Source organism: Neltuma alba, unplaced genomic scaffold (assembly GCF_004799145.2).
Source record: "Neltuma alba isolate B1F8T4 unplaced genomic scaffold, ASM479914v2 tig00006982_pilon, whole genome shotgun sequence".
Classification (NCBI taxonomy): Eukaryota; Viridiplantae; Streptophyta; class Magnoliopsida; order Fabales; family Fabaceae; genus Neltuma; species Neltuma alba.
Window position 1 is genome coordinate 34,928 of NW_021634642.1, and position 72,089 is coordinate 107,016.

General features: G+C 33.4%; 3 protein-coding genes across 3 annotated transcripts in view; 2 read left to right on the forward strand and 1 right to left on the reverse strand.

The window, feature by feature from the left end:
- The window catches only part of LOC114751539 (uncharacterized), a 12,115-nt gene extending 10,350 nt beyond the window's left edge, over positions 1–1,765 (forward strand). The window contains exons 12-13 of the mRNA XM_028940197.1: positions 1,053–1,196; positions 1,537–1,765. Coding sequence (XP_028796030.1) covers positions 1,053–1,194 — 142 coding nt within the window. The 3' untranslated portion in view covers positions 1,195–1,196; positions 1,537–1,765. The remainder of the gene's footprint in view (positions 1–1,052; positions 1,197–1,536) is intronic.
- A 29,411-nt stretch (positions 1,766–31,176) lies between these two features.
- LOC114751538 (very-long-chain aldehyde decarbonylase CER1-like) lies at positions 31,177–39,721 on the forward strand. The gene is made up of 10 exons (XM_028940196.1): positions 31,177–31,236; positions 32,268–32,488; positions 34,056–34,291; positions 35,147–35,366; positions 36,423–36,798; positions 37,556–37,660; positions 37,741–37,941; positions 38,450–38,542; positions 39,123–39,296; positions 39,508–39,721. Exons 1-10 carry the CDS (start codon positions 31,177–31,179, stop codon positions 39,676–39,678), a joined length of 1,857 nt encoding a protein of 618 aa, XP_028796029.1. The 3' UTR covers positions 39,679–39,721.
- A 15,621-nt stretch (positions 39,722–55,342) lies between these two features.
- Positions 55,343–57,828, reverse strand: LOC114751547 (protein ACCELERATED CELL DEATH 6-like). Its single transcript, XM_028940203.1, has 5 exons — positions 56,898–57,828; positions 56,452–56,822; positions 55,666–56,160; positions 55,457–55,523; positions 55,343–55,380 (listed from the first exon to the last, which is right to left on the reverse strand). Exons 1-5 carry the CDS (start codon positions 57,826–57,828, stop codon positions 55,343–55,345), a joined length of 1,902 nt encoding a protein of 633 aa, XP_028796036.1.
- Positions 57,829–72,089: the final 14,261 nt, after the last annotated feature.

Consider the following 72,089-nt stretch of genomic DNA (forward strand, 5'->3'; position numbering starts at 1 on the left):
TCTGGTTTTTACGTGCACTTGTCTCTACGGCTGGATCCATTTTATCAATCAGTCTAGGCATTGTGTTCATGTGATGTTGAACCATCAATTTTCACATCTTTATGTATTGTTGAGCCTTCACCTATTAAATTGTAGTTGGCAGCATGCCCGGCACCCTTGTGATAAGGGTTTCTGGTGCCAGCGCATGCCAACTTTGTCAGTGCAATATTCATTGGAAACAATGAAAAGACATGTCCCACACCCAACGATTTAACTCAACCATTTTCTATATATATATATATATGTGCATATATAGACGATATGAGGTATTTCTCACTTTTTCATGTTCATCACAAATTCACAAATAATAAAATAGCACAATCCACATGCAAAGAGTATAGAAAGTCATCAAGTCTCTGTGATTCTGTCCTACATAAATTGTTCAAAGAGAAAAGAAGGATAATAATGATGGGAAAACGAGACTTGATCTGAGAGAGAACAAAAATACAGAACAATGGTTGGAGTTGCTGCCTACGGAAGGGAGGACATAATCAGAAAGATGGAAAGGAATAACAAGGGATGAAATTTAAGAAAGTCAGTTTTTTTTTTTTTTTTTTTTTGGGGAGGGGTGGTATATGGTGGGTGTGCTGACAAAGGGCTGGCTGAATGAAGGGAGAAAAATAGTTATGAACCCTATAAAAATACCGAGAAACACCCAAGTTCTTACTGTCACAATTTTACTTGGTTTGACTGTGTCAAACAAAAATGTTAACACTGCAACTGCAGAATTGGCCAGCTATCTATGGCAGTTGACAACAAGCGTTTGTTGGCACAATATAGAAGGCTGCCCTTAAGCCCTCAACAATTAACTGTGTGATGATAGATAACATATGATTATATATATTGATATCATGATGCATGGCCAGGACAACACAGAAGCCTGCCCTTTCATCTGTTTCGATATCTCATGGAATGAAATAAGAGGGTTTAATAGCATTCTTAGTTTTAAAGCATTTTGAACTTTTGAATTAGCCATTGATTGTATTTTAAGCCATATGGTTTCTGAACCTCAGGTATGAACATCCTCTTCTGATTGAGGGGAGAGAAAAATGTGAATGGGTTCTTCCGATTACAGTGCATGCGCCTCCATCTAGGACTTCTGGGACAAGAACTGAGAAACCTGTCTCTCTGGATCCCCTGTGGGTGCATAATTAAAGGTATAAACAAATGTTTGATTCACTCTGAGCTCTCCCCTACCAATGCTATAAGTAGCCTGGTTCTGTCGCAAATCACTACGTTAAATTCTGTTTGTCCTAATCCAATTTCCATTTTTCTTTGAATGAACCAAACTTAGAAGTGAAAAACATCATCCTAGAATTCTCTCTTTTGAATAAAGTTACTCAAAAAGGAGTTTAATCCATTCGAGTTTCTGCATTTTGAGTACAGATGAAGTATGCATACAATCCACTATTTTAGGTTTGTAAGTATCTGTGAAGCTTAATGCACAGGCTTTTCCTTCAAATGTGAGCCCCTGAACTGAATTTCTGGATTAATCAGGTGTAGAATACGTGAGATTTATACCAACCCCAGGTCTTGGACTTTAAGCTGTGTACAGTCGGTGCTGAAATTCATGATTATAAGAGTACAATATTTTTATTTTCCGTCCTATTTCTATTTTGCCTTTTGTAGATGGATGATTGTCATGATTCCATTCGTACTTCATTTTGATTATGTTGTGAACCAAGTTTTCCATTGAATTTTATGGATTTTTCTATTGGCCATTAAATTTGATAGATATGATGATCCCAACTCATTTATTTTGCTTTATACTGGGATCAAGGCTGAACACCGTAGACATGAATAAAACAAACTAGAATTCCACCCAAAACTTTCTAAGTGTTCTCTCTGTTTTGTTTTAATTATTTAATATAATTAAACAGAGGCACACATACAAATATGTCAATATCAAACTCGAATTTGGGATCTCATTTAAGCATGGTGAATGGTGTTGTCACCAGGACAACTAGCCATTAACTTTCTTATTGTGCTTGTCTATTATTACTATTATTACCGGTAACAAAATCTGATTCTCTTTATTTGAATCTTTTTAAAAAAGCTTCTCTTTATTTGAATCTAATTCAATAAAATTTTGAGCAAATATACAGGAGCAAGTATTTATAAAAAAAAAAAATGAAAAGGTGCAATAATAAGCAGACTAATAAATCATGTAAAACAATCTTCTTTATAAAAAGTTTGATTCTGTAAGAAAAAATTATAGATACTGTAATTTTCTCTTCTATCATTTGAACTTCATCGTTTTTATTACATAATTTGTCATAAACCTTGCAAAATAATTTTTTAATCTAGTTTTGTTATCACCATAACGTATGTGATTAACCGAAGAGAAAATTCTTTTTCGGGTCTGTTTTCTCTCGATTGTTTTTTCCCTTCGCGTATTTGTTCCCATTAATTTTTATTGCCACTTAATTGAAAAGCAGAATATTTTATTGAAAAGAGGAAATAACAGTACTTTATTCTCCAACTTGCTTGCAAATGTTAAAACAGGATATGTTTATTCATACACATAAAATTACTCTCTGATTACTTGAACTGACATATAATACATACATCACATGCAAGAATCGCATAATTTTACATGAACATAACGAAACTAAAAAGCACGGGCAACAGTGACGATGAACATTTGTAACTGGATCTGAGAAAGTATTGGCTGCAACCTCATAATCGATGTCAATTTGCAAATGCTTCACTATTTGATTTGATTTCTTGCATCATGCATCTTAATGGACTCGGTTGACTCTGCGGACAAAACCGCTAACCGAAACTACCATCCATATAATATAACAATAATGATCCTAATAACTACGCCTGAAATGGGACGAAATTTGGGATCACGAATTCTAAGTGACAACAATTCTAACATACGAATAAATATGATGAAGAAAATGGAGATGAATCCAATGACACTTGTAACAGCTGCAAGCAAAGTGTTATTGCTCACAATCAAGCGTATAGCTGCTAGAAACGCAATGGGCATTGCTCCAAGGGCCACATCAACAAAGAACTTGGCATGTTCATATGCTGTTCTTGCAAAACGAAAATCTCCAAGTGGGACCCATAGAAGAATGACAGAACCAATGGTGGAGCTATACATAGCAATAGTGTTAAAAATCATGAATATCCTGAATAGTGTTTGATCAGCCAAAAGTGCCAAGCCTCTTTGCTTTGTGATCGGGTCATCTGATGAGTAGAACCCACCCGGTACTGTGAAACCAGCCGTAAATGTCACTGTGGCTATTAGTACGGCCATAAGTGCGAGTGAATTGGCTGCATCCTTCACATTCCACACGTTGGTGTATGTATTGTGTGTGGTACGCCCAGCATATTTGCCTTCAGGCCCACATCAGCACAATCTAAAATTGCATCTGCTAGGTACTGCAAGGTAATCAAATAAAAAAAGGATACTCTACATGCTATATTTTATTATAAAAAAAAAAGATTCCAGAATTAAAGAAGACTCTTCAAATGAAATAATAATGAATATATAGTTAATAGATACTTGTCATTTGTCAATCATACCTCTCTACTACGTGTCGTTGGATGTTTATTGTTCACCCGAACAACATCTCGAACTGTTAAACCTTTGTTATTCACAATGTTGACATCGATCATTTTGACTTGTGACAGATGGCGTAGAGTCCAAAGATGAAGTTCTGTTGAAGCCAAATGTAAGGGAGTATCTCTATTTACATCTCTCTCATTGATCATGTCATGATGAATTTTGGGGTGCTCCACTAGATGTCTTATCATGTTAATTTTTCCCTTCATTGCTGCAATGTGAACGATGTTCTGACCTGCATTATTCAAGAAAACTCCAGCATTGGACCAATCCATTTCAAGCAACTTTTTGACCACTTTAACATTGCCCTTTTCACAGGCGAGATGAATTGGAAGATTGCCATCTGAGTTTCATTGAAAAGCAATCATGGGAGATGTTTCTAACATTATACAAACTCCTTCCATGTAACCAGCGTATGCTGCATAATGAAGGGGAGTGTTGTTGTTCTCACCTCTTTGATACAACAGCTCTTTCTCTGTATCAACTATCATCTTCAATCGGTCTTCACCCCAAAAAAAAACAAAAAAACAAACTATATTAGAGAAAAGTGAAACAAACACGAAATTACTTATTTCAGGAATATGCTCACCTTTATTTCATTCTGATATAGCAGCATGAAGAGGAGAGTCGCCGTTTGAAATAGCCTTGACTGAGGGGATTGGAGTTAACCTCAAGAGAAGATAAAGGATATCATCAGCCCTTACCAGAACTGCTAAATACATTGGTGATTTACATCCATAATAATAGTTCCAAGTCCAATAGGTGGCCAGGTCACTTCGCTTGTGTGCAACTAAAAGGAACAGAACCATAGAATAATCCTTATTCAAAACAGCTTCGTGCAAAGCTGTCCTCCCATAATTGTTGCATAACATAATAAACCCCATTTTATCTATAGATTCCACCTCTTCAGATGTCATGGAATGTTTATCCAAGTCGAGAATGTTCTTAATCGCGAGAAGATTCTTAGCTCTGGCAGCAACACGTAGTGGAGTATCAACCTTTCATATTTGCCTGGCACAAAAGCTTAGGATAGTGAAAAGCAACAAGACGTAAAACCTGTTCACTCCCATGTTGGGCTGCAACATGAAGCAACGAATCACCTGTGGGAGTGACATGATTGAAAATGGCGGCCACATCAACCTTATTTTTTGCACAAACTTTCTCCAGTACATAAACAAATCTATCTGCATCTGTATTTTTATCAGAAGCCGCCTCATACAACTCATAATACATAATTTGTACCATGTTGTCACAAAATGGCATATCATCGAGTGATGAACTGAACTGCTTTTCCATCAGTTCACGCATCTTTTCGTTGCCACAAAATTGAACATCATCATCAACTGATGAACTTTCCAGCATTTTGATCAGATTATGCATCTTTGTGCCGCGAACAAATGCCATATCATCGCGGAACTGCATTTCCATCAGCTCACTGATCATCACTTTGCTGCTAACACTGGACTGCCACTTTGTTTGTCTGCTCATGTTCTCTTCCTCCTACTCCCAAATATCTCCCATAACATCTAAGATTATTTCACCAGAATTCGAATCGCCCATTGCAACTAGCTCCCTCTTCAATCAAATGCAATCCAAAACCATAAACCTCTTAATGGATCACTCGACTCAACTTAATTTCAGCATTAGGGAAACCTTTATGCTTTATGTGCATTAAACAATTCAAGTCAATGCAACCATATGGTTACGTGTATTAGTTAGCTTTCTTTTACTTAGGCATTTATGTCAACGTTACAATTCCTAATTTCCCTTCTATTCACACTTGTTTTTACGAATAGACAATAGTATGAATAACTTTTTCGACTTTTGTTATTTTCATGTTCGTTCTATACAGAACCGACTTGAAAAATATTAATAGTGACACTTTTCTAAATAAATTTGGTTAAAAATTTTTCATATTGGTTCTTTTAAGGACTGGACTTGGAATTATGTCGCCGAGAAAAAAGACACAGAATTATGATCTCCATGTCAATTATATTCCTTGAGAAGCTGATGCGAAAATTACTTAGATTATAAGAAAATATTGATTTTTAAAAAAAATTGAATTTTTCATCACTTGATTCCTTGAGAAATTGCCACGAAAGTTATTATTTATGCTATAACAACATTTATTTTCCCAATCTAATCGTCATGATACTTTTTACATATCACTATCAGCCAAAGTCTTTCTTTTATTCTTAATTCCACGTCAATACGAAAATGAAATTCCAAACCATTCATAATTTAAACAAAATTGTCACAAATAATACTAACCATCAATAAATATTATAACACGTATTAGAGTGAGTTAGTTTGAAAGCTAGTTTGATATTCAATTTAATTCTAAATATAATATTTAAATCTACTTGTCTTATTTATTTATTCATTCATTCTTTTTTAAGGTATAGTAGTCATTGTAGTAGTTTTACATATTAAAGCTTTCATCAAATGGTAGTTTTAGCTAATACACATGATTAGCAAAGATGTTTTAGAGAATATAACATTTATTTAATATAAATAACTAACTTGATTAATTTTTTTAATCTACTCAAATTAGTTAATTAGCTTTTATACTAAGAATTGAAGATAGCATAATTTTTGCATTATGAACATTCAGGAAAGAGAAAAGCCAAACTAGTAGTTTTCTGCTGAAATATTCGTATGATAATGACGACAATGTTTGATGAAATGCTGCCAAAAAAATTTACTTTATATGATGACTAAGAAGTTCTTGCTAAATATCAATATTCTAATCTCTCTATACGCATTAGTATCACACCGAGAACTGCCACATGAGACTGTTTAATGCACACGCAAATGTTGGACTTGGCTTAATGTCTTTTTTCTTATTTAAAATTATTAATAAAATGTCAAGCTATTAAACAAATAAATAAATTCAAAAATACTAAATTTTACTCGTAATAATTTAAAATTGCAGCAAGAAGTATTTAAAAATAATTTTAAAAAATCAAATTTGGACCATTGAAATTTCAATCTAAGGGTAGAGATGGGTAGTGAAGGGGATGGGTGGAGGAGAGAAAACAAGTCCCAAGAAGAATCTTTAATACTACTTTGATCCTTAATATAAGAACTAATTAACTAATTTGAGTAGATTAAAGATATTAGTTAAATTAGTTAATATGATTATGTTTTATCTAAAACAATTTAAGCATTTTCTTTAATTTCCTCCCTCCCTTTTCCACTTGATTATTATTAGAAAATATCAATAGGGTTAATTTGGAAAGAAATTAATAAACATGTGAAATAGGTTTTATATATAAGACCAATATTAACTCCCCAATTAATTATCTCCTATATTAAAGACCGAAGGAGAGTATTATGTAATATTACTCTATTTTTATTTATAAGTCACTTGTAGGGAAAAATTTGTTCATAAATACAAGTTGCTTAAGGGGTAATTAATGAGCTTTTTTTTCAATTTTACCTGTTGACTTAAATAGGTGAGAGAAAATATAAAACATATTCTTTTAATACCTTCCTTTAATAAGAGCAAATGTGAAAAAAAAAAATCAATCTAATGCATTTCTTGGTTTGTGAACTTGGCATATAAGTGACTTATAATTAGCAGTAGGGTGATATCATTACAAAAAAATTGACTTTTAGTGGCGACATATAAAAGTCACCACTAAAAGGCGACTTGTCACTACTGAAAAGTCGTTGTCGTAACAGCCGTGGCTGAAAACTTTCAACGATGACTAAAAAGGTCATCGCTGAAAGACACTTTCAGCAGCGATTTTTAGAAGTTTCAGCGGCGACATTTGTCGCCACTGAAAGACACTTTCAACGGCGACGAGAATGTCACCGCTAAAAGACACTCTTTTCACTGCTGAAAGACACTTTTGACGTCGACATTCTTATCGCTGCTAAAAGAATTTTCAGCGGCGACAAATTGGGACGTTTAGTAGTGACTTTTTTGTCACCACTGAAAGTGATGCCTAAGAAGAATTGGCTTTACCAACGTCACATCATCACCGTCGGCCGCCATGTCATCACTAGCCACCTCCACCTCATCATCAACCAGGTGCCATGTCATCACTAGCCAACTCCACGTCATTGCCATATCACTCCTCCCCACCACATCATCGTCCAAATATTTTCACCTTAAATGTGTTTTCTTCAAGGTTCGAACTCGTGACCACCTCCTTTCGTATCCAATCTTCTTACCGCTGAGCCGGATTGAATTTGTTTATTACTATTGTAAAATAAAATATATATTATTATATTACACTTTCAGCGGGGATATTATAAAGTCATCGCTGAAAGTAAACCCAGTGATTACATTACCTTCCGCTCAAAGGCATACTTTTAGCGGTAACCATAGAATGTCAACGCTAAAAGTGAATCCAATGATTACATCACCTTCTGCTCAAAGTTGAAAGTCTTAGTTTCAGCGGCAACTTTTTAGTGTCGTCGTTGAAAGTCCACTTTCAGTGGCGACTTTTTTTGTCGCCGCCAAAAATCATCGTCTAAAGTCTTTTTTTTTTGGTAGTGTATGCTTTTTACACTGTTAATTCATGCCCTTTTTTTTTAAAAGCAATATTGAAAGAAAAAGTGGTGATATAATTGCAAATAAAACGTTTTAATCTCAAGTATTTATGTTGATTATATTTTAAACTTACAAAGAAAATGAAACTCGTTGGTTTAAAACGCAACCGACATAAATGTCATTTTGTCCTAATTAAATTTCCGGATTTTCTTTGATGCATCAAAACTTAGAAATGGAAAACACCATCCTAGTATTCTCTCTGTTGAATAAAGTTACTCAAAAAGCAGTTTAATCCATTTGCGTTTCTGCACAGTTTGAGTAAAGAAGTTGAAATGTATGCGATCCACTATTTTAGGTTTGTACGTATCTGTGAAGCTTAATGTGCAAGCTTTGAACTGAACTTCTGGATTAATCAGGTGTAGAATACTTGGGATTTTTACTAAACCCAGATATTGGACTTTAAGTTGTGTACAGATGGTGCTGAAATTCAGGATTATAAGAGCATAATATTTTTATCTTCTGTTCTATTTCTAATTTACCTTTTGTAGTTGGATGATACTGTAACAAAAAATTATAGATATGGTAATTTTCTCTTCTAATAATGTTTAATCTAGTTTTGTATCACCGTAATTAAACAAAGAAAAACTCTATTATTTTTCTCGTCTATTTTCTCTCAATTGTTTTTTCCCCTTGGTGTATTTGTTCCAATCAATTTTGATTACCACTTCATTAAAAAGCGGAAACTTCTCATCGAAACGAAGAAATAACCATACTTCATTCTCCAACTTGATTACGAATGTAGAAACAAGAGATATTTATTCATAGCCGCATAAAATTACACTCGGATTACATGCACTATGCGTAAATGTATGATGCATAAATCATACGCAAGAATCACATAATTTCAGATCAACATCTTTAAGGCTGGCCAAAAAAATAAAAAAAGAGATCAACATCTTGAATCTAAAAGCATGGCCAACAATTTATTTATTTATCGGGCCTGAAGAGAGAACTTCCATTCAAATAAACGGGAACTACCAGAAGCAAAGTTCACAAACGCCATAACATAAGCCAAACGGCAGATACATGCACAAAAGAACAACGAAAAGCATGACCAATCCCTTCTCGATCTTCTTTAATCTCAGGACCTTGACAATGAGCATAATCATCATGAGAATCTTAAAAAGCGTGGGTAACAATGATGATGAACATTTTTACCTGGACCTGAAAATACGATAATCATCTAATTTGATTCTTGGCATCATCTTGATCGACTTGGTTGGCTTTGCCAACAAGATCGGAGGCCCAAATGTCTAGCCTCCATAGAATAAAACAATAATGCTCCTAACAACTAAGCCTCCGATTTGACGAAGTACGGGAATGCGAATTCCAATTGGAAACAATCCTAAAAAGCCAACAAATATCATTACGGAAATGAGCATTATGATGAATCCAATGACACTTATAGCGTGTGCAACTAAAGTGTTATTGCTCGCGATCAAGTGTACAGTAGCTAGAAACGCAACGGGCATTGCTACAAGGGCCATAAAGACAAAGAACTGAGCATGCCTATATGCTCGTGTTGCAATACGAAGATCTCCAAGTGGGACCCACAGAAGAATGATAGAACCAATGGTGGAGCTATACGTAGCAATAGTGTTAAAAGCCAAGAATATCTTGAATAGTGTTTGATCGGCCAAAAGTGCCATACCCCTTTGTTTTGGGATTGGGCTATCCGATGAGTAAAACCCACCTGGTACTATGAAACCAGCTGCAAAAGTCACTGTGGCTGAGTATGGCCACGAGTATGGCCACAAGTATGAGTGTGTTGGTTGCATACGTCACATTCCATTCTTTATTGATGGATCTTGTGAGCGGCACGCTCGGCATATTTGTGGCCTTCAGGTCGACATCAACCATATATAAAATTCCAACTGCTAGAATTAACCTACAAGGTAGTCAAATCAAACAGGCTTACATGTTATATTCTATTATTAAGAAAAGAAGTGTCTAGAATCAAAACCTTTTAGAAAGTTAATAGAAAGAGGACATAGATGGTTGTCAATCTTACCTCTTGAAGTGTCCTTGGAATTCTACGTTGCATCCAAACTACATCTAGAGCTATTAAACCTTTGTTATTGACTAGGTTCATATTGATCCTTTTGTCTTGTGATAGAAGGAGTAGAGTCCAGAGACGCAATTCTCTTGAAGCCAAATGTAAGGAAGTATCTCCAATTACATCTCTCTCACTGATAGTGTCATGATGAATCTTGGGGCTCTCACTGATAGTGTCATGATGAATCTTGGGGTGCTTCAGTAGATATTTTATCACGCAAATTCGTCCCTTCATTGTTGCAATGTGAAGAATGTTTTGACCTTTATGATTCAAGAAAAGTCCAGCATTAGCCCACTCTATTTCAAGCAACTTTTTGACCACTTTGACATTGCCCTTTTAGCAGGCGAGGTGAATTGGAAGGTTGCCATCTGAGTCTCATTGAAAAGAAATCATGGGGGATGTTTCTAACGTTATACAAACTCCTTCCATGTAACCAGAGTAAACTGCATAATGAAGGGGGCTGTTGTTGTTCTCATCTCTTTGATACAGTAGCTCTTTTCTTGTGTCAACAATCTTTCTCAATAGATCTTCACACATAAAGCAAAATATATTAGGGAAAAGTGAAACAAACATGAACTTGATTATTTGAGGAGTATGCTTACCTTTAGTTCATTCTGACATTGCAGCATGAAGCGCAGAGTCCCCATTTGATATGGCTTTGCCCGAGGGGATTGGAATTAACCTCAAGAGAAGATAAAGAATATCCTCATCCCTCATCAGAACTGCTAAATGCAGTGGCAATTTACATCCATCGTAATTGTTCCAGGTCCAATAGGTGGCCAGATCACTTCGTTTATGTGCACCTAAAAGGAAAAGAACTACAGAATAATCCTTGCTCAAAACAGCCTCGTGCAAAGCTGTCCTTCCATAATTGTTGCGTAACATAATAAACTCCACTTTGTCCATAGATTTAGCCTCCTCTTCGGATGTCGTGAAATGCTTATCCATGAAGAGAATGTTCTTAATCGCAACAACATTCTTGGCTCTGGCAACAACATGAAGCGGAGTATCACCTTTCATATTTGTCCTGTACAAAAACGTAGCATAGTGAAAAGCAATAAGACATAAAACTTGTTCACTCCCATGTTCGGATACAACATGAAGCAACAAGTCACCTGCGGGAGTGACATGATTTGAAAATGGCGTCAACATGATTTTTCTCACACACTTGCTCCATTACATGAACAAATCCATCTGCATTTTCATTTTCATCACAAGCCGCCTGGTACAACTCATAATACATAATATGGACCATGTTGTCCCAAAATGGCATATCATCAACCAATGAACTGAACTGATTTTCTATCAGTTCACGCATCTTTTCATTGCCACAAGATTGTGCATCATCAACTGATGAACTGCCCAGCATATTCATCAGATTAGGCATCTTGTTGCTGCGAAGAAATGCCATATCATCACGTGATTGTATTTCCATTAGCTCACTCGTCACTTTGCTGCTAAGGCAATCCAAAACGATAAATCTCGTACTTGATCACCCGATTCAACTTTAGCGTTAGGGAAACCTTTACGCTTTTTATGCATAAAACAATTCATGTGAATGCCACTATACAGATAAGATACATGTGGTCTGGTGAGCGAGTGGAATATTGTGTGTCCTATCACCATGAATAATTTTGGTCATCTTATGAAGTCACTTTCTTAATAGCATTCCATAAGTATCTGTCTTTTGACCGTAAGAATATTTTAGCGAACTATATTAATTAAAACCAGCTTGTTCTTTTCTTTTTCTTTCTTTCTTTCACTTTTTTTTTGTTACTTAGTGCTAATAATTGGCGTTAAGACCTTCGTGGCTTTTGTATATCTTGTTCATGTTATGGCTTTCTTTTATGTAGGGTGTTGTGACAACGTTATGTTTCGGTTTATATATAAATATTAATATGATGGAAAATACTTGAAACCATTAATTAAAATCTTCAATACGTTTAGTGATAACTATATGTGATCAATGTAAATGTAAATTTAAATTTATAAGAAATGGTATATAAAAGGGTCAGATTAGAACACTCACTCAAAAAGTTGAATACAATATTGTCTTTATTTCTCATACTAATCCAATATAGGAATACTAGTCGAAACTTCAGTCCCCACACCTCCCCTCCGGTCACCAAAACCCACATGAAAGTTGTATTCATTTGGGACCTGTGTGGTAAAAGGAAAATAGAGAGGCGGGGGGGGGGGGGAAGAACTTTAGTGAGCTCAACAGAGTTCAAAGCTTTTAATTAAATTTTTTCCCTTTTTTTTCTTACATCTTCTCTTTATCAAAATTTCATAAATCCACTTTTGAATATTTTAAATTTAACTCATTAAATTTTTTTCTCCGCTCCAATTTTCTTGTACCAAAAATATTGGATAAAAGACGACTCGACCTACCCTTCGGACCAGTCACCTGAAAGGTGCATTCATCGAGTCAATGTCCATTGTCTAGACGTTCGTCTGCCAACTCAGTCCATAAAATGGAACGCACGTGCCTTGAGTTTTTTTACTGGGTTGTTTCTTTCTTTTCTTCTCCTCCGGGCCAAAAATTAGTAAGAGGAAGAATGACTTGTTGGCTTTTTTCGTCAAGTGAAAATTACTTGGCTAATTAATGACCATTAGATCACAATTTTCTTTAACATCATTAAACTTCAATAATTTCATAAACATGTTAGCTCTATTATGGTAGAAAAGAAGTAAACATGTTAAACACACTGCTCTAATAGAATTTGAGACATTCTTTGTACGAATATCATCTACTTGAGTTAGTTGACGTCTAGTATGGGACAGGAAGTATATCCGTAAAGCAATCTTATCTTTGGTGAAATGGTGATCAATCTCCACATGGTTGCTATATTGCTACTAAGACTTTTTAGAGGACCTTGAGATTGAATTTTCAGAATATTTAGGAGATGTTTGAGCTGCAATTGACATGTGTCATCAGTATTTAGCGGGTTAATGTAAAAAAAAAAAATTTGTATGATGGATTAAAATTACAAAACAACAAAACCATCAAAATATATTTTTCTCCTAAAAATGTTATAATTTACAGAATTACTGGCTTTAAATAACTTTTATAAATTTCCTAAAATGTACTAAAGTTGCTTATGATAAAATAAATTCAAAATTTACCAAAATTATGAAAAATATTTAAGATTTATATCAAATTATTTATCATTAATTTATGCTGTGAAATTTACAAAATCGAAAGATATATGAAAGTAGGGACATCAGTATCACAACTAACCACAATTTTTTAATGAGATTAAAATTTAAAAACCACAAAACCATCAAAATATATTTTTCTCCCAAAAATATTATAATTTACAAACTACTGACTTTAAAGTACTCTCTCCGCCCCTTTTTATAAGAAACAATCTCTCTCATAGTGGCTCCTTAAATATAAAAAACCAATCCTCTTTGTCTGAAATTTTAAACTGGTCTTTCTACTTTTACTTCCATTAAATATATGCCACTTATTATCTCTCTGTAATAAATTTTCACTTATTATCTCTCATACACTATGTTTACAAACAAGGGTATCATTAGAAAAATGTGTGTATATATATTACACATTTATTACTTTTAACTAAAACATTTTCAACAGCGTGATTTGGTAGTTATTTCATATAATAAGAGCTGGAGGGAGTGGCATGTAAATTTACTAAAATGCACAAAAGTTTCTTTATGACAAAATAAATTTGAAACATGACAAAATTTATGAAAAGTGTGCAAGATTTATAACAATTATTTAACATTCCTCCAGTCCTAAATATAAGACTCACTTTATAGTATAAATTACATTGCAAAATGAGTTTTATATTTAGGACCGGAGAAGTATTAAATTTACACTCCGTAAACTAACAAAATCATATGCTACATAAAACTAGGGGTACCATAACTAAGCTGTTCGGGACAATTTTGGGTTAAACAGAATCCAGAAGATTGGATCAGAATAATTTCTAGATTGACCATTGGAATTCATCCCCCCCCCCCAAAAACAAAAATATTATTCTCGTCATCAATAGAAATAGGAGGTTTAGATGCCAACGTTGATACACCTTGACTTTGACAATATCTCTCTGCCTGGTCTTATTTCTTTCTCTGTCTCTCAACTTCCTGCCAGAATTATTCCTCCCCATCTTCCCCCCAGTTTTCTCCGCTCTGGAATAATGTTACTTTGAATATTTTGCTTCTGGGTTGTTGGAGGTCTTCCCTGTGATGTTTGAAGGGATTTGCTCACACTTGTGAGTTAACCAGGCCCCTCCAATAAGTAAATCAGTCTTGGCTTGAGAATCCTTTTCAGGAGATTATGAATTTCTCACATTTTGGTTGCACTTTAAGCCATGATTAAGTACATTCTTTGGCGCAGATGGTCTTATTATAGGACATCTTTCTCTTTTCTTTGTTCAATGAAATCTTGTAAAATAAAACCACCCTTTACAGGTGTTCGCTCTGCAAGTGCGCGGGTCATTACAAGTAATAAAGTGATGAGTAGAGTATCGTTCCCACGAGGATTTGGTTATAAAACCCGGTCAAGTATTGATTATCACACTTTCGCCTAATTTGAGTTACACAAATATATTAAGAGTGAAGGAAAACTATTTTCAAAATTAGAAATTAATAAAAAAGAAAAAAAAGTGATTCTTCAACTCTGAGGACAAAATGGTTATCCCCGTTGTATTTCAAAAGCACTCAATTAAATCCCCATCATATACTTGCTTCTTAATTATAGATTAAGCTAGCCAAGGACACTAAATTACCTACAAGTGCTCTCTCAAGTCTCCAAATAGGTGTTTAGTTCAATTAGTTCATTAATCTCTCAATTTATTAATTAAACCCCAATGTTTATTACAAACCTTGTATGACTATATGAGGTTAATGACTATATCTCTATCTCATTAACAAAACCATCCATTCAACTTGCAAACTTCAAGTTCTCACACAATTTTACTCAAGTTCTACACTCAACCTAGCCCTCTCAAGCATCAATCAAGTGAACCCAACAATCTCATTGATGGGCAATCAACAAGAAGCATTAAGCATAGAGTAAAATCAACACAATCATATAATTAATCACAGATATAAAGGGAAATTGTACTTACTGCATACAAGGGTTTCAAATAATCCTAGAATAGAAGCTTAGCTACTCATGTTCAAAAAACAACCATAACTACAATGAACAACTACAACCATATCAGAAAAATGAAGAGGAAAGAGGAAGGAGACAGCAAAACCAAAGAAAATGGGCTTGAATCTCTTTAAATCTTCAAATCTTAGCTTCCATAGCTCCAAATATCTCAAACCTGGCAGAGCAACCTCCCAAAATGAGCTTCCAGAGGTGAAGAATGGTGAAAAATGGTGCATCCCTTGAATTGTATAGCATATGGAGCCCTAAATACATGATGCCTTCAAAATGCAGAGCATCAGTAATTTTGCGTTGACTGTAGCCAAGATTTCTCTTGGCTGCAGCCAATATTTTCCTTGGCTGTGGCCAATTGCTCTATGAAATACTGTTGGCTGAGGCCAAGAGATTCTGTTAGCTGAGGCCAATAATGCTTTGTTTTGCATCTTTTCTTTTCTTGATTTTTTCAATGTGTCATGGCTTCCTATGCATCTTTCCAACTTCATGGGATTAAAATCTGATTCAAATGGCTCCCTTAGTAAGTCTCAACCACCTAACAAAGCAAGAAAAACTATTAAAACCAAGTTGATGAACTAGGGGCAAAATATTCACAATTAACCAAAAAAGCATAATTTTAGCCCAAGTATCAACTATGCACATTTTCCTATCCTAAATACTTCCAACTATGTATTAATGCACCAGAAAAAATATGATAACTAAGGGAAAAGGTGCTGAAATAACATGAATTTCACAAGGTTAACAACAGGTTAGAGCAAATGATATTAATGATGCTTTAGAGGAAGGATATGACAGCTCAAGGGATGAAGTATCCCCCCTTTCCTCGTACAACCCTGTGAAAGATAATCTGCACAGAAGCTTTGGAAGTTCATTATCATTGCGTTCTTCATCAGCAAGATCTGTAAGCAGGGATCCTTTGGAAGGTTCTCGGATGAGTTTATCTTCACAAGTGGCACTTCCCCAACTCTCTGTGGCCGAGGTTTTACATGATTCTGCTGCTGGTGAGCTACATCAGTACCTGCAAATCAGTTTTAATGAAACTTGTTCTTTTTCTTGGAATAGGTTTAGTCCTGAAACTCACTGAAACTATCTTGTTTCTTAGTAGCCTCGATGACAAGGTTTGCTTTGCCAAATAACAATTTATTGTTGAAATAGATGTCTTATCACCTCAGAAGTCATTGTCAATTGTCTCCTCAAGTCACCAACAGAAGTTCAGAAATCTTTTTTCTGCTGAAGAAGATGCAGGAGTTGCCTCTCCACCGGAAGCTGCAGCCATTAGCTCTGCTTCATGCAAATTCTTTGCATTTGTTTTTGTTTTCCAGTAATATTTTGTATGTTCGAGCGCCTTATTAGACCCAGCATGGTGATTTGAACTTGATCATTGATGATTTGAGACGTGTGGTTCATCACCAATTGAAATTTCAAATATCATATTCTATCTGCGAATCATGGAATCGCTGTAATGGTTGTAGAATTAAGTCCTATTTCAGCGATCTATGAAGAAAATACATTTCAATCTGGTTTTGCACCATATGATTGTGAGATTTACTGATTTCCTCAATTTTTTTTCACAGCTTTAATGTAAAATAATTAGCATGCCACATCCTATGGTTTCGATTTTATTCACTTTGCCGCCTCTTTATTTAAAAGTTGATATTCTCCAAACTGATATTTTCTCCATTAGCAGAGTATTGCTGTGTAATCATCATATCATAAAGGACGGAGTTAGGCCCAATAAGTTAGTTAGATAAGGAGAAATATGACTGTTAGTTGGAATAGTGAGGCACATGATGTCTATAAATAGGTTGCCTGCTTTGGAATTCAGTTTATGATTGACTAATAAACAGTCGACTATACAGTTGCATTTTTGATATACTTTGGGCTCGAGTGAGAATTTTCGGAAGTGGTGTCTGACTGGAAGAGAGGAGTTAGGGATTATGAAGTGGATGTGGGAGAAATTTGGGGATGGGGATAGAATTTTGGGAGTTTGGGCTTTATTAGGAAAGGGTTGAGGACTTTGAGATGAAATTGTGATAAATTGACTTGAATTCTCTGTTTGATATTTAAATGAATTAACGAACAACTCAGTGTAATGCTAATAAATCAAAGTTTAGGATGGCTGAATTTCGACTTTTGAACAGCAGCTAGAATATTATAATTTACCCCTTCTTTTTAAAGGGGAAAACTCAGGTTTAGGTTGTATCACATTTTTTCAATCATCTTGCATTGATTTCAGAGGTCACCTCGCTTTTTTTTTTTTTTTAAAGAACTTTAGATGAATGTTCAACAGTGAATTTTATTTTTTTAAATCACGTGACAATTTGCGTTAATTAATAGCTTGGACATTTGGGCATATGGCTATAATCAAATGACTTCACATGGTATGAAACATCTGTCATTAATGTCCTTCATTAATGTCTGCCACTTTTGCTTGACTTAATTTGCATGTGAAATATGCATGTCAGAATACTTTTACATCTTAAAAATAGATTATCCCTGTTTTAAAATGTAAGCCTACTGCTTCGAGATGCAACAACTGTCTGGTTACCTCATTTTTTGCAAACATTTTCTGCAGCAGAAGGCTTCATTAGAGGAAGGTCATATAACATCAGGCTGGACGACCAAGTTCTGCTTAAATTTTCCCCAAAAAATTCCGAATCCAATTATTATTTCAGTGACACGGTAATAAAAATCATGTATGGTTTATATCAATTTTGTTGAAGCAAACGTTATAATAACCAATCCTGGACAATTTCATGTTACAGATAGGTGGGACTCTAGCTTTCTTTCATGAAGAGAGAGCTAGGAGATGCCTTGAGGTTTGTCTACAAACTGTGGAGCTTTAAGCTGTCTATGTTGTGGTTGATGCTTGAGATTTTCAAACACTATTCTATATGCTTATGCAGGTCTCAATAACACTGGAAACTTCAGCAACTATGAATCGGAGATTTGTCCACCCTTCTAGAAAGCATTCCCCTGTAATCACAAAGGTATTTACTTTTTGGTAACAACTTTAATTTAGTTGATGAACTGCACATTTTTAATTTCTCATGCTTGATGCCGCTTCTTTTCTGTGGTGTTGAATAACGCAATAGCCTTGAGGAGTTCATTATTTTCTTGGAGGTAGGTTAGATTTTGTAGATAGCGCCTTCTTTTCTTTTCTTTTGTTTTTTTTTTTGGTGGTCTGGTTAAGAATGATTGGCATCATTTTGAAGCCTCTTCATGTTGCCTTAGCCGAAAGGTTCGTTCATTTAGTAGGGGGTTTTCCGCCTTTCCCCACTTCATGGTGAAAGTTCATCTAGTGTCTTTGTTGCCTTTGCAATGGAAACGTTAGTTTAGTAGTTTTTTTTTTTTTGGCCCCCTTCTTCCTGTTTTCTTGCTTTTTCCCCCCTTAAAAATGAAATTTCTTTTAGTGTCCTGTGTCAAGTCTCTGTGAAAAATTGAAGATGAGAGCTGACACTGGATATCACCGTTAAGTTCTTTCTATGTGCCTTTGCTAATGATGTTGGCTTCTGATACATTTGTTCTCACTTGTGTTTAGGTCCAGAGTGGCCATTATGAAGTGGTTCCAGATTTGGTGCAGACAAGTTTTCTTTTGTCTATCCCCAGGGTCCTTGCTTTGAAATGAGACAGGGCAAAACGGAAGGAGGGGGAGGGTCTTTGAGTCGATATTGGAGGAAGTAAACAAGTGTTAGGTATAAATTCATTCTGCTCCCATCTTGACCAGTGCCTTAATTTTTGGCTCATTTGTGACTTAGTCCTTTTTTTTTTTTTATATTATAATACTTATCTTATCCCATGTGGCAATGACACCCACAAAATTACTTCCAGCTTGTCTACACGGATTTTCTTATAAGATTTTTTCGTTTAAAAAACAAAAATAGAGTACACTCCGGAAGCCATGGTTGCCAGACTTGCCTCCTAGTACGTACTAAAACTTTGCTGCACTTCGAAAATCCCCTTCCCGACCCATTTCTCCTGCCAATACTCTTCCATCAACTGGCTTCATCAATCATGAAGCACCAAAATGTGTGTATATCTATGTATGTAACTCCTTATCTCTCTCATCCATATACCCTAAGCTTCTCAGGGCAGCAAAGTAGCGTGGAGTTCAAAATTTACCACGGAGCAAACTTAAATCATATAGAGTTAGATACCCTTCCATCTCACTTCTCAAATATGGAACCCAATGCCTCTCACCCAAAACTTCTGATTTGTGATATACTTCCCCTGTTCTTATTTATAAGTTTCAAATTTGACAAGGAGTGCAATCTATTTTATAAGTTTTGATTTGGAATTTCTCTAAACATTTAATGCGTTCTTTTTTCTATTTTTTAATTATTTATTCTCTTTCTTTTGCCATATTCTCTTATCACATTTCCCCATATATTTTCTTATCTTTTTTTTATTTATTATAAAGGCATATTTGGAAACAAAACCATATTTCTAACCTATTTATTGTTTTTGAATAATTTTAACTAATTATTTGTTATCTATAAATTAGTTATCTGAAACTTATAATAAGAATAGGAGGGAGTATTTTGGAACCTCAAAATTGAAGCAAAAAGAAGAAGCCACTGGACGGAAGCACTGGACCATTTATTTACCCAGGTTGATTAATTACATCTTGTTGGAGTGACAGAGGAGGAGTTGAAGAAGCATTAATTAGTTGGGACAGCAGGTGTAATGAATTTTGAATGGAAAAGGCAAGAGAAATTTGTTGGCAAGGGGATTTTAGGAGTGCAGCAAAGTTTCGGTGGGAAGGAGGCAACCATGGCTTCGGACTCCTTGGCCTCTCATTTTTTTAATTTTATAAAAAAAAAACCTGAATGCAGCTGAGTTGAAAGTAATTTTATGGGTGTTATTACCACAAAAGATAAGATAAGGATTATTATATAAAAAATAAAAAGACAAGGGACTGGATTATAAATGAGTCAAAAATTTAGATATTAAGTCGTACCGAGTTATAGTTAAAAAACTGAGTCATAACTGAGTTAAAAGTTAAAAGTTAAAAGACTAAAAGATTAAGTTTTTTCTTAAATATATTTATGTTTTTTTTTCTATAAATGAAGTATTTCCTTAAATGTCTTTTTAGTGCATCTACAATCACTGCGTTGTGGAAGAGCAAGAAGTGTAAGTTTCTTTTCAACAAAGTTTTTATTATCATTTGTTACAATGTAGGTTGTTATTGAAGTACTCTAAATTGTCAATGTTTTCACTATAATTTGTTATTTGCTGTAGGATTGATCAATTGTTTGGAAGTGCCTATGGTGGGTTGTTACCCATAGAAGCAACTTGCATTGTGGCAAAGTGCGTTGTGTACTGTGTGCTACCAGGCAAAAGTTAGAGCAAGAAAAGAAAAGAGACACCTTCATTATTTATGTCACTTATTGTTGTAAATAGTATATGTAATATCTGATTAACTAAATGTTGGAATGAAAAAGTAGCTAATTAGATTGTGTTGACAATATAAGCGACCACTCTTGGCAATTATCAATGGCTTTTTTTTGACCAGTGATGCTTCAGTGGTCAACAACACATTTTGTATAAAGGAAGTTGACAAGTGACATAATATTATTATTATTTAGTTTCATATTCATGTATGACTAATTTTCATATTGTTTGGTTATTTAAGCAAAAGCTAGAATACTTTTCAAAATGATATATCAACTGGAAAATTAATAAGTGATAGCACTATTATTAACAACTTAAGGTGTAGATATTAATAACTAATATGGGAAACACTGATAACTAAAATAACTATTAATTCTAAATTTGCAATTGTATTATATTTAATTGAAAATATAAACATTATATCATATGATATAACACATTATATCTAGAATGTATTCCTCAAATTTATGTTAATGGAATCACATATTTCAAAACTTAAGCAGATTCATATGAGCATATAAGGTGAAAAGGGACAATGCACCATTAACAAGTTAGACTGTCACCATTAACAAGTTAAGGTGTAGTTAATGACAGTGCCATTGGAACTAGTTTCGGTACTCATTCAAATGATGAGCACCGTAATGCTCATCGTTGTCATGAAATCTGCACCATTCAAATATAATTTTAATGGTTCAGATTTAAAAATTTCAAGTTATGATTTATAAATAAAAAATAATTTCTGAAAAGTTTATAGTTAAGAGATTACATTTATTTTGAATTATATATTTATTAAAAGCAAATATTTTTCAAAAAACAAAAATTTAAATCTTGGCCATCCATGTGAAATCTATACAATTGGGATTTGATGAGTATTATGGTGCTCATCACTATGATGAGTGTTGAAACTGGTTCCCAATACCACAATTGACAAGTTACACTGCTATCATTGACAAGTCAAATTGCAATTATTAACTCACACAGCCACCATTGACTAGTGATAATGTAGTTAATAACAAGTGATTTTATAATTTCGTATAAGTGACAAATGACTTTTAATAATGATGTTATTTCGCATTATAACCAAAATGTATTAGTATAGAGGAATTGATGATATCACTACAAAAAACAGACTTTCGGTGACGACTTTTGGCGGCAACAAAAAAAGTCACCGCTGAAAGTGGACCTTCAGCGGTGACTTTTTTTGTCGCTGCTGAAAGTGGATTTTGATCGGCGACTTTTTTTGTCTCCGCTGAAGGTGGACTTTTAGCGGTGACTTTTTTTGTCACCGCTAAAAGTTCGCTACTGAAACTAAGACTTGTAGTGGCGACAAAAGTGTCATCGTTGAAAGTGGACCTTCAGCGGCGACAAAAAAAGTCGCCGCTGAAAGTAGACTTTCAGCGGTGACTTTTTTTGTCGCTGCTGAAAGTTCGTGGCTGAAACTAAGACTTTCAGCGGCAACTTTTTTTGTCGCCACTGAAAGTGTGATATAATAATATATATTTTATTTTACAATATTAATAAACAAATTCAATCTGGGTCAGCGGCAAGAAGATTGGACACGAAAAGAAGCGGTCACGAGTTCGAACTTTGAAGAAGACACATTTAAGGTGAAAATATTTGGATGATGACATGGCGAGGAGGAGTGATGTGGCAATGACATGGAGGTGGCTAGTGATAATGTGGCCGTCGATGACGATGACGTGGCTGCCAGCGGTGATGACGTGGCGGTCAACGGTGATGACGTGGCAGTCGGCGGTGATAACGTGGTGTCGACGGTGATGACGTGGCATTGGTAAAGCCAATTCTTCTTAGGTATTACTTTCAGTGGTGACAAAAAAGTCACCACAGAAAACACTTTCAGCAGCGACATTTGTCACTGCCAAAAGTATCTTTTAGCAGCGACATTCTTGTCGCTGCTAAAAGACTTTTCAGAAGTGTTTTCAGCGGTGACATTTCTAAAAGTCAACGCTGAAAGTATCTTTCAACGGCAACCTTTTTAGTCGCCATTGAAAGTTTTCAGCCACAGCTGCTACGGCAACGACTTTTTAACTGCGACAACTTTCAGCAGCAACTTTTATACTTGTCGCCGCTGAAAGTCAATTTTTTTATAGTGTATCATATGACACTATGTTATTTGAAATCATATTTTTTCAAACTCATATTAGCAGATAATTTGACAAGTGATAGTGGCATGAGTAATAAGTGACAAAGGGTATATTGACAATGCAGGGGGTAGATAATGATAATTGATTACATATCAGAGTCTAAGATATTAGTTTATAGCCAATTTTCATTTGCAACGTCATATAGATGAAATTACACCAATTTCACAACCCATCCAAAAAAACATAGGGGTTGTATGTATCTAATATCAAACTAGCTCTATATGCTTGAGTGTAGTTCAGTCACACTTCATGATAATCTTTTGTCGATTATTCTTAACAAATTTGTATGAAAGCATTTGTGATATACAGTTTCATTTTGTAGAATTCATTTGAGGTCTAGGTGTAGCCATCATTTCAACAGCACATGGTATTGATGGTAGCTCTTTAGTCTCATAAAAAAAGACAAGTAGGGACATAGATAATCTATTTACACATCCAAATAATTGATCAGTCTTACAACAAATGACAAGTTATAATGCAGATATTGACAATTTGGCAATATTTCAGTAACAATTTACATGACAACAAAAGATAATAAACAAGATAATAAACATAGTGCATATAATCTTCTCCATTATTTACAAACTCCCCCTATACAAAAAAAAAAACTTGCTATCTGTAGTATAAATCTGCATGAAATAGTTATGATTAACAAGTCAAACAACTGTATTGACAACTATCACAACCTATATTGATGCACATTCTCCCATTTTGCAATAAGGGTTTCTATCTACACCAGCCTTCATCTTTTTCATCTATTCCTATTAAACTATGCCCATACAAAGCAAATCTACCACTAACCCATCCAAAATATACCTAAAAACAGAGTACTTATAATTATCCTACCCACCCACAATGAAATCATAAATTAAATCACCAACACACACCAAACCAAATTACCAAAAACTAATCTTTGCATTGCTTGCCTTGTTCATAGCAGACAAAAAATGAAAGCTTTTCAACAACTAAAAGGTGGAGCGATTTTCTACAAACCCGATCTGCCAATCACAATTTTTTAGGAGATGAGAGGAAAGAAACTTTCGAACCTCAAAATCAGCTATGATGATGAAGACAGAAAGTGCTTCGACCTGACTAATCATGGTAGGAAGGATGCTCCACAACTTTGCTTCTTTTGTAGCAAGCTTCTCTTTCTCACAAAGAAACCCAAGAAATAAGACATGGAAAATCAATTCAGCAAGCCTTTTGTGTCTTTTGGGAAGTTTGAAGGGATATTTTTATAGTATTTTGTCTTTCATGAGATCCCAGTGTCATGTTTCCAAAAAAAAAAAAAAACACCAACCCAACTTAACATCAAATTATATCCAAATAACTCAAAATACCAATTGAGTTCTTAAGAATATTTTAGATAGCAAACTAAAGCAAAAAGGTCCTAGAGTCACAGTGCTATAAAACAATTCCAACTCAAGTCATACTTTGTTACTTCCTCACCATGTTTGAAAAATTTCAAGGAAATTATAAACGATTTAAGTTACACACAAGCATGCTTGAAAGGTTTCAAACTAAGATATAAAAGAGTTCTAACATACACGCATCTTTTAATCCAGCTTACATATGTAGAGAAATTCAAGATTAATAGTATAAACGATTATAATATTATTATGATTACTAAGAACTTTAACTATTGTTAATATGGATTAATTAATATATTTATCCACATTATAAATCGTGAATACAATAAAACAAGCATTAAATTAGATTATGTATATAAAGACATGTTTGTATAATTATTGAGTATTAAATTAAGAGAACCACAATACAATCACATGCGGTTCACATGTATGTGAAAAAATTTCCAAAGTCACTTATTACTCCAGCTTATAGGTACTTACAGCGAAGTTTTCTATCAGCATCTACAAGAATCATACGGATAACTTGTATTCATATATAGCCCAAAAATTATTCTAGAGTTACCCTAAAACCACTCCAAAACTTTAAAGCTATTTTCCAAAATCTGACCTTATATACAGATATATACATATATTTGTGTGTAGGTGTGTGTATATTTATATATTTGGAGATAGTCTTATAATTAATTGAACAGAGAAATTACATTATATATACTTGTTCAAAGATGAAGATGAGGACTTTAAATGTGTGTTGACGGTGACTCGGTAGAGCATAAGAAGATGCAAGGAGATAACACACACTTACATGTATCGTGCGTGTCAGCCCATGGCCCATGTGACAACGAGCCCTCGGGGATTTGGTTCATTGAGTTTGACAAGGCATTATATATACTATTTCCGATCCTAATTATAAGATCTCGTTTATAGTTTACAAATAAGATCTTATAATTACAATCAGAGGTAATATTTATTGACGGAGATGGAGGGAGAAAATGGATGAGAGGAAAATTAAAAGGTAAGCATGTATTGATGGGAAGAAGATGGGAAGAAAACGCAGTAGAGGAGATGGAAAACAGGACAGAAAGAAAGCAAGATGAAAACAAGAGGAAAGGCAGGGGCGCTGGTGGGGGGAAGTGAAAAGGATGTACACATATGCGCGCGCGCGAAGGTTTGTTTAAGTAGTTCAAGATAGTTGTTTTATTTTATTTTAAACATATCTTATTTACTTTCTAAAAATAAAATTGAATTGTATTTATTTCAAGGCATTCAAATATCAAAAATCTGATTAGATTCAAATATTATCTAAATAAATTTTTTTCTATCTTTCCAAATCTTAAAGGCTTTTCTAATTATTATTTACCCAAGACTACTTAAACCAAGCTGAAGATAATATCCACCCACCTATATATTTAAAATAATCATTTCAATGAGTTATCTCATTAGATATTCATTTACAACCTTTCTAATATCTTATTGATATGTAGCATAAATTTTGAGATAACATTTCTCATAAATTATTACTGCCTCCGGTCTTATTTATAGGCTTCAAATTTAGAAAGGGATGTGGTCTATTTTTTAAGCTTTGTTTGTCTTAACGTTTAATGCAATTTTTTAATTTTGCTCTTAATTATTTATTCTCTCTCATTGACATAATCTCTCTTATCATATTTCTCCACATATTCTTTATAATCATGTTTCTTATTTTTTACAAGGGCATGTTCAAGAACAAAAATATATTTCTAACCATTTATTGCTTTTAACTAATTTTAACTACCTATTTGTTATCCATGAAGTAGTTATTTGAAACTTATAATAAGGGCTAGACGAAGTACATACTCTTTAAATATATACCTTATATCACAACTGACTCTTTAAATTAAAAAAAAAAATGAGGATGTTACATTTACAGTCTTTAACTAACATTTCCAACAACGTAATTTGATTAATTGCATAAAAAGCAACTTGGGGATTATTTTTGTTAATACATCCCCCCCTTCCCAATGCTCATCCGTCCCATAATTTTATTATCAGGTTGTTGCCTCATCAATTTGGTTTTCTACAGCAAATGTCTCAGCTCATCTACGACTAAAACGTGCTTCATGCTTCTGTAGCAGCCTATATATAAATGTGTGTGTGTGTGTGTGTGTGTGTGATCCTCAATAAATAATGAAGATGACAACATACCGAAATGTACCAACAGAATTGAGAGCCTCATGAGACGTGCACGAAATATATATCCACGTCCTAGCTACCAACGGTCCCATTTATTGGAAGGGCATATTTACTTGGTCCATAAAAAAAAAAAAAAGGAAGGTCGTATATAATTATCTGGGGACTACTAATTTATGAAATAAAAAATATTTTTTATTTTAGTTAATAATAGAGAAATTATTTATTTCTTCCTTATTCCTATTTATCAGTCACTTCCATTAACATGTTTTACACAAATTAAGAAAAACTTTGTATTGACTTTCCATTAAAATATACAACTTTTCAATTTTATCTTTATTTAATATGTATATCTTTATGCTAATATTTACTGTTCAACAGTACCTCGAACGAGATTGTCTCTAATAGGAGGATATCTATATCTACAAATATATATATATATGCCTTTAAAAAAAAACTAGATATCTACTCTTCTGGTTCTATTTATATGGTACTTTCAATATGTTTCATATAAACTATGAAAAATCTTAAAATTTTTTATTAAAATATAACAACTTTTTAATTTTGTCCCCGTTTAATATATACATTTTTAAAAAAACTACAGTATTTATTCCTTTGATCCTATTTATAAGGTACTCTCAACATGTTTTATACAGAATAAAAAAAATCTTAAGCTGTATTAACTCTCTATTAAAATATGACAATTTTCAACTTTACTATTATTTAATATATGTATTTTTAAGAAATTAACTATCTACACTATAATAAGTAAAAAAAAAAAGTATATTCATATTGAAAATTTAATGAAATGACTTATAAATAGAACTAAGAAAAATCTTCTCTATCTACCTTATAAATCAGACCAGCTGAGTACGCTATAATAAACAAAAATATATATATTTATATTAATATATTTATCCACACTATAAATCGTGAATAAAATAAAACAAGCATTAAATTAGATTATGTATATAAAGATATGTTTGTATAATTATTGAGTATTAAATTAAGAGAACCACAATACAATCACATACGGTTCACATGTATATGAAAAAATTTCCAAATTCACTTATTACTCCAGCTTATAGGTACTTACAGCGAAGTTTTCTATCAGCATCTACAAGAATCATACGGATAACTTGTATTCATATATAGCCCAAAAATTATTCTAGAGTTACCCTAAAACCACTCCAAAACTTTAAAGCTATTTTCCAAATCTGACCTTATATACAGATATATACATATATTTGTGTGTAGGTGTGTGTATATTTATATATTTGGAGATAGTCTTATAATTAATTGAACAGGGAAATTACATTATATATACTTGTTCAAAGATGAAGATGAGGACTTTAAATATGTGTGTTGACGGTGACTCGGTAGAGCATAAGAAGATGCAAGGAGATAACACACACATGTATCGTGCGTGTCAGCCCATGGCCCATGTGACAACGAGCCCTCGGGGATTTGGTTCATTGAGTTTGACAAGGCATTATATATACTATTTCCGATCCTAATTATAAGATCTCGTTTATAGTTTACAAATAAGATCTTATAATTACAATCAGAGGTAATATTTATTGACGGAGATGGAGGGAGAAAATGGATGAGAGGAAAATTAAAAGGTAAGCATGTATTGATGGGAAGAAGATGGGAAGAAAACGCAGTAGAGGAGATGGAAAACAGGACAGAAAGAAAGCAAGATGAAAACAAGAGGAAAGGCAGGGGCGCTGGTGCGGGGAAGTGAAAAGGATGTACACATATGCGCGCGCGCGAAGGTTTGTTTAAGTAGTTCAAGATAGTTGTTTTATTTTATTTTAACCATATCTTATTTACTTTCTAAAAATAAAATTGAATTGTATTTATTTCAAGGCATTCAAATATCAAAAATCTGATTAGATTCAAATATTATCTAAATAAATTTTTTTCTATCTTTCCAAATCTTAAAGGCTTTTCTAATTATTATTTACCCAAGACTACTTAAACCAAGCTGAAGATAATATCCACCCACCTATATATTTAAAATAATCATTTCAATGAGTTATCTCATTAGATATTCATTTACAACCTTTCTAATATCTTGTTGATATGTAGCATAAATTTTGAGATAACATTTCTCATAAATTATTACTGCCTCTGGTCTTATTTATAGGCTTCAAATTTAGAAAGGGATGTGGTCTATTTTTTAAGCTTTGTTTGTCTTAACGTTTAATGCAATTTTTTAATTTTGCTCTTAATTATTTATTCTCTCTCATTGACATAATCTCTCTCATCATATTTCTCCACATATTCTTTATAATCATGTTTCTTATTTTTTACAAGGGCATGTTCAAGAACAAAAATATATTTCTAACCATTTATTGCTTTTAACTAATTTTAACTACCTATTTGTTATTCATGAAGTAGTTATTTGAAACTTATAATAAGGGCTAGACGAAGTACATACTCTTTAAATATATACCTTATATCACAACTGACTCTTTAAATTAAAAAAAAAATGAGGATGTTACATTTACAGTCTTTAACTAACATTTCCAACAACGTAATTTGATTAATTGCATAAAAAGCAACTTGGGGATTATTTTTGTTAATACATCCCCCCTTCCCAATGCTCATCCGTCCCATAATTTTATTATCAGGTTGTTGCCTCATCAATTTGGTTTTCTACAGCAAATGTCTCAGCTCATCTACGACTAAAACGTGCTTCATGCTTCTGTAGCAGCCTATATATAAATGTGTGTGTGTGTGTGTGTGTGTGTGTGATCCTCAATAAATAATGAAGATGACAACATACCGAAATGTACCAACAGAATTGAGAGCCTCATGAGACGTGCACGAAATATATATCCACGTCCTAGCTACCAACGGTCCCATTTATTGGAAGGGCATATTTACTTTGGTCCATAAAAAAAAAAAAAGGAAGGTCGTATATAATTATCTGGGGACTACTAATTTATGAAATAAAAAATATTTTTTATTTTAGTTAATAATAGAGAAATTATTTATTTCTTCCTTTATTCCTATTTATCAGTCACTTCCATTAACATGTTTTACACAAATTAAGAAAAACTTTGTATTGACTTTCCATTAAAATATACAATTTTTCAATTTTATCTTTATTTAATATGTATATCTTTATGCCAATATTTATTGTTCAACAGTACCTCGAACGAGATTGTCTTTAATAGGAGGATATCTATCTCTACAAATATATATATGCCTTTAAAAAAAAACTACATTTTTACTCTTCTGATTCTATTTATAAGGTACTTTCAACATGTTTTATATAAAGTAAGAAAAATCTTAAAATTTTCTCTTAAAATGTAACAACTGTTTAATTTTATCTCTGTTTAATATATACATTTTTAAAAAAACTACAGTATTTATTTCTTTGGTCCTATTTATATGGTACTTTCAACATGTTTTACACAGAGTAAACAAAATCTTAAGCTTTATTAACTCTCTATTAAAATATGACAATTTTCATCTTTACTTCTATTTAATATATGTATTTTTAAGAAAATAACTATCTACACTATAATAACTAAAAAACAAAATAGTTCATTCATATTAAAAATTTAATGAAATGATTTATAAATAGAAATAAGAAAAATCTTCTCTATCTACCTTATAAATCAGACCAGCTGAGTACGATGTAATAAACAAAAAATATATATATTTATGTTAAAAATTTAATAAAATGACTTATAGATAAGATTAAAAAAAACCATTTTTTTCTGTCTCATAAATGGCATGGTAGGAGTACATTCATTAGATTGTGCAATCAATAACCGCAATCAGCCGAACATTTTATGGTTAGAAATTGGGAAGTCCCTGTTTCAGCCGAATTTTTATACGAGGCGTTTGGTATGCTTTCATCTTCTTTATTTATGGAGGATGTTGAGATGCTACAAATACGATGATGTAAAACACAGTTTGACTTTATTTCTACTAGAGGCTTTCTTCAGCATTCATTTTGAAATTATGCACCCTTCTGTCTCTCACCGTTTTGTTTCTTTCAGCGCTTGCCTTGTTTCCTTGTTTGTACTTTAAAACTTGGAGGAATTACTATTACGTGTTAAAAAAGAGATTTAATTATTTAAAAATTTTTTTTACTTTAAACGCTTTTTATAATCATATATTAGGGGCATGTCTAAAACCATGTTTTAGTTCTTCCCGAAGCTTTGAAAAGGATGTTATAAACAGGTAGGGACTGGGGAGTGACATCTAAAAAAAAAAAAATTGTTTCTTTTCCCAAAGTACCATTATGCATTGAAAAGTTTCAGCCTTTAAATGTCAATAGTGAGAGGGGTATTTTATGGAAAGGATAAATTTTTTATAGATTAAATACAAGCAACCACCTCTGGTCCAAAAAAAAAAAAAAAATACAAACAACCACCTTAACTTCTTTTCTTGATATGTGTGCATATGAGAGGTTGTCTTACAATGAGGACCCAAAGTAGGTATGAGTTGGTAGAATCAGTGGATAACAAATTTGGCCAAAAAAAAGAGTGGATAATATACATAGGATACGATATATATCTCTTAAATAAATTAATTAAAATTATAATAAATTATAAGGACTGTAATTTGATCGTACTTGTGTGCATTAAATGATAGATGAATAAAACACCATATATATGGGTGTGTTAGCAGGCTATGCGATGCCATAAGAGACTGTAATATAATTTTTTTTTTGAAAGATATGGCTTCACAACCAGGCATTCTTACAGATTGGCCATGGAAGCCTCTTGGGAGCTTGAAGGTTTTGCTTCCTTATGCCTCTCCTAATATAGCTGCTTTCAGCCTCTTTAACTTTTTTTTTCCCCCCAGAAAAATTGCTGAAAAATCTCTTATCACAAATTCATTCTCAAAGATACCCAAAAACTTTGGTGTTTAACTTTTGTTCAGTTATGTGCAATAAATATTCATGTGTGTGCAAATGTATACATAGTTAAAGTTATGTTATACGCAATTGAAAAAGAATTATACCTGCTAAGGATATAGGTTGCACTTGAGCTTTTAAATAAATTTTAGATACATTTGAACAGTAAACTTTGCCAGGGGAATATTTTAAGCAGTTTTCTTTCCTTTTTTTTTTTTCAGCCCATTTCTTTTTTCTCGTACTTTTAGTTGTATTAAATTTTCTTAATATATGATCACTTAGCTTTGATTTGCGTTCAAAAAGGGAAAAAAAATGCTCCATTCTTTTCAGTTACATGAAATATATATTGCAGTTTATATGTGACAAATTTAATATATGTTCGCTGAGGTTTTCTTTTTCTTTTCTTTTTGGGCAATGTTGTGACATTATGCATTGATGATACTGTAACTCTTCTTCCCCCTAGCTTGCTAAAATTTTCCATCATGATATACTGTCTCTCTGCTCATTATTATAAGAACCCTCTAACTAATTGACATACTATTTCTGGTCTTTAATATAAGAACTACTTGGAGATTAGATTTAGTTCTAAATATAAGATCTCAATTCATTTTGACTTTCAAGTTGATAATGTTTTCTCTAAAACATCCCTATTCATTATAGTTGAAGGTTCTCGCTAAGGGATAATTTCAATGCACAAAATTAGAAAGGGTAGTTCAGGGATGTCAACACATATTGGTTACAATTAATCAACTTAACTAATTTATTTAGTCTCTTTAAATTAGTTATCTAACTCTTATATTAAGAATGAGATGAGGTTGTATGTTAAATGACAATGAAAAAGGTGTTGACAAATTTGCCCTTGTCTTGTTTCATCACATGATGACGACGGACGATGATGGAAATTACTGAAGTACGTGTTACTGGCCCCATGGGTTGTTCAGACCATCATTCACTGTGCGACAGCGTCGCATGAGAGAGACCTCGCTTACTGTCTCGTACTTCCAATGTTAATGGCGAGGTTGGTTCACAACCAGATCTGGATATCTGTTTCTCGCCATCGATCAGCTCAAGGCAAAAACAGGATTATTGACAGGGGCCTTGAATTCTCACAAGTTGACAGAGAAAGCAACTGGTTTGGTCCTTTCAAAACTGCTTATAATGTTACAATTTGTCATAAATTAAAATTGACATACTATTCTGGTTTTTAATATAAGAACTAAATAGCTAATTTATAACTATTAAAGAAATTAGTTAAGTCGATTGTTTAATTTGTCACAAATATACGTTAATCTCGTTAAACCATCCTCTCCAATTATATGCACTGGATCATTAGAATTATCCCTTAATGGGAACCCTTGCAATTAATAGGGATATTTTGGAAAAAGATGAGAGATAAAGAGGATTGAAGTTTTACATTTATGAACAGATCTAATCCCCAATTAGCTCTTATATTAAGAACTAGAGCTAGTTTATTCTAATATAGATTTTATTTAGTTTTAGAAAATAAAATTAGCTGTGTTGTGATTTTTGAATTTGCGCATCATCTTGCTATATACATTAATATTTTATTTTGTTGGTTGTGGAGATTCTTAAACATAACTTCCTTAATTTTTCGAAAATTACATAATTTTTTTTCAGAATTATACATATCTAACCCCCCCCCCCGGGGGAAGGGGGGGCCAAAAACATGCAGAAACCTCTGCTCTTGAACCCCACAAACCTACCATAAGTTTAAACCACACAATTCTCCCTGGTAGTAGCTTGAGGGGAAAAAAAGTCCATGTAGTTTTAGAACAACTTATTAGAGATCTGTGTAATTTATTATTTTTAAGGAATGCTTGTGTTTTTTCTTAAAAAGGTAAGCTTATGTCAATTGCCAAAGCTGAAGAGATGAAAAAGGTCTATGTACGTATGTTTATAAATAAATAAATAAAAAGGTCCAACTTAATTTTAGGTTTTAACAAAGCTAAGAAGAGCATACATTAAAATTTAATTATTATAATTATTATACCTATATTTTATATTGAGCGATAATTTTAAATCCAAATCTCCAATTCACTTAACACGTATATATCATCCCCTAGCTACTCTTAAACGATTTCCATATTTGAAACTATATATTGGAGGAGATTCACATTTATGACCAAATTCTGATATAAAAAAGAACTTAGTTGTGCACTCATTTACTTATCGTAATTATATGGTCAAAGTGTACTTTTATTTTTTTTAACTTCACATATACCATATTTCATTTTGGTCCCTTAATTTTATAAAATGTTTTTTTAGTCATATAACCTTAACACTGTTAACAAAAGATACTGACATCAAACTTTTAAATATTGACAAAACATTTTCAAATCTTGCTGTGTTAAGTTTAATTTAAAAATAACAATAATCGGCACAAAAAATCATCATTTGAGACTAATGGTATTAGGGTTTAAAGACTGAAAAGTTAAATCATAAAATTAACCAAATTAAAATCTTGTATAAAATCAAAAGACAAAAAGTATGCTTTTGCAGTCATATTTATTCATTATTTTTTTCTTTTATTTTAATTCGTTTTAAATGCACCCTCTGCATTCACGTGTGAATAGGATCCGTATAATTAAGAATTAAGAATCAATAATATCTCTAAAACTACAAATAGTCAAGTTAAAAATATTGATCTAGCCTTGGTTTGGAATGAATGATATATGCAGGGATGACTATATTTTGTTGACTGGACATATCACGTACTTAGCATATATGATACTTCCTGAGGTTGCCAATCACTTGCCCGTATGGAGAGCAGATGGTGTGGTTCTCGTGGCTTTATCGCATGCTGGTCCAGTGGAGTTTCTTTATTATTGGTTTCACAGAGCACTTCATCACCACTTTCTTTATTCTCGCTACCATTCTCACCATCATTCTTCCATAGTCACCCAGCCTATTACTGGTATCATACTCTTCATTCATAGTTTTCCTCATTTTCTTTTTAATTTATGTTGTGTTGTTGGGTAGAGTTGATATTTGCTCTAGATTGGTCAATTTATCAGGGGAATGACAATTGGTTTCAAAAGATCAATTTAATGATAATTAAGTCAATGCCAAGTTGCTCTAGTGGCAGTGCCACTCGCTATGCTTGAATAAGGTCATCAATTTCAGCTTAGAATTGACATGTTTGTTTATGCGTATGTATTCAATTGTACATAATGAAAAATAGTTAAGTCTGAAGAAGTTTGCTGAAGGATGACACTCCCTCCAACCTAAATGTTAGAGTTAGTAGAGGAGTTTACTTTAGTTCTAAATGTAAGACCTCAATCCAGTTTGTCTTTAAAAGTTATAATTTTTTCCTCAGCTCTCATTTATTGCACATATGAAGAGGGTTTTTCTCTGTGAATAATTTTTAATGCAAATAATTAAAAGGAGTACTTTAGAGAAACCAACACACTTTTTTATTTATTACAAATAATGAACTTAGTGTTCTTAATTCTTATAAATTAGTTATGTAGCTCCTGTATTAAATACTGGAAAAAATATTCAAATATGTAGATAGTTACAACTATAAATGTCTCATTTGCAAATCAAATGATTAATTTTCTTGAGTCACTCCTAATTATTTTCACCTGAGTTTATCTAAAGTTGTATGAATTGATACTTGCAATTCATATTTCGACAAGATTTTCTTAGATCTCTGCCATCATCAAATTAATTTTTTGAGACATAAGTGTACATTCGCTGTATTTCTTATTTCTTATATTTCTTACATCTTTTACATACCCTTGATGTCATTACTGTGATTATTTTACAGCTGTTGCTCATCCATTCGCTGAGGTCTTAGCATATGTTGCTCTATTCGCAATACCACAATTTGCAACATTGTTCACAAAGACTGCCTCCATTGCTTCTGTTTATGGTTACTTGTTTTTTATCGATTTCATGAACAATTTGGGTCACTGCAACTTTGAATTCCTTCCAAAGAAGCTCTTCTCTCTCTTCCCCTTTCTGAAGTATCTCGCTTACACTCCATCGTAAGTCTCCTCAATTCCTTGTGCCTTCATTATGAGAGCATGTTAAGTCCTACATTCACTAATTGAAATATAAACTATGATATATAGTTCGAGGTAGATATGCTTCGAATGCCCTTTCAGTAGATCCTCCACAGTTTCCCCAACTAGTGAAGGGCTACTCTTTTGGGATTATTACAATTACAATTTTTCATCGTTCCGGCTATTACTGCAACTCACCAAAAATAGGGGCTGCACTTCAATTCAATACTTTAGGTCTATAAGAAAATTAGATACAAAGGTAACGTTTAGTGCGAAGCATTAAAAATGAAGGATAAGGATTGTGATTAATATTAAGATTAAAAAAATAATGTTTAGCATGAGTAATTGCTTGTTACATGAGATTAGGGCCTAATCCCATGTAACAAGCAATTACTCATGCTAAAGACTTTTTCTAATAATTTTTTAATCGCAATCCTAATCTCTATTTTTTATTTTTAATGCTTTCTACCAAACGGAACCAAAAAGATCTCAAGGAATTCAATTTTTTTATATTAATTCTGATTTCTTAATGTAATTAAGTGATATTTATTTAATTAAGAGATATTTATTTAATATGAATATATTAGAGAAGCTAAATAAATTACTTAATTCTAGCAAATATTACATGATCTTCCTAAAATATTCTTGTATAACTTAAATTATATATCAATTTATAAGTTAAATAAATTAATTTTAAAAAAATAATAAATATGAGAGATAAAATAAATTAAGGTCTTAGGACCAAAATCAACTCAACCAGCTCTAGGATCATAGGGGTAACTTTCATAACTAAGAGCTGTAAATGATGTATCCCCCTAGTAAAATATGAAAGTTCGACTTGCATTGTAAATATAAACTGTTGAATTTGACTTATAAATACGAATGTTTGGCTAAGAAATATTAATTATTTTAGAACCTTTTTGTGCCATTTAATTTTCTTAATTGGCATTTATGATTATGCAATTATCATAGTGAATCAATAATTGAATAGCCATTCAATCAACAATAACAAACTCAAGATCAATTTGTGGACCACAGGTTTCACTCACTGCACCACACCAAATTCAGGACAAATTACTCTCTTTTCATGCCAATATATGACTACATTTATGGCACTGTGGATGAATCCACAGATGAAACTTATGAAATGTCTTTGAAGACATCAAAGGATTCACTTGATGTGGTTTACTTAACCCACCTAACAACACCAGATTCTATCTATCATCTTCCTTTAGGCTTCGCTTCCTTGGCCTCCAACCCTCAAACACCAAAATGGTATCTTTGTTTCATGTGGCCCTTCACTTTCGGTTTTATGGCCATGGCTTGGATCTTTGGTCGAACATTTGTTTCAGAAAGGAACACTTTCAACAAGCTCAATTTGCAGTCATGGGTCGTACCACGATTCACAAAACAAGTAAGAATTTTCCATATTATAATCTATTGCTTAATTGAACCTCAATCTGGGAATGGTTCAGATTATAAATGGTATTGTTATTATTTTAAAGAACCATAGATTTAACTGTGATAGCTGTGGATTGTAGAATTTATCTAGTTTGAAGGGTTTTGAATTGTCTTATGTTCTTTATTTTCTTAACCCCGAGAATAGGCTATAGGGATCTTTATTTTCTTAATGCTTCTCCTTTATTCTCTGACTTTGTAACTTGAACTTCTTGTTTTTGAATGCATTTTGACTTTATATAAAAAAGGAAAGAATTGTCTTGTGCTCAAGAAACTCTAAAGAATCTGAAATAATGAGGCAATCACACTTACATGAAAATGATCACTAAGATCCTAGAAAAGATTGAAATTTTTGGTCACTCAAATCTTAAACATAAGAGCCGGCACAAATATTTGTTTTGATTCTAAATATAAGATTTAAATCTATCTTATCTTCCAAATCTATATAATTTTTTTCTCAAAATCCTCTCTATTGATTGCACATATTAATTGAAGTTTTCAATAAAAAATTTAAAAAAAAATTAATATCTAATGCAATTGATTGAAAGGTGAGCTTTAGATAAGTCAACACACATTTTTTCACAAATAACCAAATAATTTTCTCAAATTTTTTTATATTAGTTATCGATTTACCTCTTACATTTAGGATAAGAAGAAATATTATATATGGAATCCAGGACCTATCATTGATGTTCTGATTGTGTGCTATGCAGTATTTGAAAGGACAAAGCACGTCAGTGAACAAAATAATTGAAGAGGCAATATTAGAGGCTGAATTATCTGGAGCTAAAGTTTTGAGTCTTGGGCTCCTTAATCAGGTAATTAGAAATAAAAAATATTACACAAACCTTCATGTATATAGGTTTTTTATAATGCAAAATCATATAAACATTGGCAGCAAGAAGAGTTGAATGGATATGGGCAACTTTACATCCATAAGTTTCCAGATTTGAAGATAAAAGTTATAGATGGAAGTAGTTTGGCTGCAGCAATTGCAGTGAACAGCATTCCCAAGAGCACAAGTCAAGTGCTTCTGCGAGGCAACTTTAATAAGGTTTCTCTGGCTATATCCAATGCTCTCACCAAAAGAAATGTTCAGGTAATTAGTTTTATGCACTTTTGCAGAATAAGGGCAATGCAATTACATAAATAAGGTTTTCAATGCACTCTTTTTAGAAAATCTTGTTCTTTTTTATTTATACTTTATACTTGCTTACATGTAAAACTGCATTTTTATAATAAAGGGTGAGGTAGCATCTAGCACCCTGATATTATTTTCTAGGGGCATCCTAATCTCATAATGTGTCTAACACGCTAATACTTATTTCATATTACGTTAATCATAGTTGAAAAACTGCCTTTGAAGAAGAATCATGCCGCTGTTCCAAATTAAACCAGCACTCAAAATTTGGGTCACGAACTCAAATTTTTGGGGTGGTATTAGTTTTATTCCGTTTAAATTTTGGGAAGAATTCTGTAAGTACAGAGAAAAGTGGCTGGGCAAATTTAAGTTAACAATTTCCTTAATTTTTTGTTTTTTGTGAAAATAATAGAATTTTCAAGAAAAATTACATTTACGTTTTCAAGTTGCTGGTAACTACAAGCAGGTAACTATATTGAACAAGGATGAGACGACGAAGCTACATTCAAGACTCAAGTCCAAAGTAGATCTTACTCTCACGGCTACCTTCGATGCCAAGGTAAATATTGTTAAGAATCAAATGACTTTCTTTATCGCGATATTTCTCTCATAACGGATGGTTTATTCAGTTATATTAAACTTGAAATTACAAGTAGATCAAACCTGTGGCTTGGTAAAGGAGTTTTTAAGTCATTAGACTATATATATGAGGCCATTGACAATCTGTAAACATGTTTAAAAAACACGTTTTGCTCCATCAACCGATTCACAAGCCGTACCAGAAAAACATTTTAGTGGTAACCGCGAAAGCAGCAAGCTAATAAAATAGTTGTGTTTAAAAACGTGACAATGTTGCCTCAACTCATTAACAAATTAAAGTTAATTTTGATCGTTAAAGATAATTAGCCACCTCAATATAAATTAGTCAACAAATGGTTAAAATTAACTTTATTAACGGGCTGGAGTAATATTGGTATATTTTTAGACTTTTGGGGCAACATCGAATCTAAAAAAAGCACTGGGGGCAACATTACTTTTGAGTGAAAATATAAAGATAAAATTAGACCTTCATCCTTAATAAAATTAAGGGATTGAATTAAAACTTGAGGTGTTTAAATATATACTTTTGTCTTTTGAAGATATGGTTGGTAGGAGATGGATGGGATGAAAATGAACAGATGAAAGCAGCAAAAGGATCAATTTTCATACCATTTTCTCAATTTCCTCCAAAGAAAATGCGAAAAGATTGCTTCTACCACTATACTCCTGCCATGATGGCCCCTTCCTCATTCACCAATACACATTCTTGTGAGGTTAGTAGTACGTATAGCTACCATAGTTTTTTATTATATAATTTTTAATTAGATCAATATAAATTGAAATAGAATGGATGTTCTTAAAATAGATGGAAGGTCTATATAATCTTAGCAAAATTTAAATAAGCCCAATTAATGTCTTGTATTCCATTCATGAAAGCCATCATTTAATGTCAAATTGCTTTAATCTTTCACTTCCAAATCACAGAACTGGCTGCCAAGGAGAGCAATGAGTGCTTGGCGAATAGCAGGAATAGTGCATGCCTTAGAAGGATGGAACGTACATGAGTGTGGTTCTACCACTTTCAATATCACTCAAATATGGCATGCAACCATTCGTCATGGTTTCCAACCTTTGGAAATGGACACTCCCTTTTAATTTGATCATTCCCACGAATCTAGATATGCATGAATTAAATAAATTTGAAGCTGCTTTATATTGTTATAATGAACTATTGCTTTGGTTGCCAGCGGTGTGGCGACCGGCAGTAGTGTGATTGCTATGGCAATCTGCAGGTTTTTTTTTTTTTTTTTAATTTGTCTACTATTTATTATTTAACTGGATCCCCATTTTGGTTTTTAGGGTTTCTGTTATGGGTTCGATTTGTTTGCGTTGATTATTTCATGTCGACTTGTAGGGGCTCATCTATCTGCTGTCTTGTTCGAATAAAACTAGCTTTCTTTTGGTTGGGGGGGGGGGGGGATGGCTGCTCTCTCTCCCCCCTCTATGCACCGACACAACACGTCATTGTTTGTCCTCTTAATTTGCTTCCCAATTTTAAGGATGGGGTTAATAAGATGCAAATTTGTCCTATTCAAGAGCATTGACTGCCCACAAGTTTTTTGGATATAAATTTATTATTCCAAAAATTTAAAAACATACCAATATAATATTGTTCCCTACGGTTAAAAATTTAATATTAACCATTAAAATAATGGCATTAATCAATAATATTTTTAATGATAAGGAACAATATCATCGTGATTTTCAACTTCCAATACAAATTTGCACTAAAAAAACTTTCAAGTGCTCAACGGTTATTAATAAAAAAATTTTGAACAAATTTACATCTTAACCCTTCATATATATATATATATATATATATATATGAACCTCGTAAGTATGATTACATTGTTCATATTATTCTCTTCTTCTAAATATATAAATATGTATAAATGTAGTGGATATATAATTTATGGACATTTTAGATTTAAAAAGGCTGTTTAATATGTGGAGTTGATAGTCAACGTCAATGTTCATTAGTCCACAACATTATTGATCTCTGCAACTTTGACACTCGAAAGGTGATATTACTCTAATTAATAGATTAATGTTTTTATCCAAAATTCAATAAATGTTGGAATTTATGTTGCTATAAGTATTAATATATCAGAAACATGTAATTGTCGCCAAACTAATTTATCTGATTGCATAACTGATGGTATAAATGATAGTACAAATATGCAGTCATACGTATTATAACATTTGTCGAGTAATTTTGGTTACTGCAGTTCATACTTTCGATTATGGTTATTTATTTTATATATATATAATTATTCAAAATCTGATAATTTTAGGTTAGATTTAAGTATATATAATGAGGTCTAACCAGTACCTGTCTCTTTGAACTCAAGAAAATTGGAATCCATTGCACTCCTTACAGCCAATTCTAATATGATATACTCTCTCCAATCTTTAGTGCATATAAAAACCACTTAATTAATTTAAGTAGATTAAGAAAGTTTAATAAATTAGTTAATTAATCTTCCCAAAACAACCCAATGTATTAAAACATATCAGTTTATAATTTAGGTAAGTCAATTTGAGAAAATTAAAAATAATAAATATAAGAGATAAAGTGAATTGATACATCAAATGTTATGTTAAGAAACGGAGGGATTGTTGTTCTTTATATATATACGTTTTTTTTTTCTCTTGAAAGTTTTATATATTCTTCCAATCCTAAATACAAGACTCATTTTATAATGCAATTTGCACTATAAAATAGATCTTATATTTAGGACCGGAGGATTATTATAATATTTCATGACAAGTGGCCATCAAAGGTGATAATAAAGAATGCGATGAAGGATGAAGTTTCCGTGTCCTTCTCATATATAATACTATCTCCGGTTCTAATTATAAGACATCATTTATAGATTATAAATGAGATTTTATAATTAGAATCAGCGGTAGTATATAGAACCATAATTATCAAGATCGCATCTAAAATTCCAGTCTTAAAAAAAAAAAAAAAGATCACATCTAAAATTGTTTCACATTTTGTGATAGACGATGACCAAAAAAAAAACCACTACTACGTCCCAAAAACATGCATATAAAACATTGATAGAACACATCAAAAAGGTAATAAAATAAAAGTTTGAAGTGAGATACGGAGATGCATAATATAAATTTGGATAAACATATGAGGGGTAACTGATGTGGCATAATAATTGGTAATACTTCCTTCTGTTCTACATATATAAGAGTTATTGCACCTCTAATTTTAAATATAAAAATTAGAAGAGCTAGTTATCTCTTATATTTAGAACCGAAGACAGCAGTAAAAATTGACTAAAGTTGATCATAATTTTAAGACCCAAAGCTATGTTACTTTTTTGCCAAATTGAACAGTAAATTTTGAAAAATACTTTTTTAGTCCTTAATATAAGACATATGTAACTAATTTGATTAGATTAAAAAATTAGGCAAATAAGTTAATTATAAGAAATATGACATATTTTTTTTCCTAAAACACTATAATCATCTTTCTTAATATCCTCCATCTTTCTCCTATTTTATTATAGTTGATAGAGTATTAATAAGAATAATTTTAAAAAAAATAATATCAATTCAATAATTTAAGTCCTAAGTACTTGAGGGGTAAAAGTGGAGTTTCAACACGAGAGGTTATTAAAAAAAAAAAAACTTGGGAAATGAGAACACCAGTTAAAAAGGTTTACGTTTTGAATTTCTCAACGGATGTCCGGCACTAGTAGCAGCTGACTGGCTCGCTTGGTTTGTGGCAATGTAGGCCCTCAATTGGGAGGAATCTCGTTACCATTGAGTAATTATCGTAATGGAATTAGGACTAGTAGAAGACATTAGTTCCTTATAACATAATAAATTAAAGTTTGAATTCTCATCAAGAGAGCTTCTCATATTTAGCGCATGACAATGTCTTAAGGAGAATTGCCTCTAATAAGAAGATAATTATACATAACCCCAAAAAAAAAAAAAATATCGTGGTTGCACATCCAAAAATTCGAGGCTACAGATTAAGTTGGGATAACCTACAGTTCAAATGTGGTAAAAATGACTTGTCCGAATCAGTTCTAGAAACAGTTTGAACAGTTGTTTTTGACCATACTGTTTGTTGTTGAGTTGTGGCTGGTTAATTACTCTCCACACTCTTTCAAGTGATTCTGACGACTATTTTTATATTTCACGATTATTATTATTACATTAAAAAATATAATTCCAAAATCAACTAAGAAAAATTTCTGGCATTCACATGTCTAATTAAAGCTCAACTGATTCATGGGAAGAATTTCAACTTGTTCCTTAGTCACTAGGAAGAATGTTATTGGACAGTAAAAAAGGAGTACAAAATTAACAAAAACAAATAATTAAATTAAAAAAAAAAACCTTATCCGACCTCACTCAACAACAAGATCCGACAAGAAATCATTTTTTTTCAAGGAGAAAACTTACCTCCAGTTAGTTATATCCAGGCGCGATCAGTTTCCCAATAAAAAACTGCCATATGGATTCATTAAATAACCCATCTGGCGGTGTTTATCTTTTCTCCTCCTCTGTTCATGAGAAAATCAGTTTGTCATCTTCTCCGCCTCTGTTCACGAGAGAGCCAATTCGTGCTCCACATTTTGATTGAGATGGAGGCGATCACTGTCACTGGACTTTCATCACAAGCCTCCTTCTCGCTTCAACCCTTACGTAGCAAAGAGAACAGCAAGCAAGCAGTACAATCCAAGCTCTCCGACCATCTTCACCACTGAGCTCTGAGTCGACACCACAACCTTCTTGACTATGGCTTACATCTTAGCCGCCACTGCCTCCATCTTGATTGATTTGATCATTCTTGCTCTGTTTTTTACTCCGTCTTTCTCTTTTGACCATCCCCATTTCGAATTGCAATGGCACGTCTTCATCGAAGGTTTGATCTTCTTGCTTTTTCTCAAAGGTTTGCATGCTAAACTCATCCCCAAATAGGTCCGAATCATCTCCGTTGCCAGAATCGGACTCTTCCTTACAGTCATCAGCATTCAGAACAATCAAGTTTAATTGGGTACAGTCCATCCACCCTACTCAGCATGGTGGGTTGTAGCTTCGGTTGGGGGATTTGCGCCTCTTGAACGGAGGGAAAAAAGAAACACCGTTAAATGATGACCTGATTAGTGAATCCAGATCGCGGTTTTTAATTGGAGAATTTTGTCCTTTTTTCAAAGATACTCAATTCTTTTTAATGGTGTGCTTTTAAATTCAACCCAATCATAGGATCATTGACCATACAAAATCTTTTTGAGCTGATGCATATTTTTTCGATAGAACAGAAACTTTTGCATTAAAATATAAAAATATGATAAACAAATCTACTTAGCGTTTTCAATAGAACATCCTATTATGATGTAGTATCTTAATGTTGGAGAATTCAACAATTTTACAGAACATGGGATCCTAAGTGTTTGGATTAGCTTTTAGAAATATTTGAAATACATTAAGATGAAAATTTTTCACATATTTATTTCGTATATCATAAAATTATTTAAGAAAAAAAGCTAATCCAAACACATTGTAAAATTTTATTTAAAAAAGCTCATCCTATTCGAGGAGACTTTTTTATGAAAAATCTAATCACCCAATCACTATATGTTTTCGTTTGAAAGTGATGGAAATGATAGTTATACATACAAGGCTGCATAAAGATCAGGTTGAACTGGGTTACGACCTAACTTCTTGAAGTTTAGTCTGAAAAATGATGGGTTAAAAATTTTGGTCTGAAAACTGGTTCAATCTTGTTACAGAGACTTAGACCGGGTTGGACTTAGTCTACCGGGTTACTAGACTGATCTATGTTGCTTTTCTCGTTATATATACTTTTAGGAAAACGTATTCTTTACTACAAAAATAATACATGCTGGAAGCTAAAAAAGAATTGACCCACATTGAAAAAAAGCTGAAATATATAAGAAAAATTGAAAAGAAATAGGAAAGTGACCATAGAATAATAGCCACCTTGACACGAATAAACCCCAAGATGATGGCAACGGAAGAAGTTGAAGCAAAAACGGCCAAACAACAAACATGAACTAGAAAGATGCTCATGCGAATTTGAAGACCATGGCAAAGGAAGACACGAATTGATTTTTTTTCTTTTTTTGGGGGGGGGGGGGGGGAAGCAAAAGATGTGAATTGAAAATGTTATTTTATGGCAAGCTGCGGTAGGAACTGACGGTAGAAAGGGATGAGCAGTGCCTGTGTCGGAGAGAAAGGAAGCAAGAGAAGGACTAAGGCAAACACAAAATTAAGTACATATTTTTTTTTTTGGAAAAAAAATCCTACCTAAGTCGGGTCAAACCACATGGTCTGAACTATTAGTCATTAACCTAGTCTCATCCGATAGTTTAGTGTGAAATGATTGGTCTAGTCTTTTTATCGGGTTGTATTTTTCAAAACTAGAGTGGACGGGGTTGTGTCAGATTGGACCAGGCAGATTGGGTTTTGAGTATTTTTGCATGGCCCTACACACATATATACATGTATACATCATAGTATTGAAAATGAGACCGAACCAGCCGGGTTGGAGTGAAAATTGGCAAACCGGTCGCTTGAAAAACCAGCAGGCGGATCCACCCCATGTGACCCGGTCAACTCGAGAAAAAATCAAGTAACTCAACCGCTTTGGTGGGTTAATCTGGTTATATTTTTTTTTTAAATTCTTTTAATGCTAAAAAATTATTAGTTAGGGACTAAAGGATTGCAGATCGGAGTATTTTACTGCGATAAATCTATTTTGATATTTTGCTTGAATAAATAGTTAGTCATTTTAATAATATGATACTATGATGTCATTTTGTCAAGGGAATTGTAAGAAAAATGAAAAGAAAATATAAGTGTATAATTTTTTTTGGTTAGAAATTCAAGGTATTAAATTGATGTTTAGTCCTTTGGATGGCATAATGAAATTTAAATTTATTTTTTATTTTTTATTTTTTTACTAGTTTGACTTCGATCTAACCCACTAACTCTTGACCTATTGTCTTGACTGATTTATAAGTCGATCCGGTTTTCAATATCTTGGTATATATCTATCTAATATCTTAAATTTTATGTTATAAATAAATACTCAAAATTTTATAATAATTTTTTTAATTTTTACATTTATGCAAACAATTTTAAGCACACCGCAGTGTGTGTGGATTTTAGTGGAATAATGTTTTTTTTTTTTTGAGCTACAGAGACAAACTAAGCTTGAAACGAAGGAAAAGAAGATAAACACTAGACGCCAAACTAATAACTAAGGAAAAGACAAAAAAAGAAGACCGTCAGCTAAAGCCATTTGGCTTATCCTGAAGAATCAAATCAGCATAACTGTCTGGCACATCTACGATCAACTTGACGCCGAACGCTTGTTCATGTCCTTCCTTCGCCAGGTAGTCAGCACACCTTATAGTATCACGACTAGCATGGTGCAGTTCTATTCCCTCCTGAGCAAATATGGAATAATGTTTTCTAATTTTGGAATTGGATCAATCTCATGCAAAAGCGCAAATATAGATATATATACCCGTCGCATTTCTGACTTCACTTTCAGTGTGATAAATTTAAACTTAAAATAGAAGAAATACAAATTAAAAAAAAAACGAATTTCTTCCTTCACTATTTTTTCATTATTGCATTTGCGTTCCGTGTCGTAGATCTGATCCCGTAGGAGAAGATCAGGAGATCTGATCTTGTAAGGTCAGGCTATTTGCTGAAGAATATCGAAGGAGTAGTATAATTGAAAGGACAAGAATTTCACACGAGAGCAATGCTATCGAGTAGATTTTCCTTTTTAGGCGGTCGAGATTCGGGTAGGGAAGATCATTCTCCGAAGGTCAAACTCCTTCCTATATTGAAACTCGAAGCAGATAAAGAAGTATATCGTCCTGGTGATCCAGTTGTTGTCACCATCGAGATCTCCAATCCATCTACTGCGTATTCATTTTTAGTTGAAAGACTGAGTTTTGAGATTAAAAGCATTGAGAAATTGGATGCTCAATGGTTTGCCACACAGAAACCGTTGCCAGGTTCAAAGCAAAAGAGAGGTTCGTTTCATGAACTTGTTCTTATTGTTGGTCTATTGTTGTTTGCTTAGCCTTCTAGCAACCAACAAGCATTGGTACTATTATGTCAATTTTTGTGCTTAGGGGAATATGTTTTCATGGACGGTTCAACAACTGCCATGGTTGCCGTTGGATTTTGGGCTTGGATCTGCTCTTGATGGGCTGGATTATTTGATCCGGTATAAAGAGAATATACCATTCAAATATCTAAGCGATATTGTGATATGTTTGACTTGGTCAAACATCCTGAATCATATCCAATCGGTTATGATATAAATCTGATTAGTTTATAATAAATTAATCAATTTATATTGTATAGATTAAATATATATTAAATATATATATTTACACAATTGATTCTGGATTTGAATTCAAATATCATGATATTATGAGATAAGGATATATTTGTATATCCTATCTTAGATTTTATCTGATGGGCTCAGTGGATATTTTTGGCTACCAAAAATACCTTTGATAAAAGCTATAAATAGAGGCTTCCCCCCATCACTTCAAATCACTCCAGTAGTTGAGCTTTCTTACTCTCTCTCTCTCTCTCTCGTTTCTTTCTTGCAAAGAGGTGCTTACTGTGCACTTAAAAGCTTAGACTTTTATAGTCTAGCTTAAGCATGAACTAAGAAGATCCGACCAACCTGACTTGAGATCCAACCCAGTACGTTTCCGATCCATTGTCTAATTATTCTAACATTGTTGTCAGAGCCATGATGATCTTGAGGCTTTCAATATCTATGCATATATTATTCAGACTCAATTTTTTTTTTCGTTGCACCGTTAGTATGCTCCTATGTCATTTTAATTTCGAATGAGCATATACTTGTGAGTTAAATTCGAAAATATACTCTGACTATATAATTGAAGCCTGAAAATACTATATGTAATGCCATGAGGTTCAAAAACGTGGTCGAAATCCATTTTTCAAAGGCTCCAACATCAGCTGTACGAACCAGTTTTTGGGTCTTTAAAAATTATTTTTTTTTAAAGAAAATGAACCCATAGAATTGTAGAGCATGAAAATACGAGTTCATAGAAACCTAAAATGCGTAAAACGGAGATTGGAGGTAGAAGATATGGAGGTTCAAAGCTGGCAGGTCGCGACGGACCCACTGGAGCTCCAGCCGGATCTAGGGTGACCCGACTGGAGGTCAAGGACGACCTGACCAGCCCAAAATGGCATCGTTTTGGGTTGGCCAGGACATAGTGTTTCACTTACTGCGTTTTGGGTCTGTTTAACTCGGATCCTACATGAAAGTCGGGTTGGTAGATTGACCCAACCCAAAAACAAAATTTTTTTTGATTTTTTTAAGATGCACCAAGTGGGCATGTGGGATCCACCCAGGGTCCCTTTGGTCATAAAAAGCACATGTATAGACTCCTTAAGACGTGAGGAATCAAATAGAATGGGTTAGGTGACGGCGAGAGGCCGGAAAGGCATACACGCGCTGGTCCTGAGAGTGGGCAACCCTCCCCCATATTTGTTTTTAAAATTTTTTTTGGGAATGCTTATTGGGGCACATGAGGGCCCGTAGGGCTTATTTTTGGACCCTGTTTGACCTGAAATATTTCTAAAATCATGAGCTACAAATTGATATATTATGTTCTTATTTTTTATGACTTTTTGGGTACGAAAAATAGCAAATGAATGTTTTGAATATTTATTTTTATATTTTTCTTAACTTAATTTTCTTTTTGGGTTTAGGAAATGGCAAACTCAAATTCTAACCACTCTTTTGAAATATATCCAAGTTATTCTCCTCTTTCTGATGCTCCAAAGTCTTCAAATAATTATGCTGAAGAAAGTACAAATAAAAGAAAAACGCCTCAATCACGAGTGAACTCTAATGTACCTGAGGGGAGCAGTGGTAAAAGGAAATGTGTTCCTAACCAACAAGAGGAAGAAGTTTGCAGACCCAAGGACATAAATTTAATAGAACAAATAGCAGAAAAACATGCTGATGAATACAAGCATAAAAAATGTCTGTTTTCAAAATTGAGTTATATGCTAAACAAATTATCAATGAGCAAGACGCACTCTTTTTCTCAAAAATTGCAATCCAATACAGAGAGGAACTGGCAAGGAGGGAACACATATTTAGTGAAGGATTTTTGTAAACAAAAATCCTAGCCCTGCAAAATGTCCTCTATGCTCCAGAAATCTGACGAAATCTTGTGTCTGTTATTTCCTTAGTTAAATTTCATTTCAATGTCTTTTTTCATGATTTCACATAGACATTTTGTATGGGACCAATTTTTCAGTTTCTGGTAATGTTTCAGATGGTTTCTTTGTTTTAGAGAATTTCAATGACAATTTTTCTAGTTCTTGCTATGCACTTTCTTTTGATGTCAATTACAATATATGGCACACTAGATTAGAACATATTGGTCAAGAACGCATGACCAAACTAGCAAAAGAGGGTTTGTTAGGAAACATGTTCAAAAAGAAAATGTTTCTGTGTGAACATTGCATCGCTGGCAAGAGCACAAGGAAACATTTCGGAAAGGCAACCAGGGCTAACCACCCTCTTGAACTGGTACACTCTAATATTTGCAGACCAATGAGTGTTAGGGCACGTCACGGAGCATGGTATTTTATTACCTTCATTGATAATTCTTCCCGATATGGCTATATTTACTTGATTTCCCACAAATCTGAGGCATTAGAGTGCTTTAGAAAATATCTCAATCTAGTGGACAATCAGCTTGGTTCAAGAATCAAAGCTTTAAGAACAGAACAAGGTCGAGAATACCTCTCTGATCAGTTTAAGGAGCTCTGTGAAGAAAGGGGTATTGTTAGGCAACTAATAATCTCTAGCACTCCTCAACAAAACAAAGTTGCTGAAAGGAGAAACAGAACTCTCCTCGATAGGGTTAGATCAATAATGACATAAGCTAAGCTTCCAACCTCATGTTAGGGAGATGCTCTTTTAACTGTCACATTCATACCTAACCGAGTGCCTTCTAAATCAGTCACCACAACCCCTTATGAATCATGGACAAACCACAAACCGGATCTAAGCATCCTAAGACCATGGGGGTCAACGGCCTACATTCGTGATTCTTCCCATAAGTATGACAAGCTAGAACCGAGAGGCAAAAAGTATATCTTCATAAGATACTCTGAGAACTCTAAAGGGTATGTCTTCATTGGTGAAAATGGCAATGGCTCAGTGACTGAGATAGAGTCAAGGGACGCAACATTCATAGAAACCGAATTTCCTAGCAGAGGGAGTATTGATCGAACAAGCTGTCTTTATGAGGATGATAGCAATGAGGTACAATAAAGTGTTCCTCAGTCTACTGATCCGAATGGGAGGGTTGAACCATTTTCACAACGAGGTCTAACTTAGCTACAGGAAGAAAGTCTCGTAGCAACCCCTCTTAGGAGAAGTAACAGAGACAAAACTCTTAGGAGACGCTTTTCAATTGAAGGAGAAACCTTCATCGTTAGTCTAGAAAATGATGAAGAAGACCCCGTAAGTGTTAAAGAAGCACTAACAGGACCTGCTAAGGAAAAATGGCAAAAGGCCTTACAAGAGCAAATGGATTCCATGGAGTCTAACCAAGTATGGGAATTAGTTGATCTACCACTTGGCTGAAAGGCAATTGGGAGCAAGTGGGTTCTCAAGTACAAACATAAGGCTGATGGATCAATTGATAAACCCAAAGCAAGGTTAGTTGCTAAAGGGTATACACAACAGGAAGGAGTAGTATGGAGACACCTTCTCACTTGTTGTATGTTTCAACTCGATACGGCTGATACTGGCTGTAGTAGCAAGTTTAGACTTAGAGTTACATCAGATGGATGTAAAAACCGCTTTCCTAAATGGAGAACTAGATAAAGAAATCTATATGGAACAGCCTGAGGGCTTTATACATAAAGGGAACGAATAAAAGGTTTGTAAATTCTTGAGATCCATTTATGGACTCAAGCAATTATCTAGGCAATGGTACTTAAGGTTCCACAAAGCTATAAGCTCCTATGACTTCGAAATGATCGAGGAAGATTACTGCGTTTATATCAAACGGTTTGGAGATAATTTTGTCATTCTATCCCTTTATGTCGACGACATACTCCTAGCTGGTACCAATCTTAAACTAATATATATGATCAAAGGGTTGTTATCCTTGAACTTCAAGATGAAAGACATAGGCGAAGCAGAATATATCTTAGGTGTTAAGATAAGAAGAGATCATTCTAGAAAATTGCTGTTATTGTCATAAAAGGCATACATAGCAAAGATTCTTGAACGTTTCAATATGAGAGACTATAAGCCTATGGATACCCCTGTGGTTAAGGGACATAACCTAAGCGAGGAAATGTGCCCTATAAAACAATACGATATAGAATGTATGAAGAGAGTCCCATACTCAAGTGTTGTTGGCAGCCTAATGTATGCCATGTTGTGTACCAAGCCAGACATATGCTTCGCAGTTGGACTTATGAGCTGATTCCAATCCAATCCAGGAGTAAAACACTAGGAAGCTGTAGAGAGAATTATGAGATATCTAAAAGGAACCATGGATTATGAGTTGTGCTATCAAGGAAACAGCCTTCCTGCGGAGGGTTATTCCGATGCTGATTGGGTAGGAGACCTGGACAAGTGACACTCGACGTCAGGCTATGATTTCCTACTGAATAATGGAGCAATCTCCCGGAGTAGCAAGAAACAAAGGTGTGTGTCTCTTTCATCCATGGAAGCAGAATATGTTGTATGTTCTGTAGCTGTACAAGAAGCTATGTGGCTCAATTCTTAGTATGATTGGGAATCCATGGTGGAAGTGAGGGACCAACTCTGATTCACTGCGATAGTCAAGCAGCAATAGCCTATACAAAGGACCCTAAGTACCATACTCGTACTAAGCATATAGACATAAAATATCACTTTGTAAGGGATATGATCACTAAGAAACAAGTGACAGTTCAATACTTGTCCCCTCATAAGATGTTGGCAGATCCCCTAACCAAGCCTATAGCTAGAGATCTTTTTGTCAAGCATGTAAAGGCCTTGGGCATGCGTAGAGCATGATGTATTGAACTCCTTTTTCCTTTTGATCCTTTTTCTTGTTCAAATACGCAGGCACAAGGCATGTTGTACTGAACTTTTTTGTTTCCTCTTACTTAGTAATTCAATGCATTTTATCTAGTTTAAGGAAATTTTCTTGTATATATATTTGTGTATTTATACATACATAAGCACGAGGTATGCAATACTAATATGTCATACAAGTCACAAGGGTGGCTCACTCACACGAGCAACCGCCTCGCTATGTTCTCATGGGACATAGAAGATTTGACAGCAGATGATCACCATGAGATGGTAGAGAAGAATCAATGCACAAATGTCGCCTCAGCTAAACTGAGATGAGACCCATAAAAGTCTGGGCCGAATCATGGATAATGTGTCATCCATGAGACCTGTAGCTAGACAAGGAACTTTTCACTTGTAAGACATCATCTATAGTTGTGATGAAAGAGTTCCTGGTTCAAATGTTGGAGTACATTTGGAACTTAAGTCTGTACGGTGCTACTAAAACCAAAAGCAACATACTCTACTCAGTGGATCGAGCACCATAGCATGCAATTCATACTATATGAGCTCACTCAAATCTGCAACATGGGGCGTAGATGGAAGATCCCTGATCCATTACGGTGTGAGTCCCATAAAGGAAATAAACCTTTCGTAATGCCCTTAAGACTTAGACAGCATCACAAGGGTTTGGTTTAATAACAGCTACTCTAGCCTAAACCTCCTGGTCAAGAATGATGCGATTTAACTGGTCAAGACTGGGAAAGCGATTATGCCAAATCTAAATGATGAATAGTCAGAAAGAAGATTTATCCTGAAGTACACATCTACGTTGGTGTCTATGACATGTCCCTTGCAAGTTGAATAGAACAACTAAGCAAGTGTTGATACCATACGTATAGGAAGGCAATCTGAGTAAACAAAATAAACTTGAGAGGGACTAGATATGCCATAAATAAAGTGTATGGATAAAACTGGTGCATTCGAGGCAACAAGTATACAATTTACTGGTACACCAAGGTTGTTCTTGTGTGCTGGTCCTGCATAAAGGATTCCTAGTGCACAAGTGCCCGAATCAATGACGTCATGCCCATGTGGTCACGGTAGACACCTAGTATGAAGCAATGAAAGATTTAGCTATCGCACGATGGGCAGCCCATCAAGTGCGAGTGGGAGATGTTGGATTTTGGGCTTAGATCCGCCCTTGATGGGCTGGATTATTTGACCGAGTATAAAGAGAATATACCAGTCCAAGCGATGTTGTGATATGTTTTGACTTGGCCAAACACCCAGAATCATATCCAATCAGTTACGATATAAATCTAATTGGTTTATAATAAATTAATCAATTTATATTGTATAGATTAAATATATATATTTAGAATTAATTATGATTGATTCTGGATTTGAATTCAAATATCATGATATTATGAGATAAGGATATATTTATATATCCTATCTCAGATTTTATCTAATGGGCTCAATGGATATTTTTGGCTACCCAAATACCCCTGACAAAAACTATAAATAGAGGCTTTCTCCCATCAGTTCAAATCACTCCAGTAGTTGAGATTTCCTACTATCTCTCTCTCTCTTATTTCTTTCTTGCAAAGAGGTGCTCTGCTGTGTACTAAAACCTTAGACTTTTATAGTTTAGCTTAAGTGTGAGCTAACAAGATCCGACCAACCCGGTACGTTTCTGATCCATTGTCTAATTATTCTAACAGTTGCAAAGCAGATCGTTTCTGCTGGCACCAGCAAATCATGTATGCCTAATCCTATATATTAAAGAATCCCGCCTATCTGTTGAGTTCTTGCATTTGCTCAGGGGCTTAGCATGCTTCTGAAATTTGCGAATTCGAATAATTCGTTTTAGCTAAGTTAACGGGCCCGCGTCGGGAATTTCCTCGTTAGTCATTGTACTTTTTTCTGGGGATATTACAACGGGTATTTCAGTTAAACTAGGCTTGTGAGTCCTGCAGTTTCTTATAGTTTATATATATACATGTGTGTGTGTCCACGCGCGCGCGCTCCCTAGATTGTACCTTCTGCTAACTTATAGAGACAACAAAAAATTGTTGTATGGTTTTCACCAAAAAAAAAAAAATTTGTTGTATAGTACTTGTTGAGACTGGAACTAGAAAATATTGGTAAGGGGCGCGGAAGGTAAAAATAAAATTTTTACTGGGCCAAAGTTAGAAATTTTTCAAAAACTCATCTGATCTACATCTAATATTACAAAGGAAGTAAGGTTTAGGGGATGCGGCTTCCCCTGTTTGGGATAGCCTGGCCCCCTTCCTAAGTACATGATACTCATTGTATATCTGAGGGAATAGCTGCACAATTCTTAATCCATATATTTGTACGATGGCTTTAATAATTGGCATTAAACGGTGAAACTTTTACAGTTAAAATGCCCTGTCTATGAACACTTGATAACGGTTTGAATCACCAAAACAAAAAGAAAAACCAAAAGCAAAGATGTTAGAGTTTTACATTCTGCTTGGGTGCTTGAGCATTCTAGTATGACATTTCAACTACAGATGTCTCTGGATTTATTTTAGTAACATTTGTGCCTTTTTCATATCTAAAGGAGAAGTGTAACTATTGACACTCGAGGAGTTTCATTTAATTATGTCTAAATAACGGAAACTAAAGTTAGGCCAGTAGGAGAATAAAAGAAGTACCTATGGTGACTTGTCAGAGTTGGAAAATATTTTATTCATTATGTCAAAATGGAAGCGAGTGCCTTATGGAGTTGAAGTTTGACTAGGTGTGATGCGCTGCTGTTAGGAAAATAAAATTGACAAGGGAAAAATGTGTTTGTAGATCACTGCAATTCGGTAGTGCAAAGCATGAGCAGTTGATACTGAGTATGCTCCACTTGAAGTAAAAACACAAGCTAAGCAATACGGCAAACGAAGGGAAGAAGTGAAACTTCCTAAATGCTAGTAATCTCATTAAAAGTGCTCTTCAATATCCATGAGATTTATTTCACTTGGGCATGTGCACCTTTTGAATTGTTGACTTGCCCATTCATTACTTCCTCTTGCTTTGCTCAATTATAGGTGTATAGCTTACTGCTTCATTAGCTTTGTCTATATAAGTGGCCGTGTCCAGGTGACATAAGTTATTGATCCTAGAAGTAAATTATATCATCTATCCATTTAGGGGTTGTATTCCGAAAACACCAGACAATAAATAAAACCAGCTTGAAATTTTTCTACAACTCATTGCCATTTCTAGTTTAAATGGTTTTCTTGCAAATTTCCTGCATCTATTAGTTTGGTCATCATTCATTGTGTTGCATGTTAACTTGTCATACTTGTATTTTATCTATTTGTATAAATACAGATTTGACTATGTAGTCTATCATTTGCAGATGTTGTACGAATGCTTCTGCCTAGCATTGTTCCACCATCTTACAAGGGTTCAACTGTTCGCTATTTTTACTATGTTAAAAGTGCATTAATGGGAGAGTGGCTAGTGATGGAAAATGGGCAATCATTTGCAGAGTCTGTACAAGATGAAACTAAAAAGCTAGCCTGAAGAGGGAACTTTCATTCCACTAAACGTGGAGTACCAGAAGCAGAGTTCATAAACGCCATAAACCAAACGGCAGAGGCATACACAAAAGAACAATAAAAGACATTAACCAATCCCTTCTCGATCTTCCTCAATCTCAGGACCTTCACAATGAGCATAATCATCATGAGAATCCTTAAAAGCGTGGGCAACACTGATGATGAACATTTGTAAGTGGACCTGGGAATGTATGATGATCAGTTGATTTGATTCTTGGCATCATCTTGATCGACTTGGTTGGCTTTGCCTACAAAATCGTTATGCCAAATATCATAGCCTCCATAGAATAAAACAACAATGCTCCGAACAACTAAGCCTACGATTTGACGAAGTACGGGACGACGACTTGTAAGTGGAAAGAATGCTAACCAACCAATAAATATCATTACGGAAACGGAGATGAATCCAATGATACTTATAGCGTGTGCAACTATAATGTTATTGCTCACGATCAAGCGTATAACAGCTAGAAACGCAACGGGCATTGCCATAAGGGCCACAGAAACAAAGATCGTAGCATTCGCATATGCTCGTGTTGCAAAACGAAGATCTCCAACTGGGACCCATAGAAGAATGATAGAGCCAATGGTGGAGCTATACATAGCAATAGTGTTAAAAGCCATGAATATCTTGAATAGTGTTTGATCGGCCAAAAGTGCCATACCCTTTTGTTTTGGGATTGGGCCATCCGATGAGTAAAACCCACCTGGTACTGTGAAACCAGCTGCAAATGTCACTGTAGCTATCAGTATGGCCACAAGTATGAGTGTGTTGGCTGCATCCTTTACATTCCACTCTTTGTTGGTGGATGTTGTTAGTGGCACGCTTAGCATATTTGCCTTCAGGTCTACACCAGCATTATATAAAATTACATTTGCTAGAAACTGCAAGGTAGTCAAATCAAACAAGCTAACATGTTATATTCTATTATTAAGAAAAGAAGTGTTTGGAATCAAAACCTTTTAGAAAGTTAATAAAAAGAAGACATAGATGCTTGTCAATCTTACTTCTTGACGTGTCTTGGGAATCCTACGTTACGTCCAAACAACATCTCGAGCTGTCAAACCTTTGTTATTGACTAGGTTCACATCGATCCTTTTGTCTTGTGATAGAAGGAGTAGAGTCCAGAGACGCAATTCTCTTGAAGCCAAATGTAAGGGAGTATCTCCATTTACATCTCTCTCATTGATAGTGTCATGATGAATCTTGGGGTGCTTCAGTAGATATTTTGTCACGCAAATTCGTCCCTTCATTGCTGCAATGTGAAGAATGTTTTGACCTTTATGATTCAAGAAAAGTCCAGCATTAGACCACTCTATTTCAAGCAACTTTTTGATGACTTCAACTCTGCACTTGTCACAGGCAAGGTGAATTGGAAGATTGCCATCTGAGTTTCGTTGAAAAGCAATCATGGGAGATGTTTTTAGCATTATACAAACTCCTTCCACGTAACCAAAGTACGCTGCATGATGAAGGGGAGTGTTGTTGTTCTCATCTCTTTGATACAATAGCTCTTTTCTCGTACCAACAATCTTTTTCAATAGATCTTTACACATAAAACAAAATATATTAGGGAAAAGTGAAGCAAACATGAACTTAATTATTTTAGGAGTATGCTTACCTTTAGTTCGTTCTAATATTGCAGCATGAAGTGGAGAGTCGCCATTTGACATGGCTTTCCCTGAGGGGATTGGAATTAACCTCAAGAGAAGATAGAGAATATCCTCATCCCTTATGAGAACTGCTAAATACATTGGCGATTTACAATCATAATAATAGTTCCAGGTCCAATAGGTGGCCTGATTACTTCGCTTATGTGCAACTAAAAGGAAGAGGACCACAGAATAATCCTTGCTCAAAACGGCTTCGTGCAAAGCTGTCCTCCCATAATTGTTGCGTAACATAATAAAGTCCACTTTGTCCATAGATTCAGCCTCCTCTTCAGACGTCGTGAAATGCTTATCCATGTCGAGAATGTTCTTAATCGCGACAAGATTCTTGGCTTTGGCAGCAACATGAAGCGGAGTATCACCTTTCATATTTGTCCTGTACAAAAGCTTAGGATAGTGAAAAGCAATGAGACATAAAACTTGTTCACTCCCATGTTCAGCTGCAACATGAAGCAACGAGTCACCTATGGGAGTGACATGATTGAAAATGGTGGCCAAGTCAACATGATTTTTCTCACACACTTGCTCCAGTACATAAACAAATCTATCTGCATCTGCATTTTTTTCACAAGCCGCCTGGTGCAACTCATAATACATGATATGTACCATATTGTCACAAAATGGCATATCATTAACTGATGAACTGAATTGCTTTTTCATCAGTTCCCGCATCTTTTCATTGCCACAAGATTGTACATCATCAACTGATGAACTGCCCAGCTTATCCATCAGATTAGGCATCTTGTTGCCGCGAAGAAATGCCATATCATTACGTAATTGCATTTCCATTAGCTCACTCGTCACTTTGCTGCTAAACGCACTGGACTGCTGATTTGTTGCAGCCACATCTAACCTTATTTCAACAGAGCCTGAATCGGCCATTGCAACTAGCTAGCACTTCAATCAAAGGCAATCCAAAAGATAAATCTCGTAGTTGATCACCCAATTCAACTTAACTTCAGCGTTAGAGAAACCTTTGCGCTTTATATACATTAAACAATTCAAGTGAATGCAACTATACAACTTTCAGCTTATTCAGTCAAAACGTTGAAGACAATATTGTCTTTATTTCTCGTACTAATCTGATATAGGAATATTCGTCGAAACTTCAGTCCCCACACCTCCCCTCCGGTCATCAAAACCCACATGAAAGTTGCATTCATTAAGGACCTGTTTGCTCCAAGGAAAATGGAGAAGGAAGAAGAAAGAAAATTTTAATGAGCTCAATGGGTTAAAAGCTTTTAATTAAATTTGTTTCTTTTATCTTATATCTTTTCTTTATCAAAATTTCAGAGCTTCACTTTTTAATTTTTTAAATTCAGCTGATTAAAATTTTTTTTCACTCCAATTTTCTTGTACCAAAAATATTGGGTACTAGACGACTCGTCCCGCCCTTCGGGCCAGCGACCTGAAAGTTGCATTCACCGAGTCAATGTCCGGACACTTACCTGTCAACTCTCAGTCCGTAAATGGAACGCATGTGCTTTAATTTGTTTTGATTGGATGAAAGTGTTGTTTGTTTCTTTCTTTTCTTCTCCTCCGGGTCAAATATCAATGAAAGGAAGAATGAGTGGTTGGCTTTTTCCGATGGCCATTAGATCACTCTCTATAAATCTTGACCCACGTAATCCTTGTCCTTAGTTTCTATTGGTTAAGAGTGTGCTTCTTGGACATGATTTACAAGTCATTCCCCCTTTAATATTGGCTCCATATTTTTTTGAACACTTTGTGAGGTCTTACTCAATGCACAAGAAAAATCTATTACTCCCTCCGTCCCCATTTTACAACCTTTGAAATAAATCATACGGATGATAAAATTAGTTAAAATTACTTCAACATAATAAATGAGTAAAAATTAAAAAAAATTTCCTCCAAAATATCATTATTTATGCGGAAGAGAGTGTAAAAAAAATAAAAAATTATTATAATTAAAAGAATCATAAAAGAGAGAGCATAGGTGACGGAGAAGGATTATGCTAAAATATAATCTTCAAAACATTTGTGGTCTAGAAAATGATGTTTTGAAAAATAAAAAATAAATGTATTAACTATTAAAATAAGTCTTTAATATGGGCAAAATATTGGGTAATAAACGACTCGACCCACCCTTTGGGCCAGCGACCTGAAATTTGCATTGACCGAGCCAATGTCTAAACATTTATCTGCCAACTCTCAATCCATAAAATAGAATGCATGTGCTTTAATTTGTTTTGATTAAATGAAAGTGTTCCTTTCTTTCTTTCTTTCTTTCTTTCTTTGTTTTCTTCTCCTCTGGGCCAAAAACTGGTGAGAGGAAGAATGAGCGGTTGGCTTTTTCGTCAAGTGCAAATTGCTTTGTTTCTATTGGTTAAGAGTGTGCTTCTTGGCCATGATTTACCCGTCATTCTCCCTTTAATATTGGCTTCATATTATTTTGAACACGTTCTAGGGTCTCGCTCAATGCACAAGAAAAATCTATTACTCCCTCCGTCCCCCTTTTACAACCTTTCACTAAATCACACATAAATAAAAAAAAATTTGTTAAAATTAGTTAAAAATCATAAATGTGTAAAAATTAAAAAAAATTTCCCAGAAAATAACATTATTTATAAAGGAGAGACTGTAAAAAAGAGAGTAAAAAATTATTATAGTAAAAAGAATTACAAAAGATATAATGTGTGATGGAGTAATCTCCATAACATTTATTGTCCAGAAATATATTTTGAAAAGTAAAAATAAATGTAAATAAGTCTTTAAGGAGGGCAAAATAGAAACTTTGCTACAAAAAATTTAAGACAACTTGTAAATTAATATTATATATTTAAGAACAAAGAATAAAGGGTGGTTGGTGCTTATATAAAAGGATGGACGGATTACAACATTCGGCCTTTCTTGAAAAAATAAGGATTAAACATGCAATTACGGTTGGATTAAGGATTAAACACGCAAGTAAGGTTGGATCAAGGGTCAAATAAAAAATATAAAATACTACCTCCAATTTTTAATATAAGATCTAGTTTATTTATATTTATTGTCTTTTTCAAACTAATTTGTGATTCTTATAAATTGATATATATAATTTAATGATACACATAAATATTTTCCAGATATCATGTAATATATATTATAATTAAGTAATTTAGTAATTTTTTTTTAATTTTCTCAAATTAACCAAGTGGATCTTAGATTAAGGATTAATAGATAGTAGTAAACAAACCTATACACTATAGGATTACATCCGTCTCAAGTTAGGGCAAAGCGTGATTTTCAAAAATTATAATGAAGGGTAATTTTAAAAAGTATGCATGAAATTTTAGAAAAATCCCCGTAGACTAAGAAAAGCAAAGACTAATGGCTCGGACCAAATGAATGAGAAAAATCACCTCAAAATTTTTTTAAAATAATTATTAGAATTTTGGTTAATTAAAGGATATTTATTCAAACTCATTACAAAAACTATAAGGAGGATTCAAAAAATTGGGAAAAATAAGAAAAATTATATTGAAATTAATATGATAAGAATATTTTCATGCCATGGAAATGGAAATATAAGGGGGACTTAGAAAATTGGAAAAGATAAGATTATTTTCATGCCATAGAAATGGAAATCTTAGCTAAGTGGATATTTTATACGGTTTTACCCAAAAATAGGGCTGTTTTTGGGGGAAAAACATAAGTAAATATTTAGAGATCAAATTTCAGGTTGGAAAAAAGTTGGCGAGTCACTTCCTAACGTGAGTTCCTTATAGTTTTACATTGATCATAAGATCAAATAATCTCCAAAACGCATTTGGAGAAGATTAATCAGATATTAATTGAAGAGTAAAAGTTAATTAAAATAAGTTGCTGTTGTGGTCAATGCAACTACACAGATAAGATACATGTGGTCTGGTGAGAGGGTGGAATATTGTGTGTTCCGTCACTATGGATTATTTTGGTCATCTTATGAAGTCACTTTCTTAATAGCATTTCATAAGTATCTATCTTTTGACCGTAAGAATATTTTAGCAGACTATGTTAATTAAAACCCGGTTGTTCTTTTCTCTTTCTTTCTTTCTTTCATTTTTTTAACTTAGTGCTAATAATTGGCGTTAAGACCTTCATGGCTTTCGTATATCTTGTTCGTGTTATGGTTTTCTCTTATGTAGGGTGTTGTGATAACGTTATGTTTTAGTTTCTATTTAAATATCAATATGATGGAAAATATTGAAAACCATTAATTAAAAACTTCAATATGTTCAATGATAACTATATGTAATAAATGTAAATGTAAATTTAAATTTATAAGAAATGATATATAAAAGGATCAGATGAGAACACTCACTCAAAACGTTGATGACAATATTGTCTTTATTTCTCATACTAATCCAATATAGGAACATTCGTCGAAACTTCAATCCCCACACCTCCCCTCCGGTCACCAAAGCCCCCATGAAAGTTGTATTCATTAGGGACCTGTGTGGTATAAGGAAAATGGAAAATAGAGAACGAAAAAAAAAAAAAAGGAGTTTTAATGAGCTCAACAGTTAAAAGCTTTTAATTAAAATTTTTCCCCTCTTTTTTCTTGCATCTTCTCTTTATCATAATTTCATAGTTCCACTTTTTATTGTTTTTTTTTAAATTTAGCTCATTAATATTTTTTCTCCACTTCAATTTACTTGCAACAAAAATATTAGATAAAAGACGACTCGACCAACCCTCCGGCGAGCGACCTGAAAGTTGCATCCATCGAGTCAATGTCCATTGTCCGGACACTCGTCTGCCAACTCTCAGTCCATAAAATGGAACGCATGTGCTTTAATTTGTTCTGATTGGATGGAGTGTTGTTTGTTTCCTTCTTTTTCTCTTCTGGGCCAAAAATTAGGAAGAGGAAGAATGAGTGGTTGGCTTTTTATTGACCCACGCATCCTTGTCCTTAGTTTCTATTGGTTAAGAGTGTGCTCCTTGGCCATGATTTACAAGTCATTCTCCCTCTAGTATTGGCTCCATATTTTTTCAACACTTTATGGGGACTTACTCAATGCACAAGAAAAACTATTACTCCCTCCGTCCCGTTTTACAACCTTTGAAATAAATCACACAGCTCAAAAATTAGTTAAAATTAATTAAAGATATAAATAAGTAAAAACTGAAATTTTTTTCCTCTAAAATATCATTATTTATGGAAAAGAGAGTATAAGAAAGAAAATAAGAAACTTATTATAATAAAAAGAATCATAAAAGAGAAAGAATATGAGATGGAGAAAGAGTATACTAAAATATAATCTTCAAAACATTTGTCGTCTAGAAAATGATGTTTTGAAAAATAAAAAATAAAAATATTAACTATTAAAATAAGTCTTTAATAAGGGCAAAACAAAAAATTTGCTACAAAAATCTAATATAACTTGCAAATGTTAATTATATTAAGGGATAAGGAGGGAATGGTGATTGTTGCTTATATAAAGGGATGGAGGGACTATAACCTTCAGCCTTTCTTAAAAAATAAGTACTAAATTGGATCAATGGTCAAATAAAAATATAAAATACTACCTTCAATATTTAATATAAGATCCAATTAATTTATTTGAGGAGATTAAAAAAGTTAATAAATTAACTTAAAGTAATTATCTTTATTATTTTTCTCCAAACTAATTTAATATAATTTATGATATACGTAAGTATTTTAGATTATACTTATAAATTAATATATAATCTAGATATTTTTAATTAATATGTAAATTAATATCATGTAATATATGCTATAATTAAATAATTAAATAATTTAATAGCTTTCTTAATTTTTTTAAATTAGTTAAGTGAGTCTTAGTAAACAAACCGATGCAAGATTACTTCCATCTCGAGTTAGGGCAAATCGTGATTTTCAAAAGTTATGAATGAGGAAGAGTAATTTTGAAAAATATGCATGACATTTTAGAAAAATCCCCGTGTATTAAGAAAAACAGAGACTAATGGCTGGGACCATATTTAAGGCTTAATTAAGGCATAGATGAGAAAAATTACCTCAAAAATTTTCTGAATAATTATAGAATTTTAGTTAATTAAAGGATGATTAGTCAAACTCAATTGCAAAAAATATAAGGATGACTCATAAATTAGAAAAAAATAAGAAAAATATTTTGAAATTAATATGAATTTATGAGAATACTTTCATGCCATAGAAATGGAAATTTTAGCTATATGAATATTTTATATGGTTTTACCAAAAGTAGGGAGATTTTTGAAAAATAAAGCAATATATTTAGAGATCAAATTTCAGGTCCGCCAACTTCGAGTTTTCATGCAATATATTTTATAAGGAGGACTTAGAAAATTGGAAAATATAAGAATATTTTAGCTAATTGAATATTTTATATGGTTTTACCCAAAAATAGGGCTGTTTTTTTTAAAAATAAAGTAAAATATTTAGAGATCAAATTTCAGGTTGAAAAAAAAAAGTTGGCTAGTCACTTCCTAGTAAATGTGAGTTCTTTGGTTTATATTTAAATATTAATATGATGAAAAAATATTTAAAACCATTAATTAAAATGTTCGATACATTTAATGATAGCTATATGTGTTAAATGTAAATTTAAATTTATAAGAAATGATATATAAAAGGATCAGACTAGCTAAAATTTATCTGACAACTCTCAGTCCATAAGAGGGAACAACATAGAGAAGCTCCATAATTTGTTTTGATTGGAGGAAAGTGTTATTTTTTTTCTTTCTTTTCTTCTCCTCCGGGCCAAAAATTAGTAAGGGAAAGAAGAATGGTTGGCTTTTTTCGTCAAGTGAAAATTACTTGGCTAATTAATGACCATTAGATCACAATCTTTAAATCTTGACCAACGAAATCCTTGTCCTTAGTTTCTATTGGCTAAGAGTGTGCTTCTCGCCCTTGATTTACCCGTCATTTTCCCTTTAATATTGGCTTCATATTATTTTGAACACGTTCTGGGGTCTTAAACGATGCAGAAGAAAAATCTATTTTTCCCTCCGTCCCCCTTTTGCAACCTTTCACTAAATCACATAAATAAAAAAAGTATGTTAAAATTAGTTAAAAATAATAAATATTTAAAAGTTAAAAAAATTTCTATAAAAAACATTATTTATGAGGGAGAGAGCATGAAAAATAGAATAAAACATTACTATAATAAAAAGAATTATAAAAGAGAGAATGTGTGATGGAGAGAGATTATATTAAAATATAATCTTAAAAATATTTATTATCCAGAAATATATTTTAACAAATAAAAATAAATGTACGGCAAATAAGAAATTTGTTAAAAAAATTAAAATAATTTGCAAATATTACATATATTTAAGAACAAAGAATGAATTGCGGTTGTTGCTTATATAAAAAGATGGAAGGGTTATGACAACCGGCCTTTATTGAAAAATGAGGATTAAACACGAGATTAAAGTCAGATTAAGGATTAAACATGCAATTAAGGTTGGATCAGGGGTCAAATAAAAATATAAAATACTACCTCTGATTTTTAATATAAAATCTAGTTGATTTATTTGAGGAGTTTATGAAAGTTAATAAATTATCTTAAAGTATTTATATTTATTTTTTTTTAAACTAATTTGTCACTCTTGTAAATTGATATATAATTTAATGACACCGTAATTATTTTTGAGATATAATGTACTATATACTATGATTAAGTAATTTTTTAATTTTTTCAAATTAATTAAGTAGGTTTTACATTAAGGACGAGTTAGGGCAAAGCGTGATTTTCAAAAAATACAAGGAAGGGTAATTTTAAAAAATATGCATAACATTTTAGAAAAATCTTCGCAGACGAAGAAAAACAGAGACTAATGGCTCGGACCAAATAAGTGAGAAAAATTACCTTAAAATTTTTTTAAATAATTATTAGAATTTTGGTTATTTAAAGAATAGTTAGTTAGACTCAATTACAAAAAAATATAAGGAGGATTCAAAAAATTGGAAAGGATAAGAAAAATTATTTTGAAATTAATATGTTAACAATATTTTCATGCCATAGAAATGGAAATATAAGGAGGACTTAGAAAATTGGAAAAGATAAGAATATTTTCATGCTATAGAAATGATAACTATATGTGATAAATGTAAATTTAAATTTATAAGAAATGGTATATAAAAGGATCAGATGGGAACACTCACTCAAAAAGCTGAATACAATATTGTCTTTATTTCTCATACTAATCCAATATAGGAATATTCGTCGAAACTTCAGTCCCCACACCTCCGCTCCAGTCACCAAAACCCGCATGAGAGTTGCATTCATTAGGTACCTGTGTGGTACAAGGAAATAGAGGAGGAGAAAGAGAGAGAATTTTAATGAGCTCAACAGAATTAAAAGCTTTTAATTAATTTTTTTTCTCTTTTTTCTTAATATCTTTTTTTAATCAAAATTTCATAGCTCCACTTTTTAATTTTTTAAATTTAACTCATTAAAAATTTTTCTCCACCTCATTTTTCTTGTACCAAAAATATTGGATAAAGACGACTCGACCCACCCTTCTGCCCGGCGACCTCAAAGTTGCATTTATCGAGTCAATGTCCTTTGCCCGGACACTTGTCTGCCAACTCTCAATCCATAAAATGAAACGAATGTGCTTTAATTTGTTTTGATTGGATGAAAGTGTTGTTTGATTTCTTTCCTTTCTTCTCCTCTGGGCCAAAAATTAGAAAGAGGAAGAATGAATGGTTGGCTTTTTTCGATGGCCAATAGATCACCATTTATAAATCTTGACCCACGCAATCTTTGTCCTTAGTTTCTATTGGTCAAGAGTGTGCTTCTTGGCGATGATTTACAAGTCATTCGCCCTTTAATAATGGCTCCCCAACTTTTTGAACATTTTATGGGTCTTACTCAATGCACAAGAAAAACCTATTTCCCCTCCCCCCCGCGCCCCCCTTACAACCATCGAAGTAATCATACGGATCAAAAAAATTAGTTAAAATTTGATGGATATGATGATCCTAGCTCATTTATTTTGCTTTATACTTGGACCAAGGCTGAACACGGTAGACATGAATAAAACCAAACTAGAGTTCCAGCTAAAACTTTCTATGTGTTCTCTCTGTTTTTTTTATTAATTGTTTAATATAATTAAACACATGCATATACAAATATTTCAATACCAACTTGAATTCGGGATCTCATCTAAGTATGGGGATGTTGTTGTGACCAAGTAGAGCCGGGAAAACGGGCCGAGCCCATCGGGCCGGCCCGTTTAGGCCCTGAAATTACGAGGGCCGGGCTTGATATTTTTCTCTTAAAAGAGAAACAAGCCCTGGAGGGCTGGCCCTGGAGGGCCGAGGGCTTAAAAAGGGCCGGCCCTGGAGGGCCGCGGGCCGGCCCTTTTAAGCCCTTTTATAATTTTTTTTATTTTTTAAATTTTTTTATATAATATTTATGTTATTAATTTTTTTACATTGTTAATAATATTTCAAATATTTAGTTACTATTATCATTTAAAATTAAATTTAGTTTTAGACAATAATTTATCTAATTAAATTTTTAAAAAATCGGTTAATTTGGACTTTAATAATGATTTGATTTATATTATATGCGTTGATATTTTTAACCTATATATATTTGATAATAGAATATTTTTATACTTATATAACTTGTGATTCTATAATTTGAATTAGAAATTCATGAGTTTCAACAATAATGTTTCTCACATTAAAGTAAAATAATAGTTAGATTGCAAAATTCAAAATAAAATTCTTATAAAAGAAAAACTTGATATTTTTGTTACGAAAGAAAAGCATACTTATGAAGAAAAGTAATTAATTATAGTGATGATGAAGTTTCAAAAGATTAATGATAGTGTTTATTTATTGCACAATTGCATTATAGATAAAACTTTTAGATGTTGTTATCTTGTTAATGAATGTTTTAAATATTCTTAGATGTTGATGAATATTTATATACGATGATATTTTTATATTGTGACTTAATTTTATTCATATTTATGTCTTTTTAATAATTTCATTGGTTTATTTTTATATTTTTATAAAAAAATTTGATAATATAAAAAATAGTATTTTTCCTTAAACGGCCAAAGCCCGCGGGCCGGCCCTGGCCCTGTAGCTTAAGGGCCGGGCTAGCAAATTGGGTTTTTTAAAATTTCAGCCCTAGAGGGCCAGCCCTTTTAAGCCCGCCAGCCCTTCAGGGCCAGCCCTGGAGGGCCGGGCCGGCCCTGATTCCCGGCTCTATGACCAGGGCAGCTAACCTTTAACCTTCTCACCATGCTCTTGTCTATTGTCACTATTATTACTAATAACAAATCTGATTCTCTTTATTTGAACCTAGTTCAAGAAAAATTGGAGCAAATATACAATAGTAACTATTTACCAAAAACGAATGTTAAAACAACAGTACTTTATTCTCCAACTCGGTGACAATGTTAAAACAAGATATTTTTATTCATACACATAAAATTACTCTCAGATTACATGAACTAGTTGACATATAATACATAATCATGCCCAAGAATCACATAATTTTAGATGAACATCATGATACTAAAAGCACCGGCAACAATGACGATTAACATTTGTAACTGGATCTTGGAAACTATTGGCTGCAACCTCATCATTGATATCGCTTTGCAAATGCTAGCTTCATCATTTGATTTGATTTTTGGCATCATCTTGATCGACTTGGTTGTCTTCGCCCTCATAAATGCTATGCCAAACATCCTGGCTTCCATAGACTAAAACAACAATGATCCAAAGAAATAAGCCTACGATTTGCTTAAGTACGGAACGGCAAGGTCCAAGTGTCATGAATACTAAAATACAAAGAAACATCATTAAGAAAATGGAAATGAATCCAATGACACTGATAACGTCCGCAACAATAGTGTTATTGCTCACAATCAAGCGTATAGCAGCCAGAAATGCAACAGGCATTGCTGTAAGGGCCACATAGACAAATAACCTAGCATAGACATATACTAATGTTGCAAGACGACGATCTCCAATTGGGACCCATAGAAGAATGATAGAGCCAATGGTGGAGCTGTACAAAGCAATAGTGTTAAAAGCCATGAAGATCTTGAATAGTGTTTGATCCACCAAAGTGCCATTCCCCTTTGTTTTGGGATTGGGCTATCCGCTGAGTAAAGCCCACCTGGCACTGTAAAACCAGCTGCGAAAGTCACTGTGGCTATGAGTATGGCCACAAGTATGAGCGTGTTGGCTGCATCCTTCACATTCCATTCTTTATTGATGGATCTTGTATGTGGCACGCTCAGCATATTTGCCTTCAGGTCCACACCAGCACGATATAAAATTACACGTGCCAGATGCTGCAAGGTAATCAAATCAAACAGGCTTAAATGTTATATTCTATTATTAAGCAAAGAAGTGTCTGGAATCAAAAGCTTTTAGAAAGTTAATAAAAAGAAGACATAGATGCTTGTCAATCTTACCTCTTGACGTGTCTCTGGAATCTTACGTTGCATCCAAACAACATCTAGAGCTGTTAAACCTCTGTTATTGACTAAGTTCACATCGATTCTTTGTCTCGTAATAGAAAGAGTAGAGTACAGAGATGCAATTCTCTTGAAGCCAAATGTAAGGGAGTATCTCCATTAACATCTCTCCATTGATAGCATCGTGATGAATCTTGGGGTGCTTCAGTAGATACATTATCACGTGAATATTTCCCTTCATTACTGCAATGTGAAGAATGTTTTGACCTTTATTATTCAACCAAAGTCCAGCATTAGGCCACTCTATTTCAAGCAACTTTTTGACCACTTCAACATCGCGCTTTTTACAGGCGAGGTGAATTGGAAGATTGCCATCTGAGTTTCGTTGAAGGGCAATCATGGGAGATGTTTCTATCATTATACAAACTCCTTCCATGTAACCAGAGTAGGCTGCATAATGAAGGGGAGTGTTGTTGTTCTCATCTCTTTGATACAGTAGCTCGTTTCTTGTATCAACAATATTTTTCAATAAATCTTCACACAATAAGCAAAATATATTAGGAAAAAATGAAACAAACATGAACTTAATTATTTCAGTAGTATACTTACCTTTGGTTCGTTCTGATATTGCAGCATGAAGTGGAGAGTCGCCATTTGACATGGCTTTGCCTGAGGGGATTGGAACTAGCCTCAAGAGAAGATAAAGATATCCTCATCCCTCATCAGAACTGCTAAATGCATTGGCGATTTACAACCATAATAATAGTTCCAGGTCCAGTAGGTGGCCAGATCACTTCGCTTATGTGCAACTAAAAGGAAAGAACCACAGAATAATCCTTGCTCACACAGCTTCATGCAAAGCTGTCCTCCCATAATTGTTGCGTAAACATAATAAACTCCGTTCTATCCACAGAGTCAACCCAGTGGGATGTCATGAAATGTTTTTCCATGTCAAGAATGTTCTTAATTGCCAAAAGATTCTTCGCTCTTGCAGCAACGTGAAGCGGAGTATCACCTTTCATATTTGTCCTGTACAAAAGCTTAGGATAGTGAAAAGCAATAAGACATAAAACTTGCTCACTTCCATGTTCAGCTGCAACATGAAGCAACGAGTCACCTGTGGGAGTGACATGGCTGAAAATAGTGGCCAATTCAACATGATTTTTCTCACACATTTGCTCTAGTACATGAACAAATGCATCCGCATCTTCATTTTCATCACGAGCCGCCTGGTACAACTCATAATACACAATATGTACCATGTTGCCACAAAATGGCATATCAGCAACCGATGAACCAAACTGCTTTTCCATCAGTTCACGCATCTTTTCATTGCCACAAGATTGTACATCATCAACTGATGAACTGCCCAGCTTATTCATCAGATTAGGGATCTTGTTGCTGCGAAGAAATGCCATATCATCACGTAACTGCATTTCCGTGAGCTCACTCGTCACTTTGCTGCTAAATGCACTGGAGTGCGGATTTGTTGCAGCCACCTCTAACCTTATTTCCACAGAGCCCGAATCGGCCATTGCAACTAGCTAGCACTTCAATCAAAGGCAATCCAAAAGTTAAATCTCGTACTTGATCACCCGATTCAACTTAACTTTAGCGTTAGGGAAATTAAACAATTCAAGTGAATGCAACTATACAACTTTCAGCTTATTCACTTGACGTTGAAGACAATATTGTCTTTATTTCTCGTACTAATCCGATATAGGAATATTCGTCGAAACTTCAGTCCCCACACCTCCTCTTCGGTCACCGAAACCCACATGAAAGTTGCATTCATTAAGGACCTGTTTGGTCCAAGGAAAATGGAGAAGGAAGAAGGAAGAAAATTTTAATGAGCCCAATGCGTTAAAAGCTTTTAATTAAATTTTTTTCTTTTATCCTACATCTTTTCTTTATCAAAATTTCAGAGCTTCGTTTTTTAATTTTTTTTAAATTCAGCTGATTAAAAAAAATTTTTTCACTCCAATTTTCTTGTACCAAAAATATTGGGTACTAGATGACTCGTCCCGCCCTTCGGGCCAGCGACTCGAAAGTTGCATTCACCAAGTCAATGTCCAGACACTAACCTGTCAACTCTCAGTCCATTATGCATGTGCTTTAATTTGTTTCGATTGGATGAAGTGTCGTTTTTTCTTTCTTTCTTTCTTTTCTTCTCCTCCGGGCCAAAAGTCAGTAAGAGGAAGAATGAGTGGTTGGCCTTTTGTTTTTGGTAAGAGAAGGAGTGGTTGGCTTTTTCCGTCAAGTGAAAATTGCTTGGCTAATTAATGACCATTAGATCACAATCTTTAAATCTTCACCAACGAAGTCCTTGTCCTTGGTTTCTATAGGCTAAGAGCGTGCTTCTTGGCCATGATTTACCCTCTGCCTTTAATCTTGGCTCCGTACTATTTTGAGCGCGTTTCTTACTCACTGCACAAGAAAAATCTATTGCTCCCCCCGTCCGCCTTTTACAACCTTTCACTAAATCACACGAGTTAAAAAGTTCGTTAAAATTAATTAAAAATAATAAACGTATAAAAATTTTTAAAAAAATTCCTATAAAATGACATTATTTATAAAGGAAAAGTATAAAAAAGAGAATAAAAGATTATTATAATAAAAAGAATTATAAAAAAGAGAATGTGTAATGGAGAGAGAAATTATATTAAAATATAACCTTACAAAAAATTTATTATCCAGAAAATGTATTTTGAAAATTAAAAATAAATGTAAGGAAAAATAGAAAATTTGTTACAAAAAATTTAAAATAATTTGCAAATAGTACATATATTTAAGAACAAAGAATGAATGGTGGTTATTGCTTATATAAAAACAGAGGGATTACAACATCCGGCCTTTCTTGAAAAATAAGGATTAAACACGCAATTAAGGTTGGATTAAGGATTAAACATGCAATTAAGGTTGGATCAAGGGTCAAATAAAAATATAAAATACTACCTCTGATTTTTAATATTAAATCTAGTTGATTTATTTGAGGAGATTATGGAAGTTAATAAATTATCTTAAATTATTTATATTTATTATTTTTCTCAAACTAATTTGTCACTCTTATAAATTGATATATAATTTAATGATACATGTAAGTATTTTAGAAATATCATGTAATATATACAATAATTAAATAATTTAATAATTTTTTTAAATTTTCTTAAATTAATCAAGTGGTTCTTACATTAAAGACCAATAGATAGTAGTAAACAAACCTATACACTATCAGGTTACATCCGTCTCGAGTTAGGGCAAAGCGTGATTTTAAAATATTATAAGGAAGGGTAATTTTAAAAAATATGCATAACATTTTTAGAAAAATCCTCATAGACTAAGAAAAACAGAGACTAATGGCTCGGACCAAATAAATGAGAACAATTACCTCAAAAAAATTTTAAACAATTATTAGAATTTTGGCTAATTAAAGAATAGTTAGTCAAACTCAATTACAAAAAATATAAGGAGGATTCAAAAAATTGGGAAAAATAAGAAAAATTATTTTGAAATTAATAAGATAAGAATATTTTCATGCCATAGAAATGAAAATATAAGGAGAAACCGAAATTTTCGCTAAGTGAATACTTTATATGGTTTTACCCAAAAATAGGGCTATTTTTGGGAAAAAAAATAAATTAAAATATTTAGAGATCAAATTTCAGGTTGGGAAAAAAAGTTGGCTAGTCACTTCCTAATAAATATGAGTTCTTTATAGTTTCACATTGATCATAAGG

Coding starts and splice junctions, on each gene's coding strand:
- LOC114751538 (XM_028940196.1), top strand. CDS start 31,177: ATGGCTTCACAACCAGGCATTCTTACAGATTGGCCATGGAAGCCTCTT. Junction 31,237..32,267: donor AGCCTCTTGGGAGCTTGAAG/GTTTTGCTTCCT, acceptor AAATTACTGAAG/TACGTGTTACTGGCCCCATG. Junction 37,942..38,449: donor TCACCAAAAGAAATGTTCAG/GTAATTAGTTTT, acceptor AACTACAAGCAG/GTAACTATATTGAACAAGGA.
- LOC114751547 (XM_028940203.1), bottom strand. CDS start 57,828: ATGGCCGATTCAGGCTCTGTTGAAATAAGGTTAGATGTGGCTGCAACA. Junction 56,823..56,897: donor AATATTAGAACGAACTAAAG/GTAAGCATACTC, acceptor TTATGTGTAAAG/ATCTATTGAAAAAGATTGTT. Junction 55,381..55,456: donor TGATCATCATACATTCCCAG/GTCCACTTACAA, acceptor CTCATTGTGAAG/GTCCTGAGATTGAGGAAGAT.